The sequence below is a fragment of the Puma concolor genome, chromosome A1 (genome assembly GCF_028749965.1).
Source record: "Puma concolor isolate L17-30 chromosome A1, mPumCon1.1.hap2, whole genome shotgun sequence".
NCBI lineage: Eukaryota > Metazoa > Chordata > Mammalia > Carnivora > Felidae > Puma > Puma concolor.
The window spans coordinates 233116570-233188658 of NC_141667.1; the positions used below are offsets into that span (position 1 = coordinate 233116570).

At 47.9% G+C, this 72089-nt stretch overlaps 1 long non-coding RNA gene across 1 annotated transcript; it reads right to left on the reverse strand.

Annotated features, from left to right (window-relative positions):
* Positions 1-29142: 29142 nt before the first annotated feature.
* On the reverse strand, positions 29143-32146 carry LOC147584857 (uncharacterized). The gene is made up of 3 exons (XR_015256001.1): positions 31905-32146; positions 31439-31537; positions 29143-29967 (listed from the first exon to the last, which is right to left on the reverse strand). It is a non-coding gene; the product is annotated as an uncharacterized LOC147584857 (long non-coding RNA).
* Between the last annotated feature and the right edge of the window lie 39943 nt (positions 32147-72089).

Consider the following 72089-nt stretch of genomic DNA (forward strand, 5'->3'; position numbering starts at 1 on the left):
GGGGAGGGGAAGTGGAAAGGGTATGAAGGCACCTGCCTTTCTCCTCCTGGACAGCAGTCGAGAACGAGCTGGGGGTGGGGACAGGGGACCGAGCTCAGCTGGTGACTGGAGAAGAGGCCCCCGGGGGACCCGTGCTCCAGGCATGCTTTAGTGGAGAGCTGGCTTGTCCTTCTCTCCACTTTCAATTATCGGAAATGCGGCCTTGTCTAGTCTATCCATCACTTCCTTTCGCCTGTCCCTTGAGGCCAGTGACACGCATTTGTGAGGTGAGAAGGGCAGTCTGGGGCTGCAGAAGAGAGCCTTCCTCTGGGCACCATCAGAAGCCCTTACAGGCGGCTCACCTGGAGCTCATTCACGCCTCTTAAAACCACGGCAGCAAGCTGACTCACGTTCCATGTGTGGTCCACTAAGAGCTGCCAGATCTTTGTTGGCCATGTGTCTTCTTCTTCTTAGTGCCCTATTTGCAGGATTTGATTTGTGTGCCTAAGCGGATTGGAAGGCACTGCCTTTATAGGACCGACTCCCCCTGTTCTATAGCCTGGGGCAGATGCCAACCCGGCAGGAGACAGGTCAGACCCTTATGGGGAGAAGGGGGTGGCGGAGGCCCTGGTTCTGTTTCATCTTTGTATACGCCTCCCCTCCACGGAATAGGTACCCAGTAATAAATGAGATTGGGACCAGGGCAAAGCTGGAGCAGTGACGACGCATCAGCCATATGTCTGGAGAGCAGAGAGGTTGGGGGAGACTCAGGGGCAAGACTCAGCAGGTGGGGGGGGCGGTGGGGCGGCAGAATCGCAGTAGGAACTGATGTGGGGAACCAAGGCAAAAGAAAAAAATAATTTCCTTACAACTCACAGCCCATTGACAACTACTTGAGACAGGCAGCCTGATCTTCCTCCAGGAACTCATCTGCCTCGTGTTAATACTTTGCTAAGGATAAAAGGCAACCTTAGCGTGACATTAGCCCCAACCTCCGGGATCCGGTAAGTCTTAAACACATAAAAATCCCGTTGGAAATTTCCTTTACGTCCACCGCCACCCCCCAAGGTATAGGTTAGCAATCATTCTCCAAGCATATGGCCCACCGATATACACCCGAGGGGTATCATGACCAAGGTTTTACTAGACAGTAGTAAATGCCCTTTTCCTAACAGCAGTGAGCCCTTCAAGGTCTTGGAAACCCTGCTTCCAAATTCCTTAGAGACTTACACTATCCCTAGTCCCCTCCCAACTTGAAAGCATATAAGCAGCCCGGTGCAACTCTCTCTGCGTAGCGTTCCGTCCCTAAGCTTTAACAGCACCACTTTTTGCCCTGAAGGTATCTCAAGAATTCTTTCTTGATCATTTGCTCCTGGATCCCAACCTTTCACATCAGGAACAAACCGGTCCAAATAGTAAGAGGCAGTGTTTTTTGTTTGTTTGTTTTTAATTTTTTAAGCATTTTGTGTATTTTGAGAAAAAGGGAGGAGAAAGAGGGAACGTGAGCAGGGGAGGGGCAGAAAGAAAGGAAGGGAGAGGATCCCAAGCAGGCTCCATGCCGTCAGCGCAGAGCCCTACCCAGGACTCGAACTCAAGAACCATGAGATCGTGGCCTGAACCAAAATTAACAGTCAGATGCTTAATCAACTGAGCGACCCAGGCGCCCGGGGAGGCCGAGTGTTGTATCCTCACCAATCAAAAGCTGCTGCTGGCGGTGCCCAGCATCACCTCCAGCCAAGCAGCGTGTGGCGACACTGCGAGGAATGGAACACAGGGGACACACACAGGGCTGGGAGATAAGGACCAAAACTGCGGAGCCACTAGCTAGGATGACCAGGGACAGGAATGGGCCAGGGTTAAATGAGGTATGGGGTGGGAGGGCGTCTCTCGGTCTTCGAGGGCATCTCGGAGGAGGTGGCATGCGGGTTGGGCTGCAATAACGGAGCAGGATCTTGGACCGTTGCGGAAGAAAAGCTCTAGACTTTACGAAGGAGACCTGGACCAAATCTCCTCGACTGGCTGGTAGAACTAGAGGCACAAGAGGCTTCCGGCTCTTTACCTAGAAAGCGATTTTCAAGGCTGATAGTTTTAACAGATCGGGGGCTCTTGCTGCTACCGAAACAGCTACCCCCATCAGGCTCCACTCAAATGCTGGCACTCAGGTGCTTGGTCGGGGGAAGGGAGGTGTTGGCCCAGGTCCCTGACACATTGCCAGGACACCGTGCAGGCCAGGGGATGGGGTGGACTTCTAGGAGGCCGCTTAGCAGCCTGGCTCCTCGGAGAGTGGCTCACATCTCACATCTGGCTCTCGAGGGCAAAGCAGCTACTGGGTTGTGTTGGCTCTGGACAGGCTGAGGATGAAGAAAACCACCCCCAAAGCACAGGGGGCCATGGTTATCCCAAAGCAAGCCTTTGGAGGCCTCATTTGCCTTCGCCAAATTTTCCCTTGACCTTCTCTTTCCATTAGTGATGTATCAGAAGGCCCTCCTAACTCAAGAAGCGTTAGCCCCTTCGTTCCTATTTCGGGTTCAGAGCTCAAACATCTTGTTGCTTGCATTTCCTAGAGGGTTGAACCTGACCTTCTGTCAGCCAACGATCTGTTTCGTGGGAACAAAATCAATTTCTTATCCCTGGGGGCAGCAGATGGGACAGGTCAGCCCTCTGAAGCTTTGTCTCTGAGGGAGAGAAGAGATCGGCACACACCCCTAACAGGAGATGGGGGATGGGACAGGATTGGGGGCTGCCCTGGGGGCGAGGAGACAAAGGTTTGCCGCTGGGTACAAACTCCCTATCTCCAGCGTAGTTGCTAAGAACGGAGGTGAAACCATCCTGGCAATGGGGTGGGCCCTGGGCCCAGTGGGATTCCCAGGCCCATAATGAAGGACGGAGGGAGGCAGCAAAGGAGTCTTATCAGCATCGGGATTGTTTCTCTTTTCTTTTCTTTTTAAATTTTCTTTTTAAAGTTTGTTTGAGAGAGAGAGACGTGAGCCGGGGAGGAGCAGAGAGAGAGGAAGAGAATCAGAAGCAGGCTCCGGGCGAGGTCAGCAGGAGCCCGACGTGGGGCTCAGTCTCACGAACCGTGAGATCACGACCTGAGCTGAAATCAAGAGTCTGCCGCTTGACCAGCTGAGCCACCCGGGCGCCCCAGGACTGTTCCTCAAGACTGGAGAAGCAGCAGTTATCCTATGTCCCATGCTTTAGGGGGCTGGGTTACTAATCCCCTGTGCTACAGTCTCTAACAACTTCCTGCGTGTTGGCAAATCCGTAGGCTCCTTCGGGACAAGGACAAAGAATAGTTTTCTTTTCTGAACTCCACGGTGCTCAGGAAAGCATTGAACCTGTTGCAGGCCCCCAGTCAAATAATCAAGAAATTGCTGGATTGCGCCAGCTTGAATACGATACACGCCGGACAATTTTTAGAGCTTTGCAGTAAAGTGTCAGCCCAACGGGGGAGGGGTGGGGGGTGGAGGAGTGGCTCACAGCTGTCCCGAGCTTTTTTTTTTTTTTTTTTTTAATTTTTTTTTTCAACGTTTTATTTATTTTTGGGACAGAGAGAGACAGAGCATGAATGGGGGAGGGGCAGAGAGAGAGGGAGACACAGAATCGGAAACAGGCTCCAGGCTCTGAGCCTTCAGCCCAGAGCCTGACGCGGGGCTCGAACTCACGGACCGCGAGATCGTGACCTGGCTGAAGTCGGACGCTTAACCGACTGCGCCACCCAGGCGCCCCCCGAGCTTTTTAAGAGTGAAACAAAAAGGAGAAAGACCAGAAAATAAAATGGTTTTGTTTGTTGTTGTTGTTTTTTCCTTGCTCTGGGGTTAGTACTGAGAAGTTACAGGGTCATTTGTTTGTGATTCATTTAAGGACAATAGCTAGGGAAAAAAGCCCCATCTCGCATCATTTCTCCAAGTCATGTATGTATGCCCGTTCTTCCTTTCTTCTGATGTGTCCCTGTTGCACTGTGAACAATATTCTAGTTTCTTCTCAGGCAATGAAGCAGCACAGCGAGTCTTGGACCTGTCCGTAGTGGGAGTTGGAGGGGCTCCCCCCTCACGCCTCCACGGGAAAAAACATCTCTGGTTACACATCTTATATCTAACTAAACGTCCATTTAGTGCAAGATCAATCTGCCTCCACTTTCCAAAATGGACTGGAATATTTAAAGCAGAAACGCCTCCGAGGAATGGGTAGAGTTGACGGGATCGTCTTAATAAAGTTTCCTTCTCTCCGTTATTTCCCCAAGGCATTGAAACCCCGGGCATGGTTTGATCTTGTTTCTCCTGCTATTGATTTTTTTTTTTTTTTTTTAGCTTAGCAGTGTCTCGCTTACAGAGAATCCCGACTCAGTGGAGACAAGGCTCATTGTTGGTCTGATTTCCCCCTTACTGGCTGCACTGTCCCATCTGGGGCAAATATCACCAGGGCAATAGAGCTGCTCTTATCGAACTTTCTCTGCTCCGTCGTTCTTCTCTGATGCATTGGAGTAATGAAGGCACTCATTTTTCAAATATAGAAACCTAAGCTGCCAGTCCCCAACTCAGAAGGAGCGGGGAGGGGCGGAGTGAAATTACAACCCTCAGGCAGTTTGCATCTGAGTTCTCCAACGGGAAGCACATGCCGTGTTATGAATAATAAAATCATATCCTTGTAGCTCTCTTTCAGGAGCATGGAGCGGTTTGCCAACACGATCATATCAATCTTTACAATATTTAGGTAAGGCAGGCACAAGGCTCCGGCGTCCCTCCTGGACTCCTCCAGCCCCATGCAGCGAGAGGGGGTGGGTTACACTGCTTCTCAGCCCTCTTGTCTCAACAGCACTTAGCTGACCTTGCCCTTGCCCAGTTCACTGTTAACGCTGCCTTTACGAAACCTACCCTACGTAGGTAGGGACAATTAGAGAATATTATAATGTCTTGCTTTACCAATCGAGAAAGAGGAAACAGGATTTCCCAGGGAGACATCTCAGAGGGATTGAATATAGACACTTAGTGCGTCTCTGCCATCTGTTCCTGGGTTTGGGTCTCCTTTGCACTCAGGCTACCCTGGCGTCAACGTCCGCCTTGTTCTGGGCAGAATCCAGCTGGTGACATTCAATCCATCACTGGCCTCCAACATCAGGGGACACTCCCTGGGAACGCAGGCAGCCGACTGCAGTGGCCCCCCGCAGATCAACAGCAAGGAAATGTCTATTCTCCAGCAAAGTTCAAACTAGAGCTGAATGATTCTGAAAAAAATTCAGTTCCTCTTTTTCTTCCTTTCTCACTTCCTTCTTTCCTTTCTTGTCCACAGTGTCCTTTTTTTCCCCCAGCCCGTTCTGTTTTAATTGGTCTTCAAGGTCTGCTGGATCTGCCCTCTTTCACCTCTCTCTCTCTTTCTTTCTCTTTCCATTTCTCTATCATCTTTTGGCCATGCTTGTCTGAGGATACGAGAGGAGTAGCAACCATAGAGCAACAAGATGACCCAATTTACATTCAGATTGTCAATAGTGTGGTTGTCACAGCCCTTTCAAATCTCCTTATTTGCTGACCTGTTCGAAATCGCTGATGAGCAAGCAGGTGGCAGGTATAGAGAAAGTGATTCTCCAGACATCTGATAGTCAGAACAATTTCTATTTATAACAATGGCCTTGTCAAATCAGGTGGGAGAGGTGTTTGATTGTAATCATTTTACCTTTTTGATGAATCACAGAGGTTCTACAATTGAGTTCTTTTAAAAGTCGCTTTCATTCACTATATCAATATATCTCAATTAGTTATTTAAAAAAGAAACTGTTTTCTTCTGTTTTATTGTTCCTAGGGACTCTCCCAACCACAGACTCAGGAGGAGAGTTGCAGGAAGCAGGTATCTTACTGGCCTTGTTTATCTGTAACCCAGCGCTAGCTTAGCACAAAGTAAGGGCTGGATAAACATTTGTTGAGCGAAGGAGTGAGCAAATCAACTGAGGTTGCCACGGAAGGTGCTAGAGGACTATATGCCGGAATCAAGTGCTTCAGAGTATAATGCTCTACCTAGAGCAGAGGGAGGTTTCGCTGAGACAACAGACGACCAGGGAAAGTTGGAGTCATTGGCCTTGCCCAGGTACTTCAACCTATCTACCATCCAAAAAATGCATTTCTGTTTAGTATACTCAATATTTATTGCAACATTTACTATGTGCCAGATGCTCTGCAAAACTCCAGGGAAACGAAAAAACCAAACAACAAAAACAAAACGAAACAAAAAACCTCAAAGAGTTCTTGGTATAGTAAGGAAAGAGTAAGTTTTTGAACCAAATGTTATGCCCCCATGTATTAAATTTTGGACTGAACTGAATAAATGTTTTATATATTATATATATTATATATTGTGTATTATATGTTATATATAGTATACAATTATATATAACATAGATATAAGGATAAATGTATATAATATATAAAAATATATTTATATATTTATATTTATACATAACACATATTTTATATTTAATTATACATATTATATATTACATATATAATATATAGTATATAATTATATATAAAACATATATAAAGATAAATGTATATAATATATAAAAATATTTTTTATTTTTATTTTTGTATATTTTATATTTATATTAATATATTTAATGTTTTATTTATTTTTGCGAGAGTGCAAGCATGGAAGGGGCAGGGGGCGGGGGGGGGGGGGCAGAGTATCCGAAGTACTCTTCACACTGACAGAAGCAAGCCCAGTGTGGGGCTCGAACTCACAAACTCTGAGATCACGACATGAGCCGAAGTTGGATGCTTAGCCAACTGAGCCACCCAGGCACCCCAAAGTTTTATTTTTTGTCATCTGATGAAGCAGTCAGTTTGAACCACCATCCTGTGTGTGCGTCTGTGTTCCCTAAGTCTTTGCACTGAAATAGTGCAAGAATGACAGACCATTCTCACAGACAGCCCCTGGAGGAAGCACTCTGTTCGGATTGAGTCCATATTTCCTTCTCTTTGTTCTTTGTCCTTTGCATAGCTCGGCATCCTTTCCCCAGAGCCTCACCTGGAATTTTTGAGGGGAGCTGTTACCAGTGACCAAGTGACTCTTCTCATTTATATTTGTCACAGAAGGAGCACATCTCATGAGGACCTTGCCAGTCCTACTCTCTGACTCCACTCTTTAGGGAAAGGTGTCTTCTCTAGAATTGTCCCTGAGAGGCATTCTGGGGCTTTAACTAATGCCTCTAGAGTAGCCTGTCTGTTCTGTGAAAGAGAAGTCTATGCAAAACGACCTCCAAAGGCCTGAGGAGCCATAAGTCCAGAGGAAAAGACTGACAAGTTCAGCTTGATGAGAAATGGTTTATTAAGGGGACTTGGGCGCAGAAGCACATCTGGGGTGCCCACAAAACCCACAAAACCAGTACATTCCGCCCGCCCCCCTCTCAACCCCACATCCCTTAAGACTTGCTTTTATAGCCCTAGAGGCTGGGAGGGAGCCCAGCTGAGGGACCACCCAGGAGGAGAATGTTTAAGAATAGGTGTGTGTCCCAGTCTTATCTCCAGGGCAAATCAAGGACACTATGCCCCAAGGGTGTACTTAAGGGTGTGGTTAAACGGAAGGAAAGAATGTGAGAGCAGGGGTCATGGACCAGTCATCATGGCGGATTTGCCCAACAGATTTGTCCAAGGGATTTGGTCTGCTTCACACAGCATCGGTTTAAAACCACTTTGATCAATGAGCTCAGGTACTTGTGCTCTATCTCCCGCCCTGACTACCAACGTTCTTAGCGGGACCATTTCAGGTCTGGCCCATCACAGAAACCCAGAATCTCGGAGATGAATAAGACCTTCGACAACTAACATCCCGCCTGATGCCAGAACTCTCTCCTCAAAGTCCTGACAAATGGTCACAGAGTTTACGTTCTGGTGGACGACAAAGAACTGTCTACGCCTGGAGAGTGCTATTTCCACTACTGAGCATTTTGGTTTGTGAGGAAGCTGGTTTTAGAAAGTGGATTCCTTGACTTGAGCTAGAAATCACCTCCTTGGCGCTTCCTTCCTTAGCTACTTCCTCCGCTTTCCCCTCCACGTTTACTCCCTCTTTGCTCCGATTCTGTCTTTCCTAAAATTAAACCTGTTCATCCCTCCTTCCTCCAAACAGCTCCTCCCACATGCGAAGACAGTTGTTGTTGCTTGGTTTTCTTCCTTCCAAGCTAAACGCTCAGAACCTCTCACCATTTCACGTCTGGCATTGTTTCCAGGGTCCTCTGCCCCTACACTTCTCTTCTGTAGACACATTATTATAGGTTAGGATACATCTTAAATTGCAGTGCCTTGAATTGACTGTATCTTTCCGTTGCCATCCTACCGACATACATTGTTACTGTTTTGTTGCTGTTCCTACCTAGACCTCCTATTTCTACTCAGTGGAGCCTACTATTATATTAGCTGTTTAAAGCAACCATATCACTCTATTGTATCGCAAGCATTTGGGCAAAAGAAAACCCCCAGGTATTTTGAAAAGAGGGACTGCGATGAAGCCAGGTTCCCCCATTACGCCATTTGTGCAATCAGTCTCTGCACCTATCACGTTGGTACAGCACCACTGTGTTAATGCAAGGGTATTGTTTTCTTCAAATGTGTCCCAAGCTTGTTTCTGGCTTTTTCCTCCACCCCGGTCCTTCCTTTCCACCCTTATTACCTGCAGAGTGGAATGCCAGGTTTCTCAGCCGCAGTGGTCCCACCTAGACTGAAACGACATCTGCTCTTTTAAAATTCTACCAACTACCAAGCACAGCCTGTGGGAGAAATTCATTCCTAATTAAGGTTTGGCTGGAAGGCTGAACGAATGCATTTTATGAGGCTTTCCTATCAACAGTTTCTTCCCCAAATGATTCAAAGTTATCATTTAATGCATAAACTCCTTGCACATTTCACATTCTATTTCTTCAGATGAATTCAGTCCAGTCGTGGAAAATCCCCATCGCTTCCAGAAGACTTTGAGCAATTTTTTCTGTATAAAGAAAGGGGCTGGGTGACAATGCTTATCATTATAATTTAGTTGTTAGACGTACTCTCTAGCATGAAGGTGAATATTACTGTTCTAATATGTTGGCACAAAAAAGGATGCAGAGAAAAGCATAATGATAACCATGCCATCAGCGATTTGTGCCAGGATGGCGAGAACCGTTTCTTTGAGTGCCTTTGTCCTGCTTGAGACCAGACAGACCTTGGGAAAATACTTGCACGTTATCGGAACCAGCAAATATTTGCTCCAAGAGAGGGGAGGGGGGCAGATGTTCCCGTCCATTCTGTATTCACAACTGGCAAGCCATTTCTGTTTCGAAAACCACGTAACTTCTGATATCACTACCCCACACCAGCGCCATGAGCAAGCTGCCATTAGTGAGGTTTTAGTGAGTCGTGGAGTCTGCTCCAGCCACTGGTGACTCTGAACCCAAAAGGTTTTCAAGGAAACCATGGTAATTGCTGGGTGGAGTAATGTTTGGGCTGACATGACCCTTGCCAGGTTAGAATTGGGCTGTCTGTTATTCCCCTTAGATGTCTGAAACGCACACGATGGTTTGCACAATGAGGCCACTCGTCTTTACAAGTTTGGAAGGGTTGCCTTATGTAGTACCTCTGCCACCTGAAAATGTGTCTCTTTGGCATGTGGCTCACTTTAGGCCGATTGCTTTTCAGAAACGGAAGACTTGAGGAATTTTTTTTCTCTTTTGCCTCCGCCCTAACTGCCTAAAAGAATTTAGACAGAGGGCCTACTGTAGGAAGGGAGTTACCATCATAGATGACTCTAGTATAATACGAACTGGGTATGATAGAGAGCCGGGAACCTAGCAGGGCCTGTTTAATCTGGTCCTTCCACTGTCCCGTTGCTTCTAGGTGGCACAGAAAACATGTGTTTACCAAACATGTATTCTTTCTGTCTTTCCCGGGAATTACTTGCCTTCCTTTTGTGGCCACAGACACCCACCCCCTTCTTCTTCATCCAGAATGACATATATACTTTATTTTGCCTGACTGTCTTTGGAATACCCATATTTATGTGGACTCCCTGTAGGCACAGAACTAAATCTGATTTTCTCCTGTTAGTCTGCCTCATGTCACTTTCATTCTTAGACCAGCCAGAAGAATCTTGAAGGATAGAGAAGAAGTTTTCCTCTCCCAACAAGATGAAAAGGCAACAAGGTATTCTCTTAAATAAACAGGACAGAGGAAACCTTCAGAGGGCAAGAAAATGGATATGTTTAGCTCTCAGAAGAAATCAGAATGGTAAACAGGAAATGAGGTTTTATTTTACTCTTCTTTAGCTATCCCGGCTGTGCTAAACCATGGAATGGGAATTGTCAACGTCCGGCCACTTGGAACGGACCAAGTGAGCTTAACTGCCTCATCTGTGAAGTTTTCCTAAACCTTAGAGCCACGAAGACGTTTATAACATCAAGAGATATTCAATCACTAATGCAGGGTCAGGCTTACACTGGGTGTGGCTCACCATCCCTTATTAAGGAGAAAGCAATGAGTTTGTAAAACATGCAACTCAACCTTCTGTCCTTCAGTGCTCTGTAGATACCATGGAAATGATTGGGGTATGCTGAGTTAAGTTTCTAGAAAGGGAAGCTGAGGGAGGTAGTTTGGATCCCTGTGCTTTTTTTTTTTTTTTTTTTTTTGGATGTTTATTTATTATTTACTTTGAGAGAGAGAGAGAGTGAGTGTGAGTGGGGGAGGGGCAGAGCCGAGAGAATCCCAAGCAGGCTCTGCGCTGTCAGCCCAGAGCCCGACGTGGGGCTTGATCTCACAAACTGTGAGATCATGAGCCTAAATCAAGGGTCGGACACCTAACTGGCTGAGCCACCCAGCCACCTGTAGATCCCTGTGCTTTGAAACAACTAACCAGACCTCCATGCGTTGAGTTCCCACTCCATCGACTCTAGGTATCTTATGCTCCTACAAGACAGTGCTCTCTGAGGTTAAAATACACATTTGGAGGGTGTGGCTCCGTGGCTCAGTCGGTTAAGCATCCGACTTTGGCCCAGGTCACGATCTCAGCTCATGAGTTTGAGCCTTGCGTCGGGCTCTGTGGGAGCCTGCTTCAGATTCTGTGTCTCCCTCCCTCCCTCTCTCTCTCTCTCTCTCTGTCCCTCCCCCATTCACTTCTGTCTCTCTCTCCTTCAAAAATAAATAAACATTAAAAGTGCACACTTGGAGTCAGTTAGATGTAGGGTCAAAGTCTCAGGTGTGCCACTTACTAGCTATGAAATCTTGAGCAAGACGCTTACGCCTTCCGGGCCTTGGTTTTCCTTACTGTAAAATGGTGACAAGAATGCTATCTCCCAAGTCTTCTGTGCTTATCACAGAGCCCGGCACACAATAAAATGCTTTTTGTAAAAAAAAAAAAAAAAAAAAAAAAAAAAGTTAGCTATCATTTTCAAAGCAGGGCCTGAGATAAAATATACTTTTTTTTTTTTTAATTTTTTTTTAACGTTTATTTATTTTTGAGACAGAGAGAGACAGAGCATGAACAAGGGAGGAGCAGAGAGAGAGGGAGACACAGAATCTGAAACAGGCTCCAGGCTCTGAGCTGTCAGCACAGAGCCCGACGCGGGGCTTCAACTCACGGACCGTGAGATCATGACCTGAGCCGAAGTTGGATGCTTAACCGACCAAGCCACTCAGGCGCCCCAAAATATACTTTTGACAATGTGAAGCTACTCTCAAAAGACCGGAACGAATTTAGTGAGATGCTGCTATGCGCTTAACCCTGCACTGTGCATCAGACAATATATAAAGGAAAGAAGCTTTGCAGCCTCAACAGCTCTCCTCTGGATTTTCTGTGTTCGCAGTGTTGCGATCATCAGGAAATTGAATGTGTAAACAGACGCTCCTTTTCTGGACCATGATGAACCATTCTTAGCATGGGAAATCGAAATTTATAAATAAACCCACGACGTCATATTTGTGTTGTTAATTTCAAAATCCTCCAGTACCAATTATATATATATATATATATATATATATATATATATATATATATGTAAATGCTGTGGCAAGAAGGATCTGCCTTTGAGTGTTCTCTTCTTTCCCTGATCTGGTCCACTTTCTGAAGGGATATAAGCTGCCCGGTGAAATGACGTGCTGTGGGGCAGCAGCGAAAAAGGAGAAGAAAGGCCCTAAATATTCCGCACGCGGAATGTTCCCCTCTGGGAACGTGACGGAGAGCTGGGGGTCGTAAGAACCAACGGGATGGCCGCGCACAGATTCCCGAAGGCTCTTGTATCTGTTTGAGAGCTCAAGAAAGTCTGGAAGCTTGGAGCCCACTGCGGGTGTTATTTTCAGTGGCTGAGTAAATTATTAAGAGGAACTGAGAAGAGAATTATGCATGAGAGTGGAGAGGAGTGGAGGGCATCCGTGCAGGGTTTAAGAGAGAGAGAGAGAGACAGACAGGGAGAGACAGAGACAGAGAGAGAGATGGGGAGACCCCTGCCAGGAACATGGCTCAGGTCCCTTCAGGACATCAGGCCAGAGTGGTTAAAGGAGGAACAAGAGAACAAGGGCAGGCGATCCAGGATCTCGCATTCTTTAATACTTAAAGCCCTTTTCTCTAGACGTAGGATAGGCTGACATAGGTTCATCCTGAGTTGCAGCCGCCCCTGTTTTCTGTGGTCGTAAACCCCTAACCGCGAGGACGGCACAGCCAGGCGGGGCTGACACACGCCCGTGCCAGGCGTGGGTCTGTCAGCCTGGTGGGCAGCTCAGCTGCCTATGGCTGCAACAGAAGGTTCGGGGGCCTCAGACAGCACGGGATCCTCCTCGCCCGTGCCTGGTCGGTTGGGCAGGGACACAGATCGTCGTGAGGCCAAGGCTGTAACTTCGGTGCTCAGGATACCAGCTAAGCAGAGGACACTAATAATTTAAACCGGCAACTGAAAATAACACCCATCATTTACTCCCCGCTCCCAGACTTCCCTTCGCTCTCAGAACAGTGTCTAGGGCCTCGGGAAATTTCTGTCCGCGTTGACCCTTTCCTGCCCCGGGAGTCTTCCCTCGGAGCTGTCCCCCTGATGGGGGCAGGAGAGGTAAGGGCAAGCAAGCCCTGCTTTCCCCCAACAGCTGCCTCCAGCTGCTTGCTGCATGGGACTTGGGAGAGAAGCATAAAAGAGGGTGCCTCATAGATGTGAATGCCTGTTTCCTTCCAAGCTTCGTTGGGACTAAACTCCAAATCTAGATGTAGACGTGTCGGGCCTCTCCCCTCGTGACCGTGGAGGTGGGAAAATGTAGTGAACACCAAGGAGGGAGACCGTGGCTTGCCAGGCTCCCCGACTCGGGGGGAGTCGGCCACAACTTGGGCTGGGAGGGTGGAGGGGAGACGGGTGCCCCGAGTCTATCCATTTGTGCTCCCTGCACCGACTGATCACGGTCGAGTAGTTAGCTTACGAGCTGGACTAGGAAGTCGGCGGAGAGCGGACTCAGGGCTCCTGAATACAGAGAGGTGGAGGAAAGCCTTCCCCGCCTCGTTCCCCAGATTGAAGCTGAGTGCGTGGAGAAGATGGAAAAAAGAATGATCGCGGTGGTGGCCAGGGCACGTCAAGGGGGCCTGGGCTCAGGAGAAAAAGAAAAAAAAAAAGTAAGGGCGAAACCAACCTGCGAGGGACAGAGACACCCCTGAACGATTGTGATGAAATGCTTTGTATCTCAGTCCCATGACGGTCTCACAGTGGCTGCTTCCTGCTGTGGGGCACCCAGTTGCTCCTACTAAGGTCCTTGGTCCCCACCCCCTTGGTACCCCACCATTAGTACAACAGGTCGTTTAATATAGAAACCACCCCGTGACTGGCGTCTGAAACAGCTGACCTGTCCTGGCTCCCTGGGGGTGGAAGAGATAAGTCTCAGCCCCAAGGACACGCGCTGCGAAATCCGTTGGGTGCCACCATCCCTTGTTCTCTGGATCCTGGGTCTCCTTTCTCATTCAGTGGAGATGGCTTATTACAAAGGTCTCTTTAAAATAAAGGTCACTGACTTCCTGTGCAGGAATTTTTTTTTTTTTTTTTTTTTTTTTTAGTTTATTGATTTATTTTGAGAGAGAGATCACAAGCAGGGGAGGGGCAGAGAGACAGAGAATTCCAAGCAGGCTCTGCACAGCCAGCACAGAGCCAGATGTGGGGCTCGAACTCACGAACCGCGAGATCATGGCCTGAGCCGAAGTCTGACACTTAACCGACCGAGCCAACCCAGGCGCCCCAGGAACATGGTTTTAATGTAAGATAAATGGTCTGTCCGTCAGCCAGTCATTCACTGTGTGCTTCCAGAGAAAGCCTGAGCCCTGCTGAGCACCGAAGATGAAGAGACATGACCCTAGACTTGACATCACTCAAGAACTGCCCAGGAGATGGCTGTGGGAAAATACTAAGCCGACACAATCGGAGAGGTGCCCAGGTTTCCACTCCTGAGCACTGGGCTTTCCAGGGAAAGAGAGAAAGGCACGACTATCTCAGGAGCCCAAGCGGCAGGGCTCTGACCAGACCCACTCTCCTGACTCTCCTGGCCCAGGTGCCTCCTGAGCCGACATACTGACAGTGATAAAGACATTGGTAGTTTTCCCACAATGAGCTATCCCTTCAAGCCCGTCAGAATGGCTAATACCAAGATGATATGAGATAACAAGATGATATGAGATAACACCCTCTCCGAGGGTGCGGAGAAAAGAGAACCCATATGCACCGTTCATGTAGCCACTATGGGGAACAGTGTGGAGCTTCCTCAAAAAATGAAAAGTACAACTCCCGTACGATCCAGCAGCTCCCCCTCTGGGTATTTAGCCAAAAGAAAGGAAATCCATACCCCAGACAGATAGCTGTGCCCCCACGTTTACTGCAGCGTTATTCGCTATAACCGAGACATGGGAACAACTTAAATGCCCGTCACCAGACGAACGGATAAAGGAAATGTGGTATGCGTCCATACACAATGGAATGTTACTCAGCCATGAAAAGGCAAGAAATCCTGCCACCTGCAATGGCACAGAGGGACCTTGAGGGCATTATGCTAAGTGAAATAAGTCAGAGACAGACAAATGCTGTATGATCTCACTTCTATGTGGAAGCAGAAGAAAATAAGCTCACAGAAACAGAGAATAATTGGCGGTTGCCAGAGGCGGGTGTTTGGGGTGGGGGCAAGGGGTGAAGGGGGTCAAAAGGTACACATTTCCAGCTATTAAAATAAACAAGCTCAGGGGATGCAATGTATAGCACGGTGACTACAGTTAATAGTACTGCAGTGCCTATTAGAAAGTCGTTGCGAAGAGGGGCACCTCGGCGGCTCAGTCGGTTAAGTGTCAGACTCTTGATTTCGGCTCAGGCCATGGTCTCATGGTTCGTGGGTTCGAGCCCCACATCAGGCTCCTCACTGACCGTGCAGAGGCTGTTTGGGATTCTCCCTCTCTCTCTCTCTCTCTGCCACTTCCCAGCTCACACCCTCTCTCTCAAAATAAATAAATAAAAAAAAAAAAGTTGCTAAGGAAGATCTTAACAGTTCTCATTACAAGAAAAAATTATAACTATGTGTGGGTATGGATATTCACTAAGCTTACTGTGGTGATCATTTTACAAAATACATCATATATCAAATCATTATGTTGTACCTCTTCGACTTATACAGTGTTATATGTCCATTATATCTCAATAAAACGGCGGGGGCGGGGGGAAAGACAGGAGTAGTTTTCCTAAACACAGTCCCTCACACATGGGATAGCTTGAGGGCTTTTCAAAGGTAAATTCTGTCTGTGACCACTTTGCCCCCCTCACTGATCCTGAAACTTAGCCATCATCATAGAAATGCCTCTTTTGTAATCGGGATATGTATAAAGTGCTCAGGGCACGCCTGTAGAACTGAATTGATCCTGCATCGTATGTACGTATGGCCGCTGACACACGCAGAAGGAGGAGGGACGGACAGGTCAAGAGAAGGTATTGGAGCTGGACCTTGAAGCAAAAGTCGGGCTGTCCCAACTTTTCCTTCCGGTCAGACAAGAGAGAACATAAAAGCATGTTCTGAAGCTGAGAGCACCTGGCGGCGTTGTCAGGAGGGCGGGGGGCGGGGGGGTGGCCTTGCTGTTCCTCCCTCGTGTCCCGTGGGGGGGACACAGCTTCAGCGTGGCAGCTTAGTTAAACCAGGAGGTACTTGGAAACACACTTAGTTCAGCCATCTTTTGACAGACAAGCCAGCTGAAGCCTGGAGAAGGTCAATGAATTTTTTTTTCAAGGACAGATGGATTGTTATTGATAGAGAGAGGAATGAAATTATACAAAGGTCTAGTATGAACGAGACGGGCGCAAACTAACACAAGTCTTGCTTGACGCCTGTAGTGTTTCTGCCTGCCTAAAGCATTGTACCTGCTACTGTGTTTATATGAAATAAGAGAGCCTGTTAGGGTGAAATGATTCAAGGAGAACTTTCAGGGCTTTGGAGGTGGTCGTTTTCAGGGTAACTTACATTGAGCCAACAATACAGAAGTTAAGAGAGGAGACGCTTCTGGTGGCTTAAAGAAATCTGTCTCCTTTATTTTTATGCTGAGAACCTTTGATTAGAGACGTAAGTTGTGTCAGAAAAAAAACTATGGGAAAACATCTGTGTCTATTACTAATTAAAAAGACGTGTGATCAATAAACACCCTCTTTTCCTACAACCAAAGAACAGCTCATCACTTTTGTTAAAAGAGTATCCTGGAAACACCTTTCGTCTAGAATGGGCACTGAGCACTGATCATCTGTACCCATATGGCACGTTATTTGCGTCGTTGGGAGATTTCGCTTTCCTGGTTTTAGACCCAATTTCCAGCGTGGAAAGCAGGGTCCTAGCCTCAACCCAACTAATGAGACTGCAGAGGTCTTCCAACATTTCCACCACCTTTTCCGTACATTGGTACAAATAAATGGCATCAGTATTAACGTACTTTGCCTGAGACCATTTGAGACTAGAGCCTGGAAACCAGAAGCCACGACATCAGAAAGGTACGCCTTGAAAATGGCTTCCTCTGGTCCAGATTATTTACATTATTCTCTGACAGGTTTCTGCTTTCATTGATGGCACTCGTGTCTCACTGGCTGGAGTCTTTCAACTCTATGGTGTATATATGGGATCCACCTGCTTCCTGGTGAAGGAAGCGGGGAGAATTCGCTAAAGAAATCTTTAATATCTCCGAGAAGACATTAAAGCGTTTTAAGAGTGTCACAGAAAAAGACACATGTGACCAGGAAAGGACAACCGGTCACTTATCATGGAAGTTCAGAGCTTCCTGCTGGTGGGATCATGTGTGGGAAGGGTTTGATGAAGGTATGGGATAGAACATGGCCATCGCTTCTCGGCCTTCTGGCTAAGATCAAGTGTAGAACGCGGCCAGAGGCAGCCCCCAAACAAAGGGCACTTTGCATGATCACCACCTTCTTTCTTAAGACCTTCCATGAGAGGTCACAGCCCTTCTTCAGCACCTCTCCGAAGCAACCAGTCAATCATCCCACCATCCCCAATGGCCTCCTCTCCGTCCCTCCTGGCTAAGCCCTCAGTCAGCCCAGGGGGACAGAGCTCTTTGCTGCCAGAAGCCACGAGAAGGCCCCCGGCCACAGACTGCCCTTGCAAGTTCATTACCAGAGCTCCCTTCAGAAAGCCTTCTTCTCCTCAGACAGGAAAAGGATGTTTTATTCATCTCTACTTATCTTCCCTTCCCCCACAGAGAGGAGAGGGTACTGCGCTGGGACTGTAGTTAATCTCTATTTGTAGAATACATTGTGTTGAAGGAATGAACGGAGAGACACGGTCTGGGTATGGTATTTACAGTTTCCGAGTGGTGTTCGCATCTGCCTCTCCTACTGGGTGTGAAGTCGTTTCTGATTTCTCTCAGACTCAGAGGCCCCGAGACCCATGGTGCCACGGCTGGGGCCTTCACCACCTAAAAGCTGACTCTGCGGCTCCCCCGGACCCGCAGAACATCCCTGCACCCAACTCTTCTGGGGTAGGAGCCATTGAATTTCTCCATTAACGTTGACCATCCACGTGTTAGCCCACCTCGGCCCGTCTGTGCAGAATTGTTGCTTAGAGAGTATTGTCCTGGGAGCCACACAGCTTCCTGGGAGGAGGTGGATGGAGAAGCAGGAAGCTCTGAACTTCCATGATAAGTGACTGGCTGTCCTTTCCTGGTCACATGTGTCTTTTTCTGTGACACTCTTAAAACCCTTTAATGTCTTCTCGGAGATATTAAAGATTTCTTTAGCGAATTCTCCCCGCTTCCTTCGCCAGGAAGCAGGTGGATCCCATATATACACCATAGAGTTGAAAGACTCCAGCCAGGTGCCGCGGAACGTCCCTGCACCCAACTCTTTTCGGGAGTTGCTCTGGCAAGGCCCATCTCTACCTCCCTCTCATCTGCTTCTGCGTCCCTCATCATCTTTCCTTCCCACGGTTCACGTTCAGTTTCCCACTCATAATAGTAACACGTAGTCACCATTGCTAGTCTGGGAAATGTAAGGAAGCCAACGAAAACCCTCACTGTTTCCAGAAGGCCCATTCCCTCATGCGACTTCTCAGCCCCATCTGGCTCCCCGCCTCTCTCCTCCTCCCCCAAACTCCCAGCTATCTTAGTCTGTTATGGAGGGGCTCTCACATGAGCATTTTCAGGTCTCTGTATCTTCAGGGACAAATATTAGCATACGGATTAGCACATTACAGCCCAATTACTCTTCAGTCACCAGCAACCCCAACCAGATTGGGGTTATTCTTAATTTGCATAATTTTGGCAAAGGGGTACGAGGCACAGTGGGAAGCTGGAGTTCTGATGTATCTTAAAGCAAACACAGCAAAGGCTTGTTTGGGAGAGGAACGTGGTTTGGAAACAAATAAAAAGATGAAATGTCATCGGGGCATGTAGGGATTTAGAGGAAGAGCCAGCTTTCTGCAACTAGTGAGTTCCGTTCTGCTCAGACAGACAGGCGTGACCTAGCTGAAGTCTCGCCATCCCTTCCGGTCTCGTAAAATGCAGTATGGCTTCAGGGAAATAGCAGAGTTTGCCGAACGAGGTCTCCGGTGGTAGAGGGCCAATTGCTACCACTGCGTTCTCCCTGTACTTCGTCAAGTTCGCCGGGCAGCGGGCCCAGGTCAAGTGGAGGTGCCGAGGAACTCTAAAAGATTCTCCATCCACCTCCTCCCAGGAAGCTGTGTGGCTCCCAGGACAATACTCTCTAAGCAACAATTCTGCACAGACGGGCCGAGGTGGGCTAACCCGTGGATGGTCAACGTTAACGGAGAAATTCAATGGCTCCTACCCCAGAATGGGCATGGGTGTTGAACTATCATGAGATCTGAAGAATTTATTGGGAACCTACCATGGGAAAAGGTAGTTACGCAGCTAGCTACACGAACTCTTTTTTGGGATCAGTGAGGAAATGAGACCGAGAAAAGTCCTCTCGAGGGATTCGATCTTAGACGTAAACAGGAGGATGAGCAAAACTTCTTCAAAGGCAAAGCAGATTTTCCATGTTACACAGGTGTTGGACAGCCACAGGTGTTCCGCCCCTCGTCACCCTGAAGCAGAACTACCCACTGAACTACATTCCCAGAGGCAAAACCCACTACGTCAAGTTTATTTATTTATTTTGAAAGAAACAGAGAGAGAGAGTGCAAGTGGGGAAAGGGCAGAGAGAGGGAGAGAAAGAATCCCAAGCAGGCTCCGTGCTGGCAGCACGGAGCCGGATGCAGGGCTTAATCCCACAAACCTCGAGCTCACAACCTGAGCCGGGATCGAGTCAAATGCTTAACCGACTGAGCCACCCAGGCGTCCCAAGAAAACCCACCGCCTAAAGTACTAGTGAGCAGTGTAGGTTTGACTGAAGACTGGGTCAGGGGGGGTGAAGAGGAGTTCACAGAGCACAGCACACAGCAATTTCGCCCCCAAATTCCTTAATAGGCATCTCTCTCCTGGCCTTTGCTTTAGCACGAAGTATTTCCTCTTTAAATTGTTCATTGATTTAACAACCTTCCATTGGGTTCCCACTTGGGTCCAGCGCTGTTGCTGGGAGCTCCTGGTGTTGGGAGAAGCCAGAAACATGAGTGGGTACAACCCAGAGGACCTGCAAAGTTGCCAGCCAGGCTGGTGGAGACAAGAAGATGTGTGGAAGGCACAAAGGAACAGAGGCAGAGGGACAGCAGCTGGCATGGGTTTGCAGCCAAATGGTGGCAGTGATGAGAAGTGGGCTTGCACTGCAAAGGAGCTTTGCCGTGGTCTGTGGGAAACAGAAAGCCACCAGAGGGCTTATTTATCATCCTTATTTCCATCTATACTGTTTGTCGTGGCCTCCACAGACTCAGGAAACAAAAGACCAGCCTCCTCCTGCTCAAAACCTGTCATGTGTTTGAAACAACGACACTTCATCCCTTGAATTTTCTCTTTTGAGGTGAAATAGTCCTGAGGCTTTAACCTTCCCTCACGGGATGAACGCACGCGTCCTCTCGTGACATTTGTGTCGTTCTTTCTGGATTGTCTCAAGTTTTTCCTTATCTTTGGAAAAGTGCAATAATCAAGATGGCTTGTGGTTTTCTAAGAGTCCACTGGGAAGCATAACAAAATGACTATTTCTCCTTCCCTCGGATGCGATTTACTTTTTAATGCATTCTAGAATCGTGGTGGGTTGTTTCCCCCCACAAGAATAATGCAGTAAAGTTGGCGTATTTCCCAGCTTGGGATCGGTGATGAATTCCGGGCCTGCTTCCCCGCTGTTTTACCTACTAGTCCACAGCCAACCTTTACACGATCGGCACGTTTTGGTCACAGAGTACCCATTTGCATTGACCCCCAAATATTACTACACGTTGTTTTGATCATCTTAGTGTATACTTTACATTATTTTAAAAAATGTAGGGGCGCCTGGGTGGTTCAGTCGGTTGAGCGTCCGACTTCAGCTCAGGTCACGATCTCACGGTCCGTGAGTTCGAGCCCCGTGTCGGGCTCTGGGCTGATGGCTCAGAGCCTGGAGCCTGCTTCCATTCTGTGTCTCCCCCTCTCTGCCCCTCCCCCGTTCATGCTCTGTCTCTCTCTGTCTCAAAAATAAATAAAATGTTAAAAAATTTAAAAAAATAAAAAAATAAAAATAAATAAAAAATGTTTATTTATTTTTGAGAGAGTGCAAGCAGGGGGAGGGGCAGAGAGGTGCAGAGGGGGACAGAGGATCTGAAGTGCCCTCTGTGCTGAGAGCAGTGAGCCTGATGTGGGGCTCAACCTCATAAACCGCGAGATCATAACCCAAGCCAAAGTTGGATGCTCCACCTACTGAACCCAGGTACCCCTATATTTTACTTCAAATGTCTTGTAAATTATGAATCTCTTCCCTTCCACTCCCCAAAAATCTGGGTCTAGAAAACAAGGTGCTGGGTGTCTTCTGCTCATGACCTGAACAACACATTGACTAAAAGTCTTTGACGTAGCTAAAACACAAGTTCTGGGGACTCTTGATTTAATGTGAATCCCCGGTGTCAAACCTGAGTTCGGAATAGGACGGGGTCCTCTCTTTTCAGACTCCCATCCATCACTTTTCGTGTCTTAAGGAATGTTTTGCCTCTTGGGTCTTTTCCGATCTGTGGTGTCATGGCCTCCACAGACTCAGGATCTGTGGTGTTGGGATCTCTGGAGGTACTCTGAAACCTGTCAAGGATACATGACCTCCCCACCTCTTGATTCAGGATTCTCCATGATCCCTCCTACTATTAGCTGTCAAATTACTGCTTTTGCAAGGCTTTCTCCTTTTTTCAACTGAGAAAAATTAATTTCCTTCTTTCCTGGCGTATATGTAGTTTATCTCATTTACCCATGTTGGGAAGCCGTAATGGTGTTATTAAATTAAGGGTTTCACACTGATCTGGAGGACCTTACTGGGGGCGGGGGGGGAGTTGCTGGGAGATTTTTCTCAGAGACTGATGAACAAGCTCAGGAGAAATGGAGAGTTCACGGTGATGTGAAGACAGAAATCTGAAGCTTTTCTGAATGTGTAAGCAGCCATCAGGTTAAGAAAATTGGTTTACATGTGAATTTTGACTCAGAATTGAGAATTTCCTATCTCGTAAAGTTCAGTTGCTGAGGAACTCAGAAAATAATGCCTTTTTTTTTTTTTGAATCCTAATGAGAGAAAGGCGGAGGAGGAAATGGCACATGGGATTTTTTTTTTTCTCTCATTTAGGAAAAAAAAGAAAAGAAAAAGGCTTAGGGAGCGACAGGGTTATAGGAAAAGCTAAAAGATGTGCCCCTAGGAAAACTTCATTCTCCAGAGAGAACATTTAAATAGAACATCAAACTTTTCAAAGAGCTTCTCCGTCTATTTTTCTCATGAGAACCCCGGAAGGTGGCACAAGGGGGTACAGCCACCCCTGTCCTATTGCAGAGGGACTGGAGCAGAGAGGACCAGGAAAGGCTTGTCTAAGAGCCCAGAGGAAGGTGTTGTCTGTGCCATTACCCACCTGTCCCACTTTCCCTGAGGCCCCCGCAAAGGTTACCTCCGTGGGATCCAAGCGGGAGACCAAAAGTTCGCGCAGCAAAGACACTGTGTCATGCCTGCAAGTAGGGAAGCCACTTTTTTGAGGCTCCTTCTCCTTTAGAACCGAGGCAGCTCGTGACACACTGAATAATGCAGTGGGCGAAGCCTGACACCCGCCACTGTGAGTGACGACGCCGCGACTGAAGCCGTGCTGAGAGGTCTGAGCGATGCGATTAAAGGACGACGAAGAAATTGGCAAGACGAATAGGGGAAGTAGGTGACAGATGCCTAAGTGGCAGTTCAGGTTGCACACACCTGACTGACTTCACGGCAACACTTCGTCACCGTGTTCATTCATTCATCTGTTCGTTCATTCATTGCTTTCTCCCCCAGCACCAGCTGTGTGCCAGGTACTGTAGCTAGATGCCAGGGCACCAAGGGGAATGGACATGGTCCTGCCCTCCGATTATGCCCACAGTATCCTGGAGGGAGAGTGGAGGCAGAAACCATGGGGGTTTGGGCAAGGTCTATCCTGGTGACACCGCAGCTCTCCCATTCTGAGTCCTCTCTCGGGGAGTTTGTGGATATTTTCATTTCTCGTCCCAAGCAATGTCATAATCACAGATCTATCTCGCTCGTAATTACTTTCTCCTACAATTTTAGTTGACTCTCAGATCCTTAAAGATGGATGCCTTCTTTCTGGAGACTTTGCCCATAGTATTTCCGTAATGACTAGAAATCACTGATGATTCCTGGGAATTTGGGTCTTCCTTTACAGGACTTAAACAAGGTCACAAGCCGGATGTAAGGGGGACTGCCTGCCCGAGGTTAGTAGGACATACAAAGCAACCTAACCAAAAGCGTCTCCTCCACTGGCTTTCTATGTCATCTGAAGCTCCACCATCAGGTTCATTTTCGACAGTCACTATGTGAGCAATCCTATAATTAAAAAAAAAAAAATTAATGGAAATGAGAAAATAAAAAGAGAAAAAGGAGAACATCCGAATCAGAATTCCACCACCTGAGCCAAGATCCTTATCCAATTATTTCCATGCCGTATGTAATTTTACATAGTTTCGGGTTCTCTTTTAAGGACTTTTGTGTTCTCCAATCAGGTGCTGAGTGGGAATCTCAGATTCAAATTTCCTCTCTGCTAATTATCAGCTGTGTGCCTTTAGGCAAGTGACTGAACCTCTCTGTGCTTCATCTGCCAAACGAGGGTAACAATAATACCTGCCTCATAGGGCCGGTGTGCGGATTAAATAAGGTAATACGGACAATGAGTGAATATGTACCTGGCACACAGTGAGCCCTCAAAAAATGTCAGCTCATACGACAAGGGAAGGCGGGCTATCTGGGCAGGGTTGACGAATGAATGAAGCAACTCAACACACAGATTTCTGTCAATTACCTATGCAGTAGCCACTTCTCGCAAGCAGCCCCGTGGCTGAGCATTGCTCTGAGGACCCGAGGCACTAGGTGAAGGCCAGGGGAAGGGAGGGTGTGGGAGGGGGGGCTGAGGTCTGGGACCGGGAGGTATGTCTCTGCAAGAAGCCTCCAAGCAGCAGGTGGGAGGGGGAGACCACGGGGGAAGAGGAACTAAAAGGAAGGGAGGATCGTGAAAGGGACCAGGGCGAGGGGACCGGTTCAGCCCACGAGACACCCCTCTGTCCACTGGCCCTCACAACTGGCTCCCGTTTAGGGGGATTTGGGAGGGTGGGGAAGGTCTGGGCACAGGCAGGATGAGACTGGGAAATATTCCCTGGCTGAGCTGGGCTGGGTAATCAAGGAGAAAAGGAACTCTGGGACCCCCCCTGGCAGATGTGCTTGCTGTGCTGAGAGAAATTCATAGAACGTGGAGAGCTGACTGTCTGCACGAAGGGCACACGTGGAACCCCCAAATATCGTCACGTGTGCCTTCAGGATGCCGGTGAGGAAGCAATCGAACTTGATCTTTTTGTTCTCTGCCTAAGAATAAAACGGTCAAAACAAAGCATGCCAGGACTGAGACATAAAAGAGAAATATGTATGTCACAAATTTTAAATTTCTGACACAAGGAATCGTTGTCAATTTCATACACGTAAGGAAGGCCTGGTAGGCAGACCTACCAGATGCCCCCCAGGAAAGCTCTCCACCCCCCAATGTGTCCCTCCATCTGTCCCTGTCCCTCCAGACAGCAAGGAGACGGAGAATTTCCCCGACACAGCCTAGTAGGCCTGTCTTGGGGCTTGAGGCTCCTCGAGAAGTAGCCTGGATCCAGGCTATTTCCTTATTGCTGTCAATTTTCAGATTGTCTCCTGAGCTGGTGACATGTGGTTAGATAACAAAGGGTCACTGGTGAAATGCTTCAGGGTATGGTTAGAAAAGAGAAAGGGAGAAAAAGAAACACACTTTGGGACGGGGGTGAGGGGGCAGGTGGAGGGGGTTGGGCGGCTCTGACTTTTAGCCTCAGAAGAAAAAAGGGCAAAGAGAAACAACGTAGAGACTCTATAGCTCATCTAAAGCGAGCCAAATTGGATTCTAAATAACGGCACTTAAAGCAGTAAGAACTGTGTAATTCCAACAGCTCACAGCACAGAAGTAAAACTCTGTGACATTCGAAGCAGAAGATAATTGAGCCAGGAGGTGCCACACTGTCCATGCGGGCCTCACGAGCTAATGTGGTAATGAAGGTAAGGGAGGCTTTTAGCTGCACTCAGAAAGCTAGAGGATGAAAATACTCTCTCCTCCCCAACCCCTCCGCGAAGGAAAAAGGTCAGAAGGAAAGAGGACACAAGATTGGCAAAATGCTGATAATTGTGGGAAACTGGGTGATGAGCATACGGTGGGGAGGAGGGCCATTATCCCAGTCTTTCCAGTTCCTTGTCTGTTTGGAAATGTCCCTGATAAAAGCTACACGTACATGTTTTATTTGAGAAATTTCGACCTTGTTAACTTGAGCACATCAGGGAAGGGCTAACTATTGGTTGGAGACCAATAATTAATCTGAAATGGACAGATGGGGAGCAAAAATGTTAAGAAGGGGAGGGAATCACGGGGAGCAGGGGAGATTCTGGAGTCGATAGTTGGGGGGCCTTAAGGGCACGTGAGCAGGGGTGAAAGAAACCACTAGAAGGGCGCCAGCCAGATTCGTTCATTCTTTGAGCAAACATTTGCTAAGCACTTCTGTGGGAGGGATTCAGCAAGAGCCAAACAGACATTCGGGGGAGGGGCCTGGGGAGGAGGGAGGAACAGGACTCCCTGAACATTCCATTGCGCCTCTGGGCTGGGGCTGGGGGATCCCGGCTCCTTAATTCAGCCCCTACTGCTGCTTCTGGTCACTCCTCGATCCTTCTCTCCAGATGCCATCAGTGGACCAGGCAGTTACGACAAGAGGAGTGGGGACCTAGTGCCAGCCACCAACATCATCTAGCTTCTACTGAGCTCTTCCTCTCTCTCTTCCTCTTTAAAGGTTCATTACACGGGCACCTGGGTGGCTTGGTCGGTTGAGTGGCCCACTCAGGTCGTGATCTCGCAGTTCATGAGTTCAAGCCCCAAGTGGGTCTGGCTGCTGTCAACACAGAGCCTGCTTTGGATCCTCTGCACCCCACCCCCCACCCCACTCTGCCTGGACCGTGCTTGTGCTCTCTCAAAAATAACTAACCGGGGGCGCCTGGGTGGCGCAGTCGGTTAAGCGTCCGACTTCAGCCAGGTCACGATCTTGCGGTCTGTGAGTTCGAGCCCCGCGTCAGGCTCTGGGCTGATGGCTCAGAGCCTGGAGCCTGTTTCCGATTCTGTGTCTCCCTCTCTCTCTCTCTGCCCCTCCCCCATTCATGCTCTGTCTCTCTCTGTCCCAAAAATAAATAAATGTTGAAAAAAAAAATTAAAAAAAAAAAAATAACTAACCGTTTAAAAAAAAAAGAAAAGTCTATTACAGCTGACCCACTCAACCTGCCCTAAGAGAACTGGCCAAACCCAGTTCCTGGCCCAGGACTTCTGCCGTCACAAGCACAGTATTGGCAGGAAGCAGACTCAGCACGCGAGGTATACTGAGTTCAGCACCAGCCGGAGAGCCGTGCACTTTCTGGCGGGAACATTTCACAGGGGCCAAGAAGCTGTGGAAGGAGTATCTAGGCCCTCCTCTCCACACCTTGACCTTCACCTGGCGAGTGCCCTCTTGCCGGGCTGGGGAGGCTGTGCGTACCTGGCCAGACGTCCGCAACCTCTCCCTGGGCCCGCCGCCCGCCCGGCACAATAGCCGTCTACCAGAAGGCTCTCCAGACTTGGCCGTCCTTTTGTCCACCCTACCTGGGGCTTCTCTATTCAGGGAGGCTGTGCTAGAATGGGAACGTGACCAGCTCCCCAAACAGGCAGTTGTGAGAAGGCATCTGCTCTGAGTCGGCTCCTGCTGTGCAAAGGTCCAGCCGAAACGCTCAAATTAGAGCTTGTTAGCCAATTGTGGAAACGCGGCAGCGGGCCTCATTTGTAAGCACGATAATGAGAAATCCCAGTATGGAAAGCTCGGTTTTATTTTTAACACTTCAGAGCCGACACCTCCAAACACCTATACAATCAGCTGCGGGTCAGGAGACGGAGTAAGCAGAGGCGCGGGGTGCGGGGGACGCACTCTCCGATTAAGTGGGAGAACAGGACGCATAGGGAACGTGGTCTGGGGACAAACGGCCCCGGGTGGGGAGAAGGGTCCGTTCCCACCGCTCTGGGTCTGACATGAATGAAGGAAGGCCACAACCTGTTGTGAGGTGTTGTGAAAAACACCAAGGGAGGCTCCCGCCCTCTTACCTTGAGCGGCACCTCTGAGTGACGGGACGCCCCCCCGCATCCTGTTCTGCCACCCCGCTCTTTTCCGAGCCACTGAGCTCAGCTCACTGTGTTCTGCCATATTTGATCTTGCTTCGTTCCTGGCCAGGCCGGCTGTGACTGTGGGTGTGTGGGCTTCACGGCTGGACCCCGGGCCTGGCTGGCTCAGGCCTCACGCGTCACCCAGTCACCCAGAGCTGCCCCACCAAAGGCCTTTCTCTCCCCCCACCCCCCTCCCTCCCTCAGCCAGCCTGCCCTGCGCACTGGCAACTTCCTGCTGTGTCCTCTCCTGCCTCTGGGCCTCCTGCCTCTCCCAGGCAAACGCTGAAGAGACGGAGGCCAGGGAGGGGGAATGTGGCCAGTCTCCTAATGAGTCAGGAGCCCAAAAAGGACCATGGGCTGGGAAACGTGGCTTTAAAACCCACACCTCCGGGGGCACCCGGGAAGCTCAGTCAGTTAAGCGTCCAGCTCTTGGTTTCAGCTCAGGTTGTGATCTCACGGCCATGATGGAGCCCCACATTGGGCTCTGCCCTGAGCGTGGAGTCTGCTTAAGATTCTCTCCCTCGCTCTCTCTATCTCCTTCTGCCCCTCCCTTGGTCATTCTCTCCACCCCTTTCTCTCTCAAAATAGAAAACAAACTTAAAAAAAATAAAGAAAACCCACACATCCATCTCAATAGAAACCCAGAAACGTAGTCTGTGCTGTGGCCAGCGGTCGCGTCACAGGGGTTTGTCGGGCACAAGCAGGATCTACCATCCCAGAAAGAGCAAACCATATCAGTACGTTAGAACCTCAACACCAGTTGCTTTCTTTCATTCTATCATGAGTTTCCTCATGGCTTCGTGAAGGCAGCAATGGCAGAAAGCAACGCTAACCACAACTGACTCCGGGTGTGGGATGTTCCATTGGGGGGGATAGGATAGCTCTACGGCTAAAGGCAAAGGCTTTGTGTCTCCCCAAGATGACCGCATCAGTATGTCCCCCCTTCCACCAGTGACAATTGGCACTGTTTCACGGAGAGGCGGGATCTGTAGTCTCTCGCCTCAGACCTGGGCAGACACTGGCAAGCTCCTCAACCACAACAATATGGTGGACGTCATGGGTGTGACCTCCAAGGCTAGGCCTAAGAGGCAGCGCAGCTTCCATTCCAGATGCCTTGGGCGGCTCCATCCGGGGCATGCCAGCCTCCATCTCCTGAGGCCGCACAACAGCCCCGCAGAGAAGGCCTCCGTCCCACAGCGACCATCAGCTTCCCGGGCACGTGAGAGGGCCATCTTAGGAGCAGACTGGACACCCCTATCAAGTCTTCACATGACTGCGGCCCCGGCCAATTCATGACTGCAACCAGGCAAGGGGCCCCAACAGAAAACTGCCAGGCTGAGTCCTCCTCACATTCCTGATCAACAGAAGCAGAAGTTTTTGTTTTGTTTCGCTTTGTCTTTTGAGGGAGAGAGCGTGAGAGGGAAAGCACGAGCAGCAGAGGGAGAGAGAACAATCTTAAGCAGGCCCCACGCCCAGCACAGAGCCTGATGCGGGGCTCGATCCCATGACCCTGATATCACAACCTAAGCTGGAATCAAGAGTCAGACGCTCGAGGGGCGCCTGGGTGGCGCAGTCGGTTAAGCGTCCGACTTCAGCCAGGTCACGATCTCGCGGTCCGTGAGTTCGAGCCCCGCGTCGGGCTCTGGGCTGATGGCTCAGAGCCTGGAGCCTGTTTCCGATTCTGTGTCTCCCTCTCTCTCTGCCCCTCACCCGTTCATGCTCTGTCTCTCTCTGTCCCAAAAAATAAATAAATGTTGAAAAAAAAAAATTTTTTAAATAAAAAAAAAAAAAAAAAAAAAGAGTCAGACGCTCGACCGACAGAGCCACGCGGGTGCTCCGAAACTATCTTTTTAAGCACCGTGTTTGGGGTGATTTGTTACATAGCATTAGATAACTCAAACACCATGGAAATATCCTCAACAGAAGGGTGCTACAACAAGATTTCTGTGGCAAGAACCAAGCAGGCTACTATTTATACGGTAGGTTGAATGCAGCAAGATTCAGGGCGGGACAACCAGTTATGGAAAATGGCCATAATGGCAATAATTATACCTCCTTCACAGAGACGTTGTAAATATTCTATGAGATACCAGATGTAAAGTGCCTCCCAGTGCCTGACTCAGAGTAGAGGCTCAGTAAGTAGCAATTATTACTGTTCTCACAAGGCAGGCTAGTCAAAAATATTACGAGGAGGCAGGGATGAGGGGACACAGGCCAGTGAGAGCCATTTTTTCAAGTGGATATATATATGCTTCTCTTCCATTTATATCCCCCATCCTTTGGACGCCATATCATTTAGAATTAAGTCTGGCCCAAAGAACAGAAAGCCCAAAATAATAGTGGCTTAAGTAAGACCTAAATGCTTAGGTCTCTCTGTTGGAAGCAATTCAGGACTGTCATCTCCGGGTCCAAAATGGCTACCGGGATCCAAAATGGCTACCGGAGTCCCATCGATTACCTCCGAATTCCAGTCCCTAGGATGAAGGGAAGGACAAAGGAGATCATACTCTCTCCACTTGAGAACACTTAGTAGAAGTTGCACACACCGCTTCTGCTTGCCTCCCATTGAACAGAACTAGGTCACACGGACACTATCTGCAAGGGAGGCCAGGAAATGTACGTAGTCCTTATCCTGTGCTGCCATGTACACGGTCAAAAACTGTGGGTTCTGTTAAAAGAAGAGGAAGATAGACGTTGGGGAAACAGTACGCAGTCGGCCGAGGACGCCAAATAGCCTCTATAAGTCTATATATCATACGTAATGACTTAAAAAGCCATGTTTCCGGAGGCAATCGGGGTAGAGATTTCTACTACTCAGATTCTCTCTTTCTCATGTTTCTGAGATCTTTGGTCACTCTTTTCCATCCCAGCCACTGCTGTTCTGACCAATCTGCACGAGCCGTGACCAGCTTCTCGAGAGCTGGAGCATGCCTCCCATCTTAGACATGCACAAGCGGTTTCATAGTGCCTCCACGTCCAGCTTGGGGCTTCTCTACTGAGCTCTGTCCCGAGATACCTCGGGACCACATAGTGTCTACGCGATGTGTGCCACCAGAAATCAGGGGGTGGTTACTGTCTGTGGTGCAAACCTCTGACCGGTGGGAGAGGGGAGGAGATGAGTAAATTCTCCATCTCTCCCTCCTATGGAAGTGCTGTCCCGAGATGCAGTCAATTTGAATGGCACATCAAAAGATAGTCCTTCCAGATCGCATAACCCGTTGAGCTTGACCACAAGCAGGGGGCAGCTCAGTTAAGCACCGTCTTATTGGCTTTCCCTCTTTCCTGCTTCTTTCCCCCTGTTCTCTCACTCTTCTTTCCTGGGCACGGCACTCCCTGCTGGGATGATGGCACCCATGCTCTCTGCTTTCTAGGAAAACCAGATTAAGGATAAGCTAGCTTGCCAATGGCTCTCGCCTCTCCATCCAGACTCCTTCCACTTCTCTTCCCCATTTCCTCATGGCCAGCTGGGCCTCAGTGCATCTCTTAGGGATATATACGAAACTATTACAGAACCGAAAGCCGTCTTCTGGAAGGTTCAAGGGAAGCCCTGCTTTGTCTAATGCTTCTCAATCTTTTCATCGCAGACACACTCAGCACCCCAAATTTAACAAGGTTTCTGGTTATAGCAGGTTAAAAGAAAAAGAAAAAAAAAACAACTTTGAAAATTAAAACATGTTTGGGGTGCCCGGGTGGCTCAGTCGGTTAAGCGTCTGATTTCAGCTCAGGTTGTGATCTCATGGTTCATGAGTTTGAGCCCCACGTCGGTCTGTGTGCCGACAGCTCAGAGCCCGGAGCCCGCTTCAGATTCTGTGTCTCCCTCTCTCTCTGCCCCTCCCCTGTTCACGGTCTGTCTCTCTCTTTCAAAATAAATAAACATTAACAAAAAAGTTGGGTTGTTTTTTTTTTTTTAGTGCTTATCTCTAATCAGCTTCTTTCTGAAGAAAATCCAAGTGCAGAGCTCCTTTTTAATAGACCGAATTGAAATCATGAAGAAACATAGGAATAGAATCCAGACTGTTTTCCCAAAACCTTCATTCCAATTTCCCTGCCATGCCCCCCTCCCGTGAACTTGGGGTCTGTCCTTTGCTGAGGTCTTCGTGCCCCCACCCCCGCCCCCGGTTGTGTCTGGGTTTCCTCACCTGTGAAACGGGGCTTATGGTAACAGCTTAGCTCTTTTCATCGGGAGCTAATCTTAATGCGACGTCAATTCTCGGGAAGGTAGACACTATCCTTGTTTCCTGAAGGGGAAAATCCACACGCATTAAAAAACATCAGGCGCCGGTTCCTTCCCTACATTTTCATTCATCAACCTACTTGTGATTTTAAAGCAGTTGGGAGCCATCTGGCCAAAAGAAAATGAGTTTAATAACCAAATGGTGTTATTTTACAGGAATCACACTAAATGAGACCTTTTATTTTCTGAAGAGTAGTTGACTTAATGGGACTTGAGGGGCCAAATATTATTCTCCATGGTCCCCACAGAGGACCCCCCCCCCCCCCCCACTGTTTGAGCAGCTGAAGTGGTAGTTAATCCAGATGTGTTTGGAAGTTCAGAATCCGATCCCGCAGTGACCGACCACACCTCTGGGACTTACAACAACTCACCATCGGTTCCATGTCGTAATCACTCCTTTCTTTTCTACAAAGGCACCACGGCATGTTGCCAAAAAAGTTTCAAGGGCTTAATGTCGTTTCAAGACTTTTCAAAGTAAGTTCTTGAAACTCACTGGCAAAATTGAAACAACCCTGGGGGCTTGCAAATGTGGATCAGGGATCAGAGAACTCTGTTTCCGAAGAGTACGATCTTCCCCCTAAATCTTTCCTTATGTGTCTGATTTACACAACTCTGATGTCACAATAAAACTAAGTAAATAGGGGCGCCTGGGTAACTCAGTCAGTTAAGCATCTGACTTCAGCCCGGGTCATGATCTCGGGTCATGATCTTGCGGTTTGTGAGGTTGAGCCCCGCATCGGGCTCTCTGCTGTCAGCACAGAGCCCGCTTCAGATCAGATCTGTCCCCTTCCCACCCCTCCTCCCCTGCGCGCTCTCTCTCTCTCTCTCTCTCTAAAAAAAAAAAAAAAAAGAAGAAGAAGAAGAAAACCTAAGTAAATAAAACTTTTTCTCTCAAAATTTGTTTTCTTAAGTCAGAATAATCGAGTCTGATGCCATCTGCAACCCTGTGACTTGGGGGTTCATCCTGTCCTTCCACTTAAACGGGCCAACACAGCATTAATTTAACAAGCCATTTTCTTTGGCAATGCCCTTGCTGACACTTTTCGGATTTAAGCTGCAGGAAAATCTAAGGCAATTTTGACACCTTTGAAGAAAGCATTAACTTTACTTCTTCCTTCTCCCAGATCTAGGGAGCCCTGGAGAGTTCCTGAATTATTCCCATCGGCTGCAGCTTGCCATCTACTGACTATGTATCATTTGAAGCAAGCACAGTTATTCCAAGAAGTTATGAGCCAGCCCTAAGATAACTTTATCATGGCTTTTCGAGACATTCTCGATATGATGGTGACTTCCAGGTTAGAAATTTTTGCAGCCGACCCAATCACGCGCAGGCCGTCATGGCATATTCAGAACATGTGTTGTAAACAGCAAGTTACATCACAGCTGACAGCTGAGGGTGTGCCTCGCGGGACTCATCGGGCCTCGAGAAGACAGCAGAGGGTAAAGCGGCATCGTCAAGGTTAATAAATGAGATTCAGCTCTGACTTCAAAAATTATTAGAAAAAAAAATTTTTCTCTCCTCCTCCCTTGGGTCCCTTTTGCTGGTGTCTTCCTGAACCTGAAAAAACAAATGTGTTTGCTCTTCGTAACTCCCACCCTCAACACACAGACTTGCAACTCGGCCAAATTTTCCGCTGAGCCAGCCAGTGTGGGGGACAGACACCAGGGTCCATGGCAACCACGGGCGCGCATGTGTGCGTGTGTGTGTGTGTGTGCGCGTGCATTTTTCTCTCCAGCCTCCTCCAGAACCATCAGCCAACACCGTGCACACTTCCTAAAACAGAACCCACACCTCCACCCCAGTACAAGGAACTGGGGTATAAACAAACCCTCACGGCCAAGTTCTCTCTCCACAGTCAGAACCCAAGAAGAGGCATTATTAGATCTGGATTTAAATCTGCCCTCCCAGGTCTTCATTCCCCGAGAAAGAGAGAAGGTCACCTTTATTAAATATCATGTTACAGCCTTCTGCGTGTGGGTTCTCGTGTTATTGCAGTTGTCCTGCTCTATGGGGACAAAATGCTTCCCTGTGTTTACTTAATGCCCGAGATTTGGGGATTCCAGAGACGCAGGTCCTGATTAGTCAACTAGGGTCTCCATTACACAGAGATCTCGAAAGGAAGCATTTTGGCTGTTCTCCTATCGGAAGCCGGAAGCCTGAGATGAAGTGAAATGTGCAGGTGTGGCTGTGTGGCCGGTCATTGAAAGAACCAGGGAAAGATGTGAAACGTGGGCCAAATCCCTGAGCAGAAACCACTGTGGTCTCAGCTCTGCCAGCCTCTCGCTCAGACCAGCAGCGCGACTTTCCTCGCCGTAAAACCAGGGTGCTGGGCTTGAGTTCTAGACCTTCGCAGCCTCACAGATGGGGTGACGCTCTGAAGTTCACCAGTATTTGGTCACTTTCAGGGAGTCCTACGGAAGTCTGGGTTAATAGACAACTTGGAGGCTTAGTATTGGGAAAGCCTTGGGCCAAAGCTAAGGAAGATAACAGAGAGCCCAGAGAGGACAGGGAAAAATCTACCCATGTTAGGAGAGTCGAAAGGTTTTTTTTTTGTTTTGTTTTGTTTTTAATGCAAGAAGGCCAAGTCTTAGACAAAATCAGGAAGTAGTCAGTTTATGTCCATCTTCTGTATCATCCTTTTTTCCCTATCGGTCTGAGTTAAGGTTTAGAAATCAGTGATTTCCAAGTTAGATCAGTTTGGGAGTCGCTGATTTTTTTTTTTTTTTTTTTTTAATCAGAGGGGTATGGGTATTTAAGTCTTATTTTCAGTTGTGGAGGGAAAGCCGCCTCCCCCCACCCAGCCCCCAGCGGGAAGTGCAGGCCAGAGCCAGTGGCCCTCTCTTCCCCCCCCTCCCCCCCCCCTCCCCGCAGTGTGTGAGTGTGTGTGAGCAGGGACAGGAGCCTCAGGGTTCTCAAACCTGATTTCCTCATTTCTGGTGCTGTCTTTTTGTGGGTCTTAGAGGCCTATTCCTCTCTCTCTCTCCCTCCCACTTCGTTTAACTGCTGATGTGTTCTCTATGTTCTACTCCCCCAGAGCCTACACTTTCCCCGCAAGAAGCACATTCACACTTCCCGAAGCCGCATCTTGCTGAGTAGCCGGGTAACCCGGATGCCCCAGGGCGCCCCCCCCCCCCCCCCCCCCCCCGTCGGAAGACCCCTTCTGGGGAACGTTCCTCCTCCCTGAAGACAGGGAGCTCTGCTGGGCAGAGAAGGCCGCCCTCCTTCCCTCGGCTCTCCTGGGGAGCCCTGGGGCCCGAGGCGCTGGCACAGCAGAGAACATTAGGAGCAAGCCAGGCTCTCCCGCCTCTGTTTGTTTGCATTCCATCCGATGAGACAGCTGGCAACCCTCTCCAGCATCTCGGCTGCATGGTGAGCACTCTGGCTACGGAAGCGCCCAGAGATGATGGCGTGGAACTCACGGGACCGGCACCTGCCTCCAGCCAGAGATTCATCCGTCCCCGGGGCACCCAGGATGTGATATCATAATCCATCCCCAACCACCCCCAAAGGAATGTCCTTCTCCGTTGAGAGGAGGGTAGAGGGGAGCAAGAAAGACACGACAGCGCCAGGCACGGGGCATTTTACGCTTGTGCGAGAGGGAAGTCTTTGAATCGCCATTGGACGTGACAGCCCCGGGGTCATACACTAGCCGAGGAGTGAGCAGTGGTCACCAGCAGGGGGCGCTGGACCACTCCCGGCCCCAGAGACAGGGAGCAAATGGGAGGGTTGGGTTCCTTCCTAGCCCTGGAAGAACTTCAGCCTAGTTCCCACTCAGGTGAATCCGTGTTGAAAGGTGTGGATCAGAGGAGTGGCTAAGACAGGAGAAATCCTGAATCATACCGGGTCACTTAGCTGGGGCACTTAGCTGGCCACGTGGTGCCGTAATCGTGCACTTAGTGAGATTGTGCCTGTGCTCTGAGCCATTTCCTGATATAAAACAAATATTTGCGTTTGGAGGGCTGAGTAAAGCTGCAGAATGTTCTGTAGGTTCTTCACATTTTCTCTGCAGCAACTACAAGCCCTGGAAAGCCTTGTTCGTGGCAGTCGACGCAAGAACTTTGTTTCCGTAGATAGTTTGCACTGCCAGTGACTTCATACATTAAGAATGTCCTCCCTGGCTCTCGCTCGTCTCCACTTGCCCTTCAGTTTTGTTTGTACAATTAGTGCCTGGACAGAATTTTTAAAAGTATCCCTCCCCAAAATCAAAGGGCCAAGGGGTTTGTGGCCCAGGAACAATCTCCTTCTCCAGCTCCAGGCCATTCCCATGCTAGCCTGGTGTTCCCCAGTTCAGAGACAGGAGCAAGCAAATGCCAGACTGTTGGAAGTCTCAGCTGCCCGTCCTGTCTCTGCCACGGACCGGGTAACTTACCTGACCTCTCTGGGCACCGGTTTCCCGACCGGTGAAACTGACGTCCAAGATCCCACCCAATGAAACGTGTAGGCTTGGATGTTCTGGATTAGGCCCAGAGCATTATGGGCTGTGGGATCAGCTCTGAGTCTGATCTGGGGTGGTGTGGGTCCCCGGGGAGGGTGTCTGCCCTGTCCTCTACCTAACCCAGAACTCGGCCTCTGCCGGAAATGGAGCCGGTCCCCAGGATCCCCTCATGCGGGTTTTAAGTCACATTCTGGGGTCTATTAGAAAAGCAAAGGCCACCGCCAGAGACCATCCAGTCCCAGCACCCAAGGGGACAGGGAAAGAGCGGAAATTCCTCAGAGCAATTGCTTCACAGCCATTATCTTACTATGTGGCTTCCATTTTTCCAATACCCCTATCTCCAAACACACACATTCTCTCTCTCTCTCGTCACAGATCACATTTCCTCTGCCTTTTGGCATTATTGGCCCTGCCTCGAATTTAATCAGCCTTTTTTTTTTTTTTTTCCTCTCCGTCCTGGCAATACAACCACTGGGCTTGACCCTTATACTAAAGTTACATAAGCCCTGCAGTTCAAAGAGAGCTTTGAGTCAGCAGGACAGGACTGACGAAGCATTCCCAGGTTGGCCTCAGTGGGGCCGATCCTCCAGTCCCTGTTTTGGCCTAATTCCCGTGGAGATTCAATGCGCAGTAAGAACTACAAGCTTATACGTACAATTATGAGCCAAGTATTTTAAAAGGCTAGAGGGCCAGAAATAGGAATCTGCATCTCTGTATCAGCAATTACTCTCTGCTTATTACTATAATAGCCCCATTGTCCTTGTGTCCTCTGCTCACTCCGACACAGGCAGGCAGGCCCCTCCCTCCCGTGCGCTCTTCCAGGCTCTGCCCACCGGCTGCTGCCGGGACCAAGCCCACCGCTCCTCATGGGCTAGAGCGGAAAAACGAGAGATGGGGGGGTCGGAAGGGCTTCGTGTGTTCATCATCGACTGCCGCGCATCACCACCTGTGTTCTTATCACTTAGCATTTTACGCAGGAAGTTCTCTTGAACAAGCACTTTACTATTAGGGGAATACAAAGAAACAGCAAGAGGTATGAGAGTGCTGAGTCATCACAGGAGGTCAGAGGGAGTGAAGTGGGGGGGGGGATCTGGAGAACGAGGGGAAATTTCGTCTCTGGGTGTTACCGGTGGGCTATTCTGGAGACTGGCTCCCCCCGAGATCACAAGAGCTCTTTGCTCTGGAAAGAAGGGCCAGAAGGACGTGTGACAGAAATGGTCAACTCTCGAACGATTTTCAGGGGTTCCCCACTTTGGTTCTCCCAGAGAAACATTTAGGGAGTAGAAAAGTGATAGAATTTCCGGAAGGTAGAGCCCAGGCATTGGTATTTTTTAATTTTTTATCTATTTTTTTTTAACGTTTATTTATTTTTGAGAGACAGAGAGAGATACAGCATGAGTGGGGGAGGAGCAGAGAGGGAGGACACACAGAATCCGAAGCAGGCTCCAGGCTCTGAGCTGTCGGCACAGAGCCGGACGTGGGGCTCGAACTCATGGACCGCGAGATCATGACCTGAGCTGAAGTCAGACGCTTAACCGACTGAGCCACCCAGGCGTCCCGGCATTGGTATTTTTTAAAGGATCTTCAGGTGATTTATTATTTATTTATTAATGTTTATTTATTTTTGAAAGAGAGAGAGACAGAGTGCAAGCGGGGCAGAGGCAGAGAGAGAGGGAGACACAGAATCCAAAGCAGGCTCCAGGCTCTGAGCTGTTAGGTCAGAGCCGGACATGGGGCTCAAACTCATGGGCCACGAGATCATGACCTGAGCTGAAGTCAGACGCTTAACCGACTGAGCCACCCAGGTGTCCTGGCATTGGTATTTTTTAAAGGATCTTCAGGTGATTTATTTTTTATTTATTTATCTATCTATTTTTTTTATTTATTTATGTTTATTTATTTTTGAAAGAGAGAGAGCGTGCAAGTGGGGCAGAGGCAGAGACAGAGAGAGACACAGAATCCGAAGCAGGCTCCAGCTCCGAGCTGTCAGCCCAGAGCCTGATGCGGGGCCTGAACTCACGAACAGTGAGATCATGACCTGAGCCGAAGTCGGACACTTAACCAACTGAGCCACTCAGGCGCCCCGGCTCTTCAGGTGATTAAAAAAAAAATTTTTTTTTTTTAACGTTTATTTACTTTCGAGAGACACACACACAGAATCCGAAGCAGGCTCTGGGCTCTGAGCGGTCAGCACAGAGCCCAACGCGGGGCTTGAACCCACGTACTGCAAGATAGTGACCTGAGCCAAACTCAGACACTTCACTAAGCCACCCCAGGCGCCCCTCTCCAGGTGACTTTGATACACAGAGAGGGCAAAGAACACCAACATACAGTACACACTGTTTTCTTCACTAAATTGGGGAGTTGGGAGAGGCCCCAAACACTTAAAAGTGACTTTTTCATATTAAATGAACAAGGTACCACTGATACAATATTGATAGGAACGGTTCACACTGTGCCAAGCTCCGCACTACGCTCTTTACTCGCATCGGCTCGCTTCGTTCTGATGCTAATCGCAAGACGCCCTAGTCACGGTCCCATCTGATGGATAAAACACCAAGGCTTAGGGAGATGCCGTCACTTGCCCCAGGCCAACCCAACGAGATCTAGTGTGTGCAAGGCGTGCGGTAAGCGGTAGCGTGGAAAACTGGAAGACGGGTAAGACGTCGTAAGTCGGATCCTTAAGCTGCTGCCTTTGAGCAGAGGAGTGGAGCCACCCACACAAGTGACTAAAAGTCGGGAGCAGGAGGTGACGGCTGTGCGAAAGCCGCGACATGTGATACAACCACGGGCGAGAGAGAGAGAGAGAGAGAGGAGATTTGAAAAGGCTTCCTCGAGGAGTTCCACTGTGCTTTGAAGAATGAGCCCCGGATGCTGATTCACGGTGTGGGCCTGGGAGCGACAGCAGGAAGAGGAGAGCCCGGAGAGGAAGCAGAGTGCACAGAAATCCAAGAAAGTAGATCAGAACTGCCGGGTAGCCTGGGAGCCCTCAGGAGCCTTGGACAGGCCCCATATGGGAATGTGAACCAGGCCTGTGCCAGTGGGCTCTCGGTGGACCCAAGAAAGAATGTCAGAGGCACCCGGGGAGGTAGTTAGCATACAATCCCATGGGGGTTTTGTTTGTCTGTTTGTTTAAGTCCAGGACAAGAGGACACGAAGTTAAGTCAACTGTCTCCTCGGGAAGTCCCTGGATGCTTTGGCATTGAGCCCTGTTTTATCCTGCCAGCATTGAGCTACTCTGTTCTCTTCCACAGACCCTACCTTATTGTCAGGAACCACATCCCTGGCTGACCACATCAGGGTCCCGAGGTGTCACTTACTCTTTGCCAGCGATGGCTGCTGTTACAGGTGTTTGACGTGAAAGAGAGGGACCCTGGTATCTTCTCTACAGATTTTTGGGTTGTTGCTCATGTGTTTACTTAGACATCGTATGCTTTCTCAATGCCTGTGATGGTATGTGATACTTGATTTTCCTATCAAGGAAGAAGCAAGGAACTTGAGAACCCAGGATGCCGGGCTAGGTGGGACTTCCTTATATTTCCAGAAGCAGAGCTTTTCCTTTTTTAATTTTTTTTCTGTTTATTTATGTGTTTGAGGGAGCGGGCGAGCAGGGGGAGAGGCAGAGAGAGAAGAGAAAATGACCCTAGCAGGCTCCGCCCTGTCAGCACAGAGCCCGACACGGGGTTCGATCTCGTGAACCGTGAGATCATGACCTGAGCCAAAACCAAGAGTCAGACACTCTATGGTCTGAGGCACCCGGGCGCCCCAAAGGCAGAACTTTTCAAAGCTTCCACTGGAGAACTGCCGTTGGGACTTAGGATTTTGGGGTGTGGCCAGCGGTGGTCAAATAAAAGCATACATTTCTTTGCAGTTTTGGTTATATCTTAAAATTTCACGTAAATCTTGCATTCCCGTAACATATCCATCTCTTCATGTTATGATGTACAAATGCTGTGGCTTTGCAAACCTCTGGTTTGCAACACCATTGTTCTGTCCAGGACTGGATTATTGATTTAGACATGAGTCACTTGAAAGACAGCTTTAAGCTATCTCTTTCACTATGATCAAAGAAAGTTGCTTACAAATCTTCCTTGTTTCAAAAAAAAATTTTTTTTTTTTTTACGGCATAGGTTAGCAGTTGGCGGATCTTAACCTATGTCATGGTAACCACTTTGTGGCAAAATGCTTTCATTAAAGATCCTTCTGTTTACAGCAAGTTCCATAGCGGTAAATCGATACTAAAGTTGAATCACCAACTTCTCCCCAGTGCAAAACCTACACAGTGGGGACTCTGAGGAGGGAAGAAAAGTCGAACAGGGGACCCGGTTATTTCACTGATACGGGTTGGCAGCGGGAAACCATCCTTGGCTGAACGTCTTTGTGGAAAAGGGGTTCAGTCTTTAGAGCTACTCCCTGATCCACAGCAACACCTCTTGCTCCAATGGCTATGACCTTGAGGTAGGCTCTGAGTTGTTCCTCTCCTTTCCCAAGGTCCTGGCTTCCTCTCGGATCTTCAGCTTCTGATATCTAACACATTCTTTTCAGCTCATCTGGATGAAGGAGCTAAGAGAGTCCACCCTCCCATCCCATCTGTCACTTCCTGGTTTTCTCCAGAGACGTTGTCTCTTTAATGGAGTATTGATGTCCGATTTTCCCTGAAGTCCTGACCCTTTGTTCACGGGGACTCACCAGTTCCTGGCAGCTGGCTCCCCTCTCCATAGTAAGGTTGTGTTTGGCAGGGCTAACCTGAGGTTGGAGCCCGCCTGCCAGAGAGCACCCGCACCTTCCCGGCTCTTCCTGCCACAGAATCTGCTCAGGAGTCCCGCTCAGATCCCGGTACAGCTCTTCCCATGGCCAAATAGCATGGAAACACCATGGTTGGTATTGGTTTAGGATTTAGAATGTTTGGGTAATGTTGACGGTTCATTCCCCATGTTCCAGTTGCCAGCTCCCCCATTTTCTTTCCTGGTCAGGCTAAGTTGTGGCAGATAAAATACATTGGTCACTCATTAAATATTTCTTGATTTTGATATGCTTCTATCAGAGCACCGTAGTCCAAGAAACACTCAAGCGTGAGCCAAGAAGAAAAAAATTGTGTGGCAAGCACCCAACTTTAATATCCTGTCATCTACTTCCTGTTTACTGCTGACGACTTGATGAACCTGTATGCACTATGGCCCAGGGCACACTGCAGGCACCAAAACTCCTGCTAAATGGCTCTTTTGATAAGGAGGAGCAGGATTGCTCCTCTCCGACCTAAGGGACAAATTTAGGACCATCACCCTCCAGGGTCACGTCCTGGCTGAGGGAGTTGGGAACTGGCTAGGAGGCAGGGAAACACGGTCTCTTAACACAAAGGTTTACAGCAAAGGAAGTATCGCTAAAGAGAGGTGCCACCGCTGGAATTTCCTGAGCGTAATGAATCGTCCTGAAGGCAGGACCCCTTCAGGGACCACCTTGAGGACAGCTGAAGCCATAGCTGGATCTGTTGCCTAACGTCAGGGTTGGAGAGAGGAGAATGGCTGAGGAGACGAGCCAGAAGCAAGAGGGAAAACACTAGTCTCCAATGAGAGGAGCTCGGGCGATGGGGAGAAAGGGAAGGAGATGGAAACTCTCCAGGTCACCTCACAGCCCCGAGGTCTTAGGCAGGTTGGGGTCTGGCGCTGTACTCTGGCTAAGCCCTTCGATTCTCTGCGGAAGGAATGGAAGCCATACCAGCAGCACCACCTCACCACGGGCCCAACCATCAGGCTCAAACAACAGCAGAGAGTTTTTGCAGCGCACCCATGATGGCAACGGCAGGGACAGCGGGGCGACCTCATTGAGGAGAGAAGAGCAACAGAGCAGGTCCTGGCCTACTAGGGCTTTCCCTAAGACTCTGTTCCCCACCCGCTCCAAGTTTTCTGCCAACGACAGTCGAAAACGGTTACCAAAGCTATGATGAGGAGGAGGCTGTGTTATTTATACTGTGGCTGCCCACTGCCAGCTTTGGTAGAGAGCAACTTCAAAGCTTCGTACCCAACAATGAAAAATTGTGAATGGTCGTCTCTTTCCAAAAATAAACGTAATTTCAGGAGGAGTGTATCCAAACTAACGAGGCTTTGTATCTGAGTTCCATGCCTTCCCTGGATGGACCCGTTAAATGAATCACACAGGGAGAGCCCTTTAGAACAGGCCCCGTTGATAAACGCTCTTCATGAAAAGGGGCCTGGAGTGACATTGTACAACGATTGTCTCGGGAAGCCGGGCCTTCGCCGACGCTGGTCTGAATGACTCACCATTCTCTACACGTGAATGGGGTTTGTTGTCTTGGTGACAGCTAATGGCAGTTCATTTCAGTGGAACGACATACATGCACATCAGTGGTGACATCAGACTTGACCCCTTTATGTCTGAAAAGCACCGATGCCTCCCGCTGGAGGTCCCATTGGGGCATCAGGAAACGCTAGCCTGCTTTGGGCTTTCATACGACCATTTAAGTCAGAGTTTTTTAAAGCTGCTACGTGGCAGATACTATGCTGACTCTGAAGTAGAAAAGTCAGTGTCTGCCCTGAGGGAGCCTAAAATCTGGTGGGGAAGTGAGCCCACGCAGTCTACCCTATCGGGAAGGACATCCTCAATTGCGAGGCCCTACAAAGGCCAACGTTGGAAGGTTACACTGTCTACATAAGCAGGTCTGGCTTGAGTTACAGCAAATGGAGGGCATTTGTGTCCTATGGCTGCTATCACAATGTAAGTGGCTGAAAACAGTACAGACTAATTATCTTACAGCTTTATATGTTAGAATTCCAACATGGGTCTCAATGGGCAAAACGCGAAATGTTGGCAGAGCTGTGTTCCATTTTTGGAGGCTCAGGAGAGAATCCATTCCCTTACCTTTCTAGCTTCTAGAAGCTGCCCACATTCCTTGGCTCGTGGCCCTTTTCTTCCATCTTCAAAGCCACCAACATTGCATCTCTCTGGGTGTTCTTCCATAGTCACGTCTCTCTCTGACCATAGCTGGGAAAGTTTCTCTCTCTCTCTCTCTCTTTTTTTTATTTATTTATTTTTGAGCGAGAACAGGGGAGGGGCAGAGAGAGAGAGAGGGAGATAGAGAATCCCAAGCAGCCTCCGTGCTGGCAGCATAGAGCCTGACACGAGGCTCCAACTCACGAACCACGAAATCATGACCCGAACTGAAATCAAGAGTCAGACGCTTAACTGACTGAGCCACCCAGGTGCTGCAAGTTTGTCTCTTTTTAAGAACCCATGGGATTAGATTAAACCCACATGGAGGGACGCCTGGGTGGCGCAGTCGGTTAAGCGTCCGACTTCAGCCAGGTCGCGATCTCGCGGTCCGTGAGTTCGAGCCCCGCGTCGGGCTCTGGGCTGATGGCTCGGAGCCTGGAGCCTGTTTCCGATTCTGTGTCTCCCTCTCTCTCTGCCCCTCCCCCGTTCATGCTCTGTCTCTCTCTGTCCCAAAAATAAATAAAAACGTTGAAAAAAATATATATATAAACCCACATGGATAATCCAGGCTAATCTCATCATCTCAAGGCCATGAACAGTAATATTTTCACAGGTTCTAAGGATTCAGACTTTTGCACATTTTTGGAGGACCATCGTTCTACCTACTACCCTGGGGAAAGACCCGTCACTATAGATATCCTATGTATTTATTTTGCTTTGAATTGCTTTTTGTTTCTGTTTTTTCAAGCATTATCCCTTGGAGAGGCTGTCTGAGATCAAAAGACGATTGATTATCTGCAAGGGTAGATTCAGAGATATGCTGGATGGAACCAAGAGGGGGGTTGTTTCCAAATCTCCTGGTAGAATGTGGAGTTTGGAAAGGATAATCCAGCTTTACATTTATATTTGAAAGAAATGTTTAAAAGTCATGTTCCCATAATGCAAAGTACAGAAGGTAAAGCTCAACTATATTTTCTTGGCCCGTAGAGCCGTGCAGAAGGAATGCACCGCCTCTGTTATCTGTGATCGGGAGGGCCAGGAGGGGTGGGGTGGACACTTCCCTGAGGGTTGTATTAGACTCTTTCAAAGAAGATTGAAAAGCACTGAATTAGGCCAGGATAAAAGGCTTCTCACTAGTCTCTCCACCCCCACGCTTTCCTCGGTCTAGCCCATGTTCCATTTTTTTCCCCCACCCAGATGGGCACTCCTATGAAGAGCCCTGTGCCGAGGCAGCTTATTCATTTTAAAGCTCCCAGGTGGTTATTGGCTGTGCCTGGCATGCGGCAGATCCTCAATAAATGTTTGCTGAATGAATCAAATAAATTGAATGACTGCTGTTCGGGTCACTCCTGCTCACAAACCTGCCATGTCTCCCTATGATCCACTGAATAAAATCTGGTTGTTCTAAATGGTCCCTCCCCCACCCCCAGTTCCTTTCCTTCCGTCCTCATCTCCCCATGTCCAAATCCTCTCTTTTTTAAGAGTTTAGGCTGCATTCATTTGGTAGGGTGGAGGTAACAAGGTACCACAGACGGGGTAGCTTCAGCGATAGAAATTTCTTTTCTCCACCGTTCTGGAGGCTGGAAGTTGGATGTCGAGCTGTCAACAGGCATGGTTTCTCCTGAGGGAGAAACCCCCCACCCCCCACCCTTGGTTTGCAGACAGCTGTCTCCTGCATGAGTCTTCACCTGGTCACCTTTCTGTGTTGGTGTCCAGATTTGCTCTTATAAGTTCACCCGCGGGGCGCCTGGGTGGCGCAGTCGGTTAAGCGTCCGACTTCAGCCAGGTCACGATCTCGCGGTCCGTGAGTTCGAGCCCCGCGTCAGGCTCTGGGCTGATGGCTCAGAGCCTGGAGCCTGCTTCCGATTCTGTGTCTCCCTCTCTCTCTGCCCCTCCCCCGTTCATGCTCTGTCTCTCTCTGTCCCAAAAATAAATAAACGTTGAAAAAAAAAATTTTTTTTTAAATAGGTTCACCCGCCATATTGGATCACGGCCCACACGAGCAGCCTCCTGGTAACTTGATTACCTCCTCAAAGGCCCTATCTCCAAACAGACACATCTTATGGTAGTAGAGGGTAGGACTTCAACGCAGGAATTGGTGGGGGGAGGACAAAGTTCAGTCCATATCGCAGGCCAGTCTCATCACTTTCTTCGTAAAATTCCCCATTTCTGTCCTTTCCTCCCCTTCCCCCTTCCACTTTCTCTCCACCAAGCTTCCCCACCTTGTACGACACACGTCAGACGTTCTAAAGTCGTTTACTCTTCTGAACAACCGTAGCAATAAATATCTTTCTTTCTAGCGATGGCTCTTGTCATTTTTCACCTTGAATTACATCACCCTGTATTATATTTTATCTTGTATTATACTACCTTGTCTTATTACAGGTGTTCTATGGGTTATTTCCTCACCTGGAAGGTAAGTTCCTCCTGGACAGACTCTCTTTCTCACCAATCTGTGTCTCCCTCACACGCCTCGATACAGTGCCTTGAACATGAGTAGATGCTCGATAAGTATCTGATGACTGAATGAAGACGATAGAAAATAACTATGAGGTAGCCACCTGAGAATGAGATGGGCTGAATGTATCATAGATGAATTTATTTCTCGCTTGAAAAACAGTTGTTAGAGGGCAAGGAACCAGAAGCACGTGCAGGTTTGTGATTAATAAATGCTTTCTGACAAGACTAATGAAGCATATACCAGCAAAGCTGACTGGTCCCGTGGCAGCGAAACTCAGGGTGGCTTAGAGACAAGAGATGTGAATACAACTGTTGAGAGCACCAGTTCTGGAGCTAGCCTGCCTGGCTTTTGGCCTTGACTCTGTGACCCTGAAAAACTTGTGAAACCATTCTGTGCCTCATTTTGCTCACCTGTTAATGGAGGATTCTCCCTATATATATTTATTTAAATATTTATGTAATATTTAAATATTCGTATATATTGTATAAAATGTTTACGATTATTATATACATCTCCACCTCATAGGCTCCAGTGTGGCACTTGGAATAGCATCTGGCACATAGTATACACTTGCAAATGTTTGCTATTATCATCAGCGATTTCAGGGGCGCCTGGGTGGCTCAGTCGGTTAAGCGGCCGACTTCGGCTCAGGTCACAATCTCACGGTCCGTGAGTTCGAGCCCCGCGTCAGGCTCTGTGCCGACCGCTCAGAGCCTGGAGCCTGTTTCAGATTCTGTGCCTCCCTCTCTCTGACCCTCCCCCCCGTTCACGCTTTGTCTCTCTCTGTCTCAAAAATAAATAAACGTTATCATCAGTGATTTCAGATGTTTTTAAAGAGGCCCCCCTTCTGCAACTCTAATCCACCCCTTAAATGAGGAGCGTTACGTTGTGGTGCATAAATATAAAAAGTTCTTCAAAACATGACATTTCTACCCGAGGGCGTACAATTACACTGAGTATAATTCTCTCTGTTTCTGGACATCGTGTGGGGAGAGCAGGTAGAACTTGTTGGCGTCGTGGTTGGGCCTTTGCGAAATGTGACAGCGGAGTTCTTAATTGTTCTTAGAAATGTCAGAAGTCACTGGAAGCCATTGGGCTCGACAGCTCAAGGGCTCATTAGCTCCAGACCCTGCTTCTTGGGCTGCCTCATTTGCAATTCTTGGTCACTTATTTTCTTACGTCTTTTTAAAAATTCCTCTTGCAGTTTTGTAGGAGGCGAGGAGGGTGTGTGCAACAGATTCGTGGCGGGACTGTCTCCCACACCAGGGCCCTACGGAGGTGCAGGTGAGTTGCAGGTACGCAGGGGTGTCCGTGTTCAAGTCTGACCTCGGAATGAAGAGGGGAGCCACAGTATGTGCGGGACCCCCGCAGAGAGTCACCCCCGCCCAGTACTGAGTTCTCCTGTTTCAGAGGAGAAGTCCTTATCCCCTCTCCCCTGATTCTCCAATGAGAGCATTTTCTCGGGGCCCACTTGTTAATCCAAAGGCCTCATTAAAAACAAAACAAAAGGGGCGCCTGGGTGGCGCAGTTGGTTAAGCGTCCGACTTCAGCCAGGTCACGATCTCGCGGTCCGTGAGTTCGAGCCCCGCGTCAGGCTCTGGGCTGATGGCTCGGAGCCTGGAGCCTGTTTCCGATTCTGTGTCTCCCTCTCTCTCTGCCCCTCCCCCGTTCATGCTCTGTCTCCCTCTGTCCCAAAAAAAAAAAAAAAAAAAACGTTGAAAAAAAAAACAAAACAAAAATAGGGCACCTGGGTGGCTCCGTCGGTTAAGCGGCCGACTTCGGCTCAGGTCATGATCTCGCGGTCCGTGAGTTCGAGCCCCGCGTCGGGCTCTGGGCTGACAGCTCAGAGCCTGGAACCTGTTTCACATTCTGTGTCTCCCTCTCTCTCTGACCCTCCCCCGTTCATGCTTTGTCTCTCTCTGTCTCAAAAATAAATAAACGTAAAAAATTTAAAAAAAATAATAAATAAATAAAAATAATTAATAAATAAATAAATAAACAAAACAAAAATAGGCTCAGCAAATTAAGCCAGACACAAAAGGGCAAATTTTGTATGATTTCAAAGTCTTCCATGAAATATTTAGAATAAACAAATTCATGGAGACGGAAAATAGGTTAGAGGTTACCAGGAGTGGGGAGTTAACGCTTCATGGGTGCAGGGTTTCATTGTGCCCCACTCTGAGCCCCCCATGTATCGAACTGCCATGCTAGGACTCTGCCAGTGGGCCAGTAACCCCACCTGACAAGTAGCTCATGGGACGCAAGGTGCTTGCTGTCCGGCCTCCCCACACCTTTGCCCATGCGGTTCCCTCTCCCTGAAATACTCACACCTTTCTGTCTCTCTGGCAGACCGGATCACCTTTCAAAACTACAAGTCAGCTGCTCCCTCCTCTGTCCAGCCTCCTCTGACCCCCGCCCCGTACCCCACCCCCCCCCCCACCAGGAAGCCGGTTACTTCCTCCTTGCTGTCTTTTTGTGCACCAGGCGGCTGCAGCACTTAACCACATTCCGTCGTGATTTATTTCCTTTTTCTAAATATCAACTAATAATATGGACAGTAAAATTCAGGGTACATTTCTGCCAGTTTTAACCAATACACAGGTAGTAGCATAACCAACACCGGCAAGGTTATACCCACCGCGCCCCTCCCCCATTCCCTGACAAATACTAATAGGTTCTTGGTCTCACTAGTTTGGCCTTTTCCAGAATGCCATAGACATGAAAGCATACCGTAGGTATCGTGGTTGTTGGGATTATTTTTTATTTATATATTTGTCCCTTGTTCTGGACAGGGACCTTGCCTGATTCCTCTTTCCCAAGCACAGTGTGGGGTCCATGATAGGGCCCTGTGCCGGTTCATGAAACGAATGAGCGAAAGCATGACGTTAACAACTGTTTCTAATAGAAACGATCCCGCCCCCCGCCCCCGCACACACACACCACCAAAAAAAAAAAAAAAAAAAGAAAAAGAAAAAGAAATGACCCCAGTCTGCTGTCCTCGACTTGGGGAATAAGTGGGAGGTTCCAGGCAGGAATGGAGGCAGCTGGTAACAAGACAGTCCCAAGCAGATACCTGGGGGAGAGGTCAAGTTTGCCCAGCCCTTCCTTCTAGGTGACTGACAGGGAGCAGAATGTGGTGAGGCAATCGGCAACCTGCTGACTGGTCGGCACCGGTCACCCCCGAGCCAGCCCCAAAGGGCCACACCCATCAGCAGTGGCTCTAGCGGGCAGTCTGGTCACCACCCGGGACACTTGGTGTTGCCGCGCACCTCTGGGACGCCCCGTCCGTCGGCCAGCCTAGGGGCAGTCCAGAGGCTTCAAACCAGACTCACCCAGGCAGTAATGAACAATACCCTGGTGGGGGCACAGAAAACCAGGAGGTCGGGAGGGAGTGGGGTCCTCAGACGCAGCTAACCTTTGCCCCTCCTCCGTCCTCCCTAACCCCTCTCCCTCCTCTTCACACACACACAGTCGCACAAGTGGGGAGGATCCTTTGCTTGCTCTAGGACTAGCTGGAATTTGAGGGACTAAGGCATGACAAGAAACCATGTGAGTTGCTATTTTTCACGATGATTCTCTTTTACCCTTCGGGGAAATCCTCAACCCCACACTCGGATCTCATAAGTGTGGCCCAGAAGCAAAAGGCCCGTGTTTTTCCATTCCTCTTTCCTTCCATGCCTTATTAAATCTTTTACTAGTCCCCCAATGGGAGCTCCTTGAAGGCCAGGGGCGTAACCAGTTCCCTGGGTCATTTTGCAAGCACATCCATTTTTAAAGAGAAATCGTAACAGAGAAAGGGCCACGTGGTAAACTCTACATAAATAGCTGTTCAGTAAAAGGATTCACTAATTCATCATCAACAAGCATAGATTATGGAAGCTACCTATCTACAACGTTCCCGGACCTCAGTTTGGAACGGCCACTGCCCCTAGATCGTATTCCAGGGCAGAGACTGAAAAAAAGGATTTATTCCTCCTGGTGTTACTATTATGGTATTGGAGAATAAGGCATGGGTGCTAGCTCTATGACTTCTTATTGCAACAACTGATAATTGGCTTTAAGAATAACTTCATGGGGCACCTGAGTGGCTCCTTCGGTTAAAGGTCCGACTTCGGCTCAGGTCATGATCTCACAGCTCCTGAATTGGAGCCCCACGTCGGGCTCTGTGCTGACAGCTCAGAGCCTGGAGCCCGCTTCCAATTCTGTGTCTAATGCTCTCTCTGCTCCTCCCTTCCTCACACTATGTGTGTGTGTGTGTGTGTGTGTGTGTGTGTCTCTCAAAAATAAACAAAACATTAAAAGAAAAAAAGAAGAACTTCATTGTTTGTCTGTGGGACTGAGATTTTCTTTTTTTTAATTCCTATCATGGACCAGAAGATTAAGAATGTTATCCATGAAACAGAATAGAATAGAATAAAAAAGAATATTTTCCAGACTTTTCACATTTGAAGTGATGTTTCTTTTTAAATTTGTAGCCCTTGCATCGTCAACCTAACAGATGTGTTTTCACTTCCTCTTTTAACTCTCTAGGCTGTTTAGTCTACAGAAATAAGGACGCGATCGCCCCTCAAGTCACGCCATGTTTCTGATCTGACCGTGCTGTTCGGAGAGGTCCCGTTCACACGTTGGTTACAGTGACAGAATAGAGCCCAATCTTCTTCCGGTGACGAGGCCACCGATCTAGGTCCTCTTCCCAGACCCAGCCCACGGGCCAGCATATTTCATAGCAATGCATCATCCCCATCAGATTTACTTTATTCCTCAAGCATGTGCCAGGCACGAGGGACATAAACCCCACACTCGTGATACTTGAAGGCTCCCGAGAGGGAGCAAAGGCAGTTACCAGCAGCTACTTGAGGGAAGCAGGTGAAGATTCAGGGTCGGGGACTTCGCCGCCTCTCCAGTGGCCTGGAGATGTTGCACCGTATCAGCAGGCAGCCACGGTGTGAAACAGGGGCCTGCAAAGGGCCCTCTGGGCCAGCTGTGATCCCAGCGGCCCGCGGCTCGTCCAGGTAGGACAAGAGCACAGATTATTCTGAACCAACTGAGCTAGAATCCCAGGTCCACTCTGGACTGGCTGCGAGATTTTCAGCAAGTTTCTTGACCTCTGTGAATCTTTTCTGGAGTATGAGGCTCATAGTCTCTGCCTCCCAGGAAGCTCAAAACTACTCACTGATCTATTATATATAAAGATCTCACAAAGCACACAGAAGGTAGAATGCCCTTCTCTCCCCCATGCCCACCTTCCAAGAACGAAGAGCCCTACGAAGCATGCCTATGTCATAACATGGAGACAACGCAAAACCCTGCTATCGGACAGCAGAGGAAGCACATTTTAATAGGGCCAGGGAATCAGGAAAAGGCTGGAATGTGGAAGGCTGCAGGGATTTATGCTACAGTTTGGAGATAACCAAATTGGGCGTAGCCGAGGGCAATGGTAGTAGTCAAGGGTCACTAAGACAGAAGAGGGGGCCAGGAAGAAATGAGGACATTACAGATAAATCTAGCCTCGCACCTTGGCCCATAGCTAGACATGGATCCCTAAAGCTCTAAGAGATGCGGTGCTCCCCTTGATGACAAAGCTCATGTCCCTTGCCAGTCCTGCACCAGCAGGACAGGGGGCTTGACTTCTCCCCTCGCTCCACTTTGCGACCACTAGCCCTGACATACTCCCAGCCTGATGCCCCACGGGTTCACCCAGAGCAAATCCGTGGCAAGCACAAAGAAGGTAATGAGGAAACATGAAGGGAAGTCGGGGCAAGTGGTCATTCATCAGGCCACAGAATCTAATGTGAAAAGCCATCTGCCTCTGTCCTCCCTCAGGATGCTGTGCTGGAGAAGCACAAAAGCATCGCCTCCCCTTGGAAAGTCAGCCGGTTTGTGACCTGGTGGGAGGGCCTGCGGTGGGGGAGGGGAGCCCCTGCCTGGCGCCCCTCGCGGGGAGGGGCCTGGCTCCGGGTCCCCACCCACCACAGCCTCCCTCCCTTCCTGGGACCTCACTTCCCAACGCTGGGCCAACTGAAGGTGTTCACGCTGCTCCTCTCTGCGCATTCTTTGCTTTGCGCTGTTGGCTGCCCCACGTTTGAACACCGGGCCAACCATTTAAACGTATGTTTGTTCCCGGCCTTGTTCCAAGGGGGGAATGTGTCGCGCTGAATGCAAAACAGGGGCTTCAATCTCATGGAGGCGACTCAGAAACCCCCCCCCCCCCGCAAGGATGGGGGTGACTTAATCATCTCAGTCATGGAACTCTGGGGGTCATGATGTCACTCTGATTTACCCCAAACGCTAGATTTGATCCTGATAAGCCAAATAAATATATGATTGATAGTCTCTCTACATAACTCGATCACGCGCATCCCCTAGCAGGAAGCATTTGGACAAGGTTGCCAGTTTATTTTCTCATTTAACAATTCTGACTGGCTCAGAGGTAGTACCAATAAAGATATTGATTTCCCCGGGGAAATTTTCTTCTGATCGTACATACTGAGCTTGAAGCCTTTAGGCATATGCAGATTCTGAGAATTTATTTTTTTTTTCACCTGAAGCCATTTTTGTTTGTTTTACTCTGACAGTCCAGAGTGTCGGGTATATTAGCTTGAAGAAATATCCCCCCACTTTTTACACTTAGGTCCTCAGTCGTGGTGTCATAAGACTGGGTGTGCTTTTTTCCGCTACCTTTTGACCACAGCTCTGGAAGCGAGAGAGGACAGCTGCCGGGGCTGCTCTTGCCCACGGTTCAGATTCGAGAATGCAGGAAGGTGTATCTCTACGAGTTAACAGAAAGGCAGGTGATTTAGGCTCATGCCACGCAGCTTGTAGAAAGGCCTCTCTCTTTCGGGGACGTTTTTGTTTTATTTTGTTTTGTTTTTTACGTTTATTTATTTATTTTGAGAGAGAGAGCTCACAAGTGGGGTAGGGCAGAGAGAGGGAGAAAGAATTCCAAGCAGGCTCCGTGCCATCAGCGCAGAACCCGATGTGGGGCTCAAACCCACAGACCGTGAGATCATGACCTGAGCTGAGATCAAGAGTCAGATGCTTAACTGACTGAGCCACCCAGGCGCCCCCTCTTTGGGGGACGTTTTTAAAGGATCACGACTATTATTCTCCAGATCAATCTCCATCAGAAGCTAATTACTAAGCGTCCACCCACCACCTCCCAGACATACCTATTTATGTTAGATAACATGGAGCTAGTGAGATGAGAGTCAGACCAAAACATACTCTCCATTGTATACATCAAGAATATGCCAGGGGCGCCTGGGTGGCTCAGTCAGTTGAGCGTCCGACTTCGGCTCAGGTCATGATCTCACAGCTCATGAGTTCGAGCCCCGCATCGGGCTCTGTGCTGATAGCTCGGAGCCCGGAGCCTGCTTCGGATTCTGTGTCTCCCTCTCTCTCTGCCCCTAACCCACTCTCATTCTGTCTCTGTCTCTCTCAAAAATAAATAAACATGTAAAAAAAAAAATTAAAAAAAAAAGAATATGCCAGAGAAGTGTCATAAAACATAAAAAAATTTTTTTAATATATAAAAAAATTAAGAAATCCAAATGTAAAGTAGATTCAGTCAATATGAGCTTCTAGGGTCTTTTAGATAGCGGTCTGGGACAAAGTCAGAGTGTAGGATTAATGTAAACCTGTTCCATTGGGACTGCTATGGGAATTTTGCCTCGTATTTGTCACACGGTTTGATCTGGGTTTGCCACTCCCGGGGAAGGTGGAATATGTGTGAAATGTGTTTGGGAACAGTCACCAGTCCAGCAGGGGTTAAGGTCTAAGTTTGAAGGAGCAACCCATTGTAGTTAAGGAGAGATCAGAATAAGGACCGATGGGTGAGTCTGGGAAAACGTCATTTGCTTACAGTTTTGAAAAGGTATGTGTTTGGTTTTCTTCTTCATTCTCATAGTGTTTATTAGCATTGCATCTGCATGGGCTCAAAGATTGGGGAAGGTGGCAGGGCGTGCTGGGAACGCTCTGGATGAACAGCGAGCACTGTGTGTGTCTCCTCCCCAAGCAGGGCTGGCCCCTCCGCAAGGGTCTGTTAGCCTCTGATTTTTAAAGTGACTGTCACCTGCTTAGAAATCAGCTTTGCATATGAGATTTGCCCCATTCCATTTGCTATATAGCCTTTGATGGCTGGGTATAGTAAGGAGTCATTTGGGGTTGAATTGTATCCCCCAAAAGATATGCTCAAGTTCTAACCCCAGGGACCTATAAACGTGATGTTTTTTGGAGCTAGAATCTTTGCAGGTATAATCAAGTTAAGGTGAGGTCATGTTGCATTAAAGTGGACCTTCATCTGATCGCCAGTGTCTTTATAAGAAGAGGGCAATCTGGACACAGACACAGGCAGAGAGAAGGCCATGTGACAGTGGAGGCAGATGAGGCAGCGATCAGGGCATCAGGGCGACGCGTCTACAAGCTGAGGAAGAGCAAAGGTCGTTGGCAACCGCCAGAAGCTAGAAAACGGGGCGCAGAGCCTCCAGAAGGAACCAAACCTGCCATTCCTGTTGAAGGGAACCCCGTGTCATCCCAGGAGCAACACCTTGATTTCCGACCTCTGGCTGCCAGAACTGTGAGAGAACAGATTTCTGTCGTGTGAGCCACCCAGCCCGTGGCGACACGGGCTAGCAGCCCTAGCAGACTCATACAGTGGTCATCGGGCACAAAGGCCACGTAAGTGGAACAAGCTTTAGTAGATCCTTTACGTATCAGGGGAACACTTTTTGGTTTCCACAGCAACTTTTTTTTTTCAAGTATTTTTTTAAATGTTTATTTACTGGGGGGGGGGGGGGGGTGGAGGAGCAGAGAGAGGGAGGGACAGAGGATCCAAAGCAGGCTCTGTGCTGACAGACGCTGGGCTCGAACTCGCAAACCGCGAGATCATGACCCGAGCTGAAGTCAGACTCTCAAGACTGGGTGGCTGAGCCACCCCGTCGCCCCATAGCAACTTTATTTTGATAGGATGATTGCCCTTGACATTCTTTACTTTTGTAAAGTTTGGGGGATGCATATTCATTCTGTGTTTTTCAAAGGGTTAAGCCTGGATGTGCACACACACATGCATTCGTCTACTAGGTTGTATTTCATCTCCAAAATACATGTATCTAGGGGTTTTCTTGTATTAGGAAATTAAATAATACATATTTTCGCAAAAGGGTGACCTGTGTCACGTTTGTAAGATCATATTTAACGGCTCTGGTGCACTAGCCAACGCCCAACTGGTGAGGCATCACTCTATTTAAGGGTAATTTGAGGAAGAGTGGTCATTCCCTGTGTAGGGGACTTAAGATTTGGATCCAGATCCAGTGGAAATCGGACCTCTCTACCGAAACCAGGGGACACACTCACTCATCTTGGTTTATGCCACCCCAAAAGATGTAGACACCTAATGACGATGTGGTGATCTGCACCAACGACAAAGACTCACCCAACTTGATCACTTGGATCTCAAAGTCAATTTCATTTTAAACTTAATTATCAGGCTTCAGGATTAAGTATGTAAGTGACGGGTCTGATCTTCACGGTCATGATGTTATTTTTCACTGGTCATTGGAGGAGCCATGGAGTTGTGCACTACCCAGAATTCAATCCTGCTTTCCACACTCTCTTGGAGTTTCATTGTTTCTGGCTTTCTGGTGTTGTTTGTGTTCGTTTGTTTGTTTGTTTGTTTGTTTTTCTAGCTACAACTGATCTAAATGAGAAGAGTAACAGGGAGATTTTAAAAGTAATTCTACAAGAGTTTATATTATCACTGGGAAATACATACAATATTCCTTGAAATGAAATAAGTAGAATACAAAATCAGTTTGTGATTCTGAATAAACGTATTCTAAATCAGCTTTTTAAAATGGGAAACTTTCAAATATACTTCTAAAGATCATTTTTGAACTAGGAAGAGAGAGCTTCTGGCATTTTCACAGTTGAGGACTTCATGCGTCCCGGAATTAACAAGAGAAACTAACCTACTCATTGCGGGTCAGTTGGCCTGACAGAATGAAAAAGATAGTCCTTAAAAGCAAAATAGCTTTCTTTTTCTGTAGAAAGGGTGCTTTGCTGAAGATACAATACATATTTATCACATCTCTATATAAAAAATAATCCTGAGCCTAGATTTCCCCTTTTATCCCCTTTTATACACTCTCCTGTATTTTCTATAGATACATGTCATCCGATTACAGTGGCAAAATATAATTAATTGTTCAAATGATCTAAGAGCGAATCTGATGCTACGAAACATGTCTACAGACAGCCGGGAAACAACCACAGTTGACCGAACCTGCTGTTCCACTGTTTTCAAGGATGAGGAGTGGCCCAATTTGGGTGAAAAATGCTCCCACCAAGGCCAACAGACAGGCCAGCAGCAGCAGGCCGTCCAGGTGAAGTCCCAGCTGGCCAATGGCCCAAGACCAGCCTTCTCCAGGCTGGAGTGTTATGGTGTCCAACTGGCACCATGTTTGTGGCATCAAGCTCATTTCATCTTTAAGCCCAGCCTGCTTTGATGTGTTCAGACGAAATGCTGAGAATTTTTAGAGCAGAGAAAGCAATGAAGAGTCTGGCTCCCCAATCTGTCCATCTGGATAGACACACTTTGAATCCAAAGAACTTCTGGCACCTTCACAGTTGAGAACTTCATGTGCCCTGGTATTAGCAAGAGAGACTAAACTATTTATCATAGGGTATTTGGCCTGGCAGGATGAAAAAGATTGTCTTCGAGGAGAAAAAAAAAAAATGGCTTTCCCTTACTGTAGGAAGTATGCTTTGTAGAAGATATACCTATAGGCAGAAACATTAATCCTGAGGATATTAAAGATGCTGCTAAGGAAGACTTTTATCCATCCATTCATTCATTCCTCACTCACTCACTCACTCATTCATTCATGCAACAATTATTAACACAAGCCGTGTGTGTGCCCAAGTCCTTAAAGCAGAGATTCTCAAAGTGCCGACGCAGAACCAGCATCATCAGCGTCATCTGAGATCTTGTTAGAAATGCAAATTCTCATTAAAACAAAACAAAACTGCTTCGGATTCTGTGTCTCCCTCTCTCTCTGCCCCTCCCCTGCTCATGCTCTGTCTCTGTCTCTCTCTCAAAATAGATAGATAATTTTTGAAAATGCAAATTCTCAGACTCAACCCCAGGACTATTGAAGTACAGTCGTGGGGGGTGGGCCCAGCAATCTGTGCTGTCACAAGCCCTCCACATGATCCCCATGGGCACTGAAGTTTGAGGACCAGTGGCCTTGCGTCTGGGTGGGTTACAGTAGGGTGGGGAGGAATCACTAACAAGTATTTCACGTAAATGGGACACGAATGGCACATGGAGGGAGCTCACCGTTCTCGAGAGGCACAGTATGTGAGGCAGTCCTTTCCCCTGTGGACAGGGCTTTCCAAAAGTTGTTTTGTTGCACTGAATGCCCGATTAGGGGGCAGCTGCAGTGTTTATTTCTGGGAGATTCAGTAATATTGCTCTCTTAAAATGTCAGACAATATGCGACATGTCAGACAATATTCTCAATCCAATATGGTATTGATCTGAAGCGGTTTTTTTTCAACTTCCTTCTAGAATGAAGTCAAAGGACCCGAATTAAAAACATCTCTACCTTTTCTTGCTGATGTCCTCCGATCAGATTGTGCTTTTATGGAATGGCTATAGGCCAGCCCTCATGGCCCAGCGGAAGTCTGCCAAAAGGTATTCTGGGAATCCTAAATGGCTCTCAGAGATGTCACTTGATAGGTGGCTAGAGCCACGTGACTCACTTAGAACAAACGCTTTCCACCTACAATGACATCCGCTCATTTTCTCTTTCCATCCTGTCTTCTTTCCTCCTTGCTGTACCATCCTAGGTCGAGAAAGTAGTAATTCTACAAACCAGCCCTCCTATCAAATTGAACAGGCCCGGCGCAGTTGTGTGGGAAGCAAGGCTGCCTGTGATGTGAGCCATGCGGATCGATCTCCCCGCTCAAAAGGACTTGTTCTGCTGCAGAATCGGCTGTGTCTCACGTGTTTTCTCCTCCTCCGTCCGAAGGGGTGTGGCTGCGAGGTTAAGAAAGCTATGCAGTGGCAGCTGGCTACTTCCTTGATGGCCTCCTAAGAGCTTGATTTTGGACCCCGTCCAAATAGCCATGTTTGGGGTAGAGAGTGCAAAACAATCCAACCGAAGTCGCTTTAGTTGCCTTATACGATGGACATCCTCCTCGTAGGTTTCAGCTAGAGGCTCGAGGTTGTGCTTCCAGCTACCAGCCCACGTCTTTATTTGATTCTCACCACAGGAGAACTTCGTACCTACGACTAGTCCCAGCGGTTGAAAATAATATAATTATGACCACTTACTGGGTGCTTGCAATGGACTAGGTATTATGCTAACAATTTCTCACGTGACCTCTCAACAACGCTCTGAGGTAGACGTTATTATCCCATTTTACAGTTACGGAAACTGAAGTCCAGAGAGGTTAAATAATCCGTTCAAGGTTATATGACAAGGAAGGCCCAAGACCGAGATTTGAATTCACATTCCCTTGTGCCCCTCTGATATGCCTACAGGGAAAGGGTGGACCGTGATGAGTCATTTGGCTGACGAACACATGATTCTCTGTTCTGTAAATATGCTCTGGCCGGGGCTCAGACAAAGCAGTCTAAACTAATGACCACATCTCTGGGATTTCTTATCAGCCTAAGATTAATTAAAGCGGAATTCGCCGATGAACGATGGATTCCAGAGCTGGCAAGTAATTTTCATCTCACGAATTTTGATTATCTGTTAGTTGGTTCCTGGCCCGCTGTGTTGAGAAAGAGTCAGAGGCCAGACGTGAGCCCAGGGCCAAGGAATGCTACAATGCACGAGGGATATCTGTGCTGGCCTTACGAAAGGCAACCACAATGAATCTGCTGCAACGTACTTCCTATCTCTGATGTATCCTGTCGGATGCCGGGAGTCTTAAAATGTAGGCTCGGCCCTTGAATTTAGATTATATCCTGAGTCAATAATACTTAATTCCTAATTAAGCACTATGAACAGGAGCTCAATAAAATGTGGTGTTCACCAGTTCTGTGTGACCTGGGGACAACGGAACACCACAGGAGAACAGATTGAGATTAATGATACAGGCATGCCTCATTTCAGAGAAACCTACTTGTGAAAACCTGAACTCACGAAATAATAAACGGTAAGCGTCTCCATTTTACAAAAGGATCGCTGGGATGCTTTTAAATTGTAGCTGCCCTCCCAACACTTGCACGGGGTTCTTTACGATCCCTTCTGTGACAGGAGAGGGAGGCAGGCCGAGAAGTTTAACTGTCGGAAGACGCTCCTCACTGGAGAGCGGGCGGGAATGGGCATTTATAAAATGGAGACTGGAGTGTTAGGGAAGAGGAACCACGATTCAGTGCATCCAGATTTAATGGACATGACTCTTCAAGAACAAGTCTGTCAAAGAAAGGCTTAGCTATCAATATTCTTGAAGAGGAGGGAAATGTCGGGGATGAGGAAAGGTCCTGAAACCAAATCCTCGTAGTCCGTTCGGTTAGGCTGACCTTCACAACATGCGCTCATAAAGGATGATGCCGTCTCCGGTGTAACCTGGCATCTCCAGGGCGAGTTGACCCACGTGCGGCCACCCTGCTTTTGGAATCATATCAGGGCCCCCATGGGCTTTGGGGCTGAGGGTGACCCAGAGTGGAAGGCTTGCCCCACACTGCTGGGACCTCCCGAACCCATATGGGGCCGTCACCCGAGACGGGCTGTCAGGGACCAAACTGGAATTCGACGCTCTCCATGGAAGCATGCTGGAATTTACAAGAGTTTTGTGTAACTTTGCTCAGAATACTTGCGGAAAACAGCTTCATTTTCTATCTGTTTCTGTCTCTGTTGAATACTTTCCACGGTTACAACTATGCAAGAGTTACTGTTCACTGATTAAGGACATAATTTCCTGTTGAGAACATCTTGTACATTAAAAATTATTTGGGGTACTGTTTATATTTAATGAGCTTTCAAAGTACATCTGCAATGCACTTTACTACCCGGAGAAGAGGTGACCACACGGCACACAATGGGAGTTTGAAAGCCTGCAAAGCTAATTTGACATTTCACTGGTCATTGATATTGATTTTCCAGAGGCTGTTCTCTTCTGGGTAGCTGGTATTTCATAACATCCTGGATGTGCCCCGTGGATCACTGTAGTAATCCTCTGAGCCGGCCCCACGCAGGCCAGGAAACTCTCACGGAGAGGGTAGATGCGATGGGCTGGGCTGGGTACGGAAAGCTGGGAACATCCATAGCTATACAGCACTGGTCTCTCCTACTTATTTAGAAGAATAAAGCTCCAGGACAGCTATATGAACCTATAGCAATTAATTTGTGCTCTATGTGATCTCACACAAAATACCAAGAAGCATTAGGTTTACAAAAATCCCATTTGGGGGGCGCCCGGGTGGCTCCGTCGGTTAAGCGTCTGCCTTCAGCTCCAGTCATGATCTCACGGTTCATGGGTTCAAGCCCTGCATCGGGCTCTGTGCCGACAGCTCAAAGCCTGGAGCCTGCTTCGGATCTGTGTCTCTGCCCCTCCCCTGCTTGTGCTCTGTCTCTCTCTGTCTCTCAAAACCAAATAAATGTTAAAAAAAAATTTTGTTTTAATCCCATCGGGTCCACAAAAGGCCATATTTATCCTTCCCCTAACAATATTCCTTTCCTTTTCTGCTCTCCACATCTCTACCCAAAGAAAAGAACCTGTCTTTTTCAGAGGCTTTACCGTGACATATGATGAGAAATACATTTTATGCTATGACCAACTACATGCATCCACATGCATATGTATGGAAACAAAAGACCCACGAAACAGTAGTTACCCTTACTCTATAGAATGTACTCTGACACTTTCTGATTTCATTTTTTTTGAAAAAATGCTGGCAGTCTGAAACATCAAAGAGGGAGCATGATGGCAATGTTCTATATCTACACTGTCCATATGGTGGCCACTGGCCACACGTGGCTATTGAGCATTTGGAATGGCTGGTGTGGCTGAAGAGCTGAAATTTACATGTTATTTCAAGTAAAATTTAAATAGCCACATTTAAATTTAAATAGCCACGAGGATAGCCTATGCCCAGTGGCTGTCGTACTCCATGCTTGATAGCACTTGTTAAGGCTAAATATTAACTAAAGCAATTCCAGTCCTAGGAATATACCCAAGGAAAATGGGTGATTATGTCCACCAAAGGACATATAATCAACCTGTAAAATCACGGCACAAAACCAGAAATAAGGCCAATGTGCGTCACCAATAAAATTGTTTAAGTGTAGTATACTCATACAATAAAATACTATATAGCTACGAAAAAAAAAAAAAAATGAACTGCTCACCGTATGGACCTAATGTGTGGATCGAAAGAAGCCAACAGAAAAGTAAAGTTGTATGTGCGATTCTGCTTACCTGATAACTGAGAGTAGTCAAGACTAACCTCTGGTTATCCAAGTCGAACAGGGGTTGTCTCTGGAAGGGCATGAGTATCGATTGGCAAGTCACATGGAAGACATTCCTGGGGTGCTGGAAATGTTCTATCTCTTGATTAAGGTATTGGTTTTATGGGTGGAAAAGACTTACTGAGCTATACATGTAAGATTTGTGTAATTTATCATATATATATATATATATGTTTGGCAATAAAAAAGTTTTTAAAAATATTGGTTCTCAGACCCTAAATTGATTGCAGGATCGTCTAATGGGTTGGGAATTGCAGTTTGAAGAATGGTGCTAAGACAGACATAACTCAGCATCCCTCCCAAGCACACAATTGCCTCATGGAAGGAAAGGCACAAAGTATTAAATGGTGTTTTCTTATTCCACCCTGGATTTCTTTAAAGGTGCTGCCTGGCTCTCATTGCGACGACATTCTGATACTCACGCAGTGGAGTTTTTTTCCTCTTGATTTTATGTGGTTTTTTCCCTCTTGATTTTATATGGTTCACTCGGTTCTGCTTCTCCTGCCTTTACCTGCTTTGCACGGTCATAGTATGAAGGTACTCTGTAGGCACCAGCCGGCCTACACCTTCTCCTCCTCCTGCTGTCAGAAGACCACTTACACACAGACAGCTAGTGGAACCTACACACCCACAAGGTATAGACAGCCAGTGACAGGAAGCACCGTCCTCCCTGCCTGGCCAGAAGGGCAGTGGGTCCACACCACACTTACGTGATAGTTGACATTCTGCCTAGAACTGCCCACTTGCTTACCGAGGACCAACAAGGCCAGATATCCCAGCTCTACAAGAGGCTCACTGGGTACCCGAAGGAAAGAGCAGAAACGTCATAGAATGACTGCCCATGAAAACACTAGGGTGGGAAGTGCCCAGGAGGAAAGAGACACTAGTAGAGGAGCACCTCAAGAAGCAGAGATATAAAAACTAGGTGGGAAACCATACGCGGAAGTTGAGGCGTATTCATGTTCAAGACCTTGGTCAGGGCGAACAGCAATACAAGTACTTGCCCCTGCGTAATTGTGAAGTCCATGCTCCTTCCGCTCCATGAGGTCAGTGACCCTCTGCTAAAGCAGTGACGATCTCCACCGGACCTTCCGCTCCCAGCCCCTCCTTCCCAGATCACAATGGGGCTTTTGGACTAGGGAGGTAGTGACTTACTAAGGAGTAAGAAGCATGTTCCCTGATGTTTGGTGAACAGGAGATGCTCTTGTGTGATTGGATGTGTGCTACTCCAGGAATTTTAGGCCAAAGAACATTTCTTGGCCCTTGGAAGTTCATGCCAGTCTGAAGGTATGCCAAGGGATTCTAGTCCTCCAATCCAGAAGGACCTCTGGAAGGGCAGTATGAGGTGTCCCCGGTCCACTCTGAAGGGTATTCTAGAAAGCAGAGCAACTTCCTCTTCTAAGCTTTCCCAGAGACTTGCAAACCAAATTGTGTTGCCCTAAAACTTGATGCCTCAGGTCTTTCCACTGGAATGTCCAAAGTAAACCAGGAATCAAGAGAGTCCCTGCATTTTCCAGGATATGGGCATACTCCTTTGGTTCAGTGTTGCCAACAGTGACATTGGTCCAGTGTTTGGTGATTTTGAGTCTAGACCCTAATCCAATTAATAGTTATTAAGGCCTATCAGGTGCCAGATGTACTCATACATATTATTTCGTTCTTTCAATAAGCCTGGAAAGAACATGTGATTATTTCCATTTTGTAGATGGAAATAAGAGAGATCGAGAGATCTGTCCAATATCAAACTACTCATAAGCAGAGGCCGGCATCCAAGTCCAGGCCCTCCAGCCAGGTGATCCGAGCCCATTCCATCTTTTTTTTTTTTTTTTTTTTCCCCCCCCCCAGCCCATTCCATCTTATTGCTCATTTTCACACGGGAGATGTCCAGTTGAACGACCTTCACTGTGTCAGCATGGTCTTTACTTACCAGGTACTAAAAAGCTCGTGATAGCCTGATAAAGGAAGAAGATGCACGCACCTCACCAAGAGTTCCAGCTTACAGATGGCTCGTAATCTCCCCCAGAGTGGGATCAAGAGTGCCTGTCCTGCCCTAGGACCTCAACCCTGACAGTCGATCTCTGATGTAACTCAGCTTCATGATAAGGGTACAAATGGTTGTATACATAGAGTTCACCCCAGGTTACTCCTCAATCTTTTGATACTTACGATACCTTTGAGATCAGCCCAATAGAATCTCTAATATTAAAGGGCTATGCTAAGAGTTACTTCATTCCTGCACATTGTCAGAGGGCTGCAAGAGACGGCATCTTGAGTAGTAGTCTAGTCCCTTAAAGTGATAGAACTTGTATTCTAATAAAGTTTTAAAGAGGGAGTCAGAAAATATATATACTGCATGCTTGATCCCTATCTGAGAAAGCTTTGTTAAATAATAAAACTAAAAATAGTAAAGTATTAACTGAACCTCCGTGTTTTCATTTCAATTTTCTCTAGAGCATCTGACAGCCAGATGACAAGATTGTCCAGTTTTGTCCAAGTATGTATGAGATTGATCATTAACCAGGCAACAAATTCAATCTGCCCCAGCGACATGGTTGTCCAAGTCGTGTGGTCAAGCCCGATCATCCCTGAAGTGTGTTTGAAGAAGGTGAGCACCTCCTTTGTACAATCTCATTGACTCTACTAGACCCTAAATTATCATGCTTAGCTCATTGGTAATCATGAGGCACAGGATTAGTGAAGTTTGGAGTGGTTGCAAATATTACTCTCTCCCACCCAATACATAATTTTTTCCATAAGGCTTGGTGATGAACATTTCATTTACCACACTAGGAAGGGAGTGTTAAGTGGTTTTTCTATGTAAATACATATAAAATGTGTATTTGATGTATTTAATGTATAATTAATATAATTTAGTTTATAACATATACTTGTAAGTATAGTTATACATATATGTGTGCCTATGTATGTAATATTTATTATATGCAATTATTATATAATTATATAAAATACCAGCCCCTTAATATGCTCAGTGAAGTTTCATGAAGACAAAACCCAACGATCTGTTTATGGCAATGGCAGTTAATCTAGGCAAAACAAAGAAAAGTTGAATTCATTTAGGGAAAACAAACCAAAAATGGTTTTCATTTTCCCTTTAAAATTCAATCACTAAAGACAACATCCAACATGTTGGCAGTAGAATTTTGTGCCGTTTGCCATTTATATAACAAGGTTGATACAGTTTCGAAATGTTTAACGTAATCCAAAAAGCCGTCACCTGAGTGTGTAAAAGCTCCTGGTTTTCATCATACACCCTCTGGTACACTTAGGTTATCAATTGTGTTGTTGATGGTGCCCGTTCCCAGTGATATTTGTGGCATACACGGGGAGTGAGAATGGGAGAAAAATAAGGATAATGAGCTTAAATGAACTTGGCATCAATGATGGCTATAGATCTTAGAAAAATGTTTCCTTTGCCAAGAAAAGGGAAGCTATTAAACTGTGAATAGATCTCATACAGAATGTGCAAAATCAGCTTGAAGTGGGCAGTGCAACAACAGCAGTTGGGTGACCATGCTTACGAGCGAGAACAGTGTGGTTCAGAGTCAACGTGAGCAGTACACCATCAGCCAGGTCCAAGACCATGGTCGCGGGCAGCATTAGGCCCTTTAAGCAGATAATGGACAGTGACGCCCATGGAGGCTTCACATAAACCACATTCAGCAGAGGGTCCAGGACTTATTTTGAACAATTGCTTCCATATTCATGGGGCTTAGCAAGTCAAGAGCATCCTGTCCTGATCCAAACATCCTTTTCTTCAGTGTATGATTTCCAACATTATTAAAGCAACGCTGGCAAGAGGCAGTCTAGTGGTCAACATTGTATCTCTTCCTATTGGCCTCCTCAAAGGTTTGGGGGAACCTTTGTCTTTCAAGGGTTGTAGAGAGCTTCTCAAAAATTAAAGATTTTTAGAAATTCATGTGAAGGTGAAGAATGGACTGAGACAAGGAAGTACTTATCTTGGTAAATGACACACACACTATGTCTATACGAGACCAACCATATAGCGGAAAAGAAGATATTATGTCTTCCAGATGTTTTATCTGCATAACATGAAAAACTTCTTTGATTGAATTTTTCACTTTTATTCATGTGTTTGATGTTCTATAGACAAAGTCACAGAGAGGAGACTATGAGAAGAAAATGAAAGGTGTACAGAAATACATCATCAAAAATGCTTTTTGATGATAATAAAATTCCCCTTTAATGTTTTAAAGTTTTCTTCCAAGCAAGATTTGATGGGTTTTATTTTTATATAGGACATATATTAGTATGTTTCTTGGCCTTTAGGAACAGTTGATCTCAATGTCTAAAAATCAAAAAGGGGAGAGTCACAGACAGAATTTTGGAATGTCCTCATCATAAAAAGCTTGCTCCTGGTTATTTTAGAAAGTAAGCCATTCAACTAAAGTAGTAGCTAATGCAGGAAAACAAAGATTAAGGGGGGGAAAATCACAAGGTCGAAGGAAATGTGTATAGCAGAGGCAGCAGAAGCAGAAAAATAGAGACACACAACCATGATGTGCTGGAAAGGTCCATGGGTTTGAGGCCCTTGTCATATAGACATTTGAATGCCACACCAGGGAGCTCTGGGGAGCCAGTCAATATTTATTTTTCATTTTTGGTTTATAAGTTGCCAATAATAAAATCCACTCTGCCTCATCCAAGTTGAAAGAGAATCTCTCAAACAATATTAGGTAGCTCACAGAATCTTCAAGTCAGCTAAGCAATCTGGCTCCGAAACTCGATAATAGGAGTTACTGTCCTGAAAACACCACCAACACTCTTGAAGATCCAGAAACCTCCCACCCTGCCTTTGACAGAAGAATGGATCCCAAGATGCAGCCACCTCCTCATGTCCCTTATGGTTGGTTTCACTTCTCTTGCAGGAACCTGAGGCACTTGGGATTCACAGAACTGAAATTGTAAACTGGAACCCTAGCTGCAAGGGCATCTGGGATGTGAGGTTACTTTAGGAAGCTGTTGACGCAAAAGGTGGGTGGATGTTCAAAAACACTGGGTAGCCACTAATGACAAATATCCACTACAGCAATGAGATGACCATAGCTGTGCTTGAGAAGAATTGATTCGGCATGATTTGTGTAGAAGGATTGGAGTGTGAAAAGGTTGGACACGAAGACAAGTTGGGATACCGTTGGCAGTTGTCAAAGGCAGCATGAATACTATCTTGCGTGACAACGTTAGTGACGGGAGCACAAGAGAGGGGGAAGATTCTGGAATCTCTGGAGAGATAGAATCGACAACCTTTAGCAATGAGAGTTGAGGCCATCCACAAGAATAGGGAAGTCAAGAGGAGGTGATGTTCTGGAGGGGAGGGTTGGGTCCTGCCTGGGACACACTCCACTGGGGACACAGCAAAGCACACATTAGGTGGGCCAAGACAACAGGCCATTGTAAAGGTAGATCTGGAGCTCCAGAGAGAAGTATCCAGACACAGGTATTAGAGTCACCTACAGAGAGATGATAGTTGAAAGAACAGGACTGGGAAGGTAGAGTTCAAAGTTAGTGCTTTCATTCCTTTCAAAAATGGGTTTCTTTTTTGTACCAGTGTTCCTGGTTGCTGGCTTTAGTGATTTAAAAGATGTTAACCCGGAGCCTTTTTTCCCCCAGCAGAAGAGGACTAGTGCACTTTTATGCAAATAACACATTCTTTGCCCTTTCGAGGAACCAGTCTTCAAATGATTCTTGTATTCTTTATATAATTATGTCTGGGGGACTGGAAGGCTTAATTGTTTGTGTCCAGATGACAGATGTATCATAAATAAGGAAGACTAAGTCTGTTTTTATTGTAGTCATTTTTCACCTGGTCTAAGGGAAAACAAAACAAAATTAATGACACAATTGGTAGATCAAAAGAGTCTACATCACAAAAGAGAAAGTTTCTGAATCTCCAACCTGGACCAGGCTCTATGTGAAAGAAAAGGAAGGGCTTTGTTCCCAAGTAGTCGAGTGCCACGCGAGCTCACAGCATGGCGCCTCACCGGCCTACATTTCCAATTCCCAGCCTCCTAACAATGAGGCCCTCTCTGAGGAGAAAGACCCTCTGGAAAGTGAATGGGAAGCTCATGACCCACAAAGAGTAAACTAAAAAGTTGGGACCAGCATTTTCTTTTAAATCAAGGGACACTTGTTTTGAAGGACAAAATTAAACCGTCTCAGAGCGGCCCGAGTGCCGCAGTGGGAAGGAGTCCCAGTGTCCTTTTCCACTTTGATCAGATCTGTAGCCCCCACCCCCCCCACCCCGCCCCACCCGACCCCACTGGCCAGGATCAGTGTTCCCAATACCCCGGAAGGATCCTGAAGCTGCACCTCCCTGGGAAATGGGGGTCAGTCGGTTGCTCTGGGTCGGTGACTTGGACCCAAGGCCACGGGTACCTCCTTTCTTCTGAGAGCTCACCCCCTGAGGTGGACTCCTCATAGTTACTGCCATAGACCTACCCACACAAACGAAAGCCCTGCCACAGAGCCAACTCTCCTAACGTGCCATTTGTTTTTAAGTTTTTACTTATTATTTTGAGAGAGACAGAGACAGCGTGAGTGGGGAGAGAAAGGAGAGAGAATCCCAAGCAGGCTCCACACTGCCATCGCAGAGCCCGATATGGGGCTCGAACTCACGAACCATGAGATCGTGATCCAGACCGAAATTGAGAGTCGGACACCCAACCGGCTGAGCGACCCTGGTGCCCGAGCCACCCAAGCGCCCCTGTGCCGTTTGTTTCTGAAAAGTAAGAGGATCCGCGGGTGCTCAGCAGGGAGGCGCCAATGAGACTCCATGGTGGAGACCAGGGGGGTGCCGCTACTCTACGGCAAACCATGAGTGCTCTGCACATTAACTAGTAAACAGTTGGGTCAGTCTTGGGAGCTCTGTCTTCAGGAGCATCAGGAGAAGCAGGGCCTTATTATTTAATATCTTAGAGCATCACAAATGTGCATTATTCTGAACAATCACTAACATTGTTCCCGAGACAGAAAGTCCTTTGCCCAACTCAAAAGACACATTAGGACAGCTCGACCGGGTGGGGTGGGGGGTTTCCTTCGGGAGGCTGGATGACGGAAGACGGTCAGGACGGGCATCTCCGCCTGGCTTAACCTCCGGTTTTACACTGTCTCGGTGGGGGGGGGGGGGGGGGGGTGCTTCTGCTATCAAAGGTTTTACAGATGGTTCTAGATGTGGCAACAGATTAGTAAAGGGAAAAGCAACGACTTGCTTGGCAGAGCTTACACTTCTCAAGTGTTGACCTGGGTTTTAAATTTTGCGACTGTAATTTTAGACAATGCGGGACACGCACAGAAGCTGCCTTGGAGGTGAAGGGAGACGAGAGGAGTATCGTTCTGGACTGGGTCCTCGCTGAAGGCGGGTGGTAACACCCGGGACAAAGCACCAAAACTGGATCAGTTAGCGGGGTATGAATAGGCATGGATTCTTTTCCTTCCCGACCGGGGCATCTTTCCAGACAGACTTTTGGGGAGGCTTCTAAGGGCCCCTGTAATGATTGCATTACCATGTTGGCCCTGACGATGTCCCAAGGCACTTGGGCTGAGACTCACTGTGTGTCTGCCCAGCAGAGACGTGGTGGGGGGAGGGGGGGGAGGGAGTGATGTTTCCTGCAGAAACCTTCAACGGTCTCCCAGCAGTGGTAGTAAATCTGGGGTCAGCTTTTCTGACCCTTAGACATTAAGCAAGCTACAGGAAGTGAGTGCAGAAGTCTCCTGGCCAGGCAAATAATGAAGTGTATCCCAATACGCTTAGCGGCAACCCCCGCCCCCCCCGAGGAAAATCAGGATTACAAAAGGGACGGAGGTGTCAGAAGAGAGGAGTGAGAAGTCTGAGCGGTCAGCCTCCTCGAGGATTGTCTGGGACAAGAAAGGGAATTCGGGGGGTGGGGGGCGGGCTAGGACCGAGCTCCAGGGTGGAGCTGTTGCTGTTTGCTTCTCGCCAGCCGGCATCGTACAAAGATGTGGTTTACCCACCAGCACTGAGCAAATGTCCGTCCCTTCATGGGTGGTCGGATCCGGTCCACAGCGGGAGGTGGAGAGCAGAAGACAAAGACAATCCGACTCCAGCCCACTGAACTTTCCCCTTGTCGTGTGTCCTAGGGAGGTCTGGTTCTCACTGGGCTTCAGAGAAACCACAGTGGACCCCTTCCTCCCGGGAGGAGGCCCTGCCTTCTTGCCAGGGGTGGCTGGAAGCATCGTCTTAGTACCTGTCCTTCTTCCTCCGACAGCTTGCTGACGGACAGCACCCTAGCATCTGGGGCAGCGTTTACAGAGCGCGGAACACTCGTGTACCTGTTAGCCCTCACCCCACGCCAGTGGCTGGCTACTGTCCTCCTCTCGCAGCGTGGAACCTGAGCTCCAGAGGGGTTAAGAGACGTGTTCAACATCACACCACCTGACGAGAAAACGGCTCAGCCGAGGGTGTGGCACGGGTGTTCTCGTCCCAGTTTGCAGACGGGGAAGCCGAGGCACAGAAAGCACCCACGCGTCCTGCCCGCGGACTCGGCATTCGTGGGACGTCAGTATTCATCTGGGGAACCAGGCGGTCTGGCTCCAGAGCCCTGGCTCTTTGTGTGTGTCCTAGACCGCCTTTCCCACTGCTTGGGGCGGGGGTGGTGTCTTGTTGAAGGCAGATTCCGATCTCGTGGGTCGAGGGGATGGCCCACGGTTCTGCATTTTTTGAAACAAGCTCTCAGATGACGCGATGCTGACGGCCCACAGACAGCTGCTGGGAGTGATGACGCTCTGTGCTCCAGCTACATGTTATTGTTATCTGACTGCCAGAATTCGTTGATTCATCTCTGGTTGCCAAAATCCCTTGTCCCCTCCCACACACACTACTGGCATGCCCACTCCTAAGGGCACCCTTCTCTCCAAATCTGTAGCTATTCTATGGTTGCATTCATTAGGACGATGGCCCCTCACCAAAAATGAATATAATAATCATTTGGGGAGCTCTTTCAACACGAACACCCTCTCCTCTCAATTGCAGACAGTCTGATCCAGGATATTAGGGGTGGGGCGAGGGGTAAGAACAGAGAGATCCCCTGCTGTTTCTGGTATAAACCAACCTATCCTTTCTCTTACCCTTTCAAGTCACCAGGTACCCAAGTCACCTACATAACAACACCCAGGAAGTGGCTAGGAAAATCCGAATTCTCCTGGGTGGTGAATACTCTTCCCGAAAGCTTCCTCTTCCCGATAGCATTAAGATAGGTCCACTTTGGGGCGCCTGGGTGGCGCAGTCGATTAAGCGTCCGACTTCAGCCAGGTCACGATCTCACGGTCCGGGAGTTCGAGCCCCGCGTCGGGCTCTGGGCTGATGGCTCGGAGCCTGGAGCCTGTTTCCGATTCTGTGTCTCCCTCTCTCTCTGCCCCTCCCCCGTTCATGCTCTGTCTCTCTCTGTCCCAAAAATAAATAAACGTTGAAAAAAAAAAAAATTAAAAAAAAAAAAAAAAGATAGGTCCACTTCTCTGCCAATCCCCCAGTGCTAGGCATGGATTGATGCTCCCACTTCCTCCTCCCCTGTGCCTCAACTCTCTAACTGCAGACTTCATTCTCCTGCCCCACATCAGCTTAGCCAATAGGCATAACACTGAGCCCTTCTGGAAAGGATCAAAATCACTTCTGACCTGACAAGCCTAAGACTGAAGGAGCATGGATGGTTTTTCTCTCTCCCTTTAAGCCCTGAGCCCAGTAATCTAGCTGTTCTGAGTCTTGGCCTCAGAAACAAGAACTCTTCAAGACGAGTCCTTTCTCTTTAAGGATTTTCAAAGACCAGCTCCTTACATGATTATGTTTTCCCCTGACCTTTTTTTTCTACAGTTCCAAAGAAAGCCTCACATTGAGGAAAACTAGAAAGGCATGATTCAGTGATGTCAAATGCTCTCAGGATTCCTCCTTCCAAAGTCTTTGTTAATTGTGCCCTGTATCTATAGTGATAAATTTAAAGACACCCGAAGCAGCAGGATCCCAAAGACACTAGATGATTGTGCTGTTCCATTAAGTTGAAACAATGGAGCAGAGTCGCGAGTCTATCTCCAGGGCAACAGAAAATGCCAGTCACCGTCAGGTGGGCTTTCTGATGAATCTTTTAAAATGGACTTTCACGTACTTTTGTTATTTTTAATATGGGAAAATTAATTTCATAAGTATTTAAATAAAGTTAAAAATACTTTGAACCAAAAATATATCTTTGCTTTAATCCCAAATTTTGCTTTTTGGTATTTTGTTGATTTGTGGCAAAATAAAATTTCTCAGATCAGAAGGAAAGAAAGACCCCATGAAAACCCCAAAAGCAACATATTAGCAAAAAAAAAAAAAAAAAAAAAAAAATGGCAACATAGTGAGATGTGGTCTTAAAATCTCTATTGCCAAACCATTTCACTTCGCTCAGGACATCAGGCTTGGATCTTCTAGGAAGGCTGAAACAATCAGGTACAAGTGAGGAGCTCTTAAAATACGGCTGTAGGCCAAGGGCCCTGAGCCCTGTGAAGGGCAAAGCAAGACTGCATCCTGTTGGACACTCGTCCCCAGTCTCTCAGTCTGACCTCAGCTGGTCCTCTGCGCTCAGCTTTGAATCCTCGCCATGACCTCTCGTGCATGACCACCCTTTTTGACGGCATTTTTCTTGGCTGACCTCAAAAGTCTCTTTTGGATATAATATATATATTTTTAAATGTTTATTTAATTTTGAGAGAGGAGGGGGGAGAGGCACAGAGAGAAGGGGACAGAGGATCTGAAGCAGGCTCTGTGCTGATAGCAGAGAGCCTGATGTAGGGTTCAAACTCAGGAACTGTGAGATCATGACCTGAGCTGAATTCCTACGCTTAATGGACTGAACCATCCAGACACCCCTGGATATAATTTTAAATCCTTGCTCTGCAGACACATTTATGATGACTAGGAATAAAAACTTCTAGAGCTATGCTATCCAAGATGGTAGCCACTAATCATGTGTCTATTTAAATAACTTAAAATTAAATAAAATGTAAAAATCCAGTTCCTCAGTCACACTAGGCACATTTCTTTTTTTTTTTTAACGTTTATTTATTTTTGAGACAGAGAGAGATAGAGCATGAATGGGGGAGGGGTAGAGAGAGAGGGAGACACAGAATCGGAAGCAGGCTCCAGGCTCAGAGCCATCAGCCCAGAGCCCGACGCGGGGCTCGAACTCACGGAGCGCGAGATCG